The sequence below is a fragment of the Rosa chinensis genome, chromosome 2, assembly GCF_002994745.2.
Source record: "Rosa chinensis cultivar Old Blush chromosome 2, RchiOBHm-V2, whole genome shotgun sequence".
Classification (NCBI taxonomy): domain Eukaryota; kingdom Viridiplantae; phylum Streptophyta; class Magnoliopsida; order Rosales; family Rosaceae; genus Rosa; species Rosa chinensis.
In genome coordinates, this window is record NC_037089.1 from 74,332,119 (window position 1) to 74,403,208 (window position 71,090).

Below are 71,090 nucleotides of genomic sequence, written 5' to 3' on the forward strand. Positions count from 1 at the left end.
TATGCCGTCTTCCAAAATTTATATTATAGATTATTATTGAGGACAATATATTCCAAAATATATTAAGTGGCACGGCACGCCCTTTTATTCTTTCTGATCGAGGCGGATTTTGGATCGTGCAATTTAACACCTTCTTATGAAGAGGTCGACTTAGACCACGCTGCTTTCTTGGATCTTTTGTAGATTGATTAATACTGGCTTTGGAACACCATCGATGTTCTATGAATCCCCATAAGTGGCAAGAATTCATGTTAATTTAGTCATGAAATCATATGATTGGAGCTTTTGGAGTTGTGATTTAAACATGGAAATGGCCAAATTGGGGAGTCAAGTAGCTCAATCTTTACCTAATTTTTATCATTGAAAAGTTCCGGAGAAATCACTGTCATCTAGCTGTCAATTATATATGTTTCAGTCTTGAAAGAAGATACAATTCGACCTGCATGTACAGCTAAAACAATAACGAGATTGTCACGTCTCGTTACTGATCACGCAACTGACTAGATTCGAGTTCATTTTGACTTAGAATTTATCTAAAATATATTTAGTATTACTTAATTGTTTAACAATTAGGAGTTGATTCTCTCATTATCTTTATTATCGAGTGACGATGATCATAGAAATAACAAGTATTTTCTTCGAAGCCTGAGACAAAGGTTTGAACATCCTCACTCAAGCCATGGCCTACACTACCAAAGAAGATAAGTACTTTAAGACATTTGTCCTGTATTTCTGCTAGAACAACCACATTAGCCAAGTTGACAACATGTAGGAGGAAGAAAGAAAAAAAACACAGTTCGTTTTCGTAATGAGTATGATGGCTCGCTATGAATTACATAACACGCACCTTCATGTGTGGTGAGGCAAAACACGTGTCTCTTATTATTTTTAAAAATATAATAACTGTGATATTTAACTCACCAAGTGAAAATCAAATCTTTGCTATGCAAATAAAAATGTGAAATTTTTATATTATGAAAATAACTTTTCTACACCGCCCATATACGGCGAAACGTTTAATTTCGATTAAAATATGCATTTACTTCTACACTCAAATCAATCAGTGAATTTTCCCCACTATTTGGCCTACTTTTTATCCAAAAATAATGAGTTGCAAACAATAATTGCTCCAATGATACAAATGAACACCCTCATAGGAAAAACAGAGGAAAATGAGGAAGAAATAATTCCCATCACTATTTAATGAAATTTCAGCTAGTTTTTCTCTTTAAATAATTCCACCCTACCTAGCCTAGATCCACGCCGTCAATATTTCCCTTTATTTTATCTTTTTTCATTTTAATTCTAGATAATATTACCACACATGCATATATCACAAATTCTCTCCCTCAAAAAAAGAAAAAAGAAAAAAAAATTATATAAATAAATTTTAATACAAACCGCGCCACCTGACTCTCATTTCCCAACAAAGTAACTTTACTTTTTCACCGAAAAAAATAAAAATAAAAAAAGGAATCGCAGCCCAAAAGCAAAATCAAAGGCCAAGAATATCCCATGCGATCCCCGAAGAGACTCTCCCTCCTATAAATACCTCACCTGTTTCTCCCTTCTTCTCTCGTCGTCGCTCTTTCCCTCCCTTCCTTCTCTCTCTTCTAAGCTGACATGAAACTGGAGCTCGATCACGTTACCGACGAGATGTGCCGCACAATCGAAGTCGTCGGAGGCGTCCACCCCTCTCCGGCCGCCGCCGCCGCCGCGTCTGACGGAGAGTGCGCCGATGATCTCTTCATTCCTCCGCTCAACTTCGCCATGGTCGATAACGGCATTTTCCGGTCCGGCTTCCCTGACTCCAACAACTTGTCCTTCCTCCAAACCCTTGGCCTCCGCTCCATTATGTAAGCCTCTCGCTTCGTTCTTTTACTTACAGTCAGCTCTGAGTTTTGATAATGGTCTACGGCGTACTATTTTGAAGTTTTTGATTTGGTACAATTGAAGTTGAAAATTAACGTGTTTGTACTATTCTTTATACGTGAATTGCAGATGTCTGTGTCCGGAGCCGTATCCAGAGACGAACGTGGAGTTCCTCAAGTCGAACGGGATCAAGCTCTTTCAATTTGGGATCGAAGGCTATAAGGTAGTTGATGAATCTCCTGATTTTTTTTTTTTGACTGGTCAAATAATACTCCGTTTAATAAGTTGGTATTATAGGACTCTATGCTGCTGATTTGATTTGAATCTTTGAATTGTTGGTACATATCTAAGATCAAAGAGATAAGTTGTGAAATAGAGGTTTGGAGGCTGCTTTTAGTTGCCTGACAATTAGGGAACATATGAAGGCAATGGCTAGAAATCAGAATTGATACCAGAAATGCATGTTTGCTAGTGTTTGTGGTGAATATGAGCTACTTAGTTTCGTCACGATATCTCTAATTTTTGTTGTACCAAATTGTTCTTTTAAGTCAATAAAATATCATGTGTGTGTCCTTCATGGCTAACTGATTCTCCTTATCAAAAAACTTTAGTTGTTGAATCTTGCCTCTGCATCTCTTACATATTACATGTACTGTTGTGTTTGTTTATATTCCTGCTGTGCTTGTGTGATCCAAAATGGATCGCATGTATCTGTTGGCTTCATTGTTTGAATGCCATTTATTTATTATGATTCTGGGGGAAACAACTGTTGTGTTTTTTCTATGGTTTCTACTGCTATGTTGACAGTGAGCTATTGTTGCTTGGATTTGTTCTGTTTAACACTCTGTGTCTAATGTATATTTGTATCTTTGTATATTTTTCACATTCCAATTACACCAACCTTGCTGGAAACTAACTTTGACAGCTTCACAAACTTTATCTGATCTCAATTGTTTAATATTATAGTATTCTTAGCTAGAGTATTATTGTTTGAGGTGAAGCTCATAATTTTCTGTGCGCATTGTGCACTCTCTTTTCAAATAATTTCTACAATCACTTGGAGTCAACCAGTGTGGTACACTATATTTTCTTTGAAAGTACTCTCCGTTAACTACCTTCACAGTCGTGTTGCCTCTAGCTAGCTCTTTACTAATTTGTGAGATTTCCCTAGGTATATATTATGATAAACGAGTTATCTGATTTTGCCAAATATAGAGGTTTGCAAATTCTTGGGGAACCAGAATGGTGTCCATTAATTTTTATTAGATTTGAATTATGTATATAATTTATCAAATACTCTGCATTTGAGCACATAAGCCATAGCATATGGAAATATGATAACTAGTCTATCCTAAATTTATTATATGATCATATTCAGCTCTTTAGTAAGCTCTCCAGTATCTACATTATAGGTCTCTGTTTTGTTGGAGGAGTTAATAAGGACATCCTAAATGTTGATCCAGCCATCATGGATTGATTTAACAGATTTAGGAGCTTCTTTTATTGTTTTCTCTTAACATATAATAATGGGGAGATAGATGGTACAAGTGAACTTATAAAGTTGTGACCTACATATAACTCTAGTTTTCCATGATTTCAAATGATCCTCGAATATAGCCAACAGAGCATTGGATATCTGTACAGATACCTAGACTGAAGTACTTGGCCACATATAACTCTAGTCTAGATATCTTTACCTGATTGATTTACAGAATTACCCAGATAAATTTTCATTTTTTTTAAATAAGCCAAATATTCTTATCTCTTAAGGGAAGTGAGGTGATTTAGTTTCATTTATCCTAGACTGAAGTACTTGGCCACATTAATTACCTTCTACAGAGGCATGACAATAAGCTAGTCAGTATAGAAGCAAATTACTATGTAGAGCTGATGAATCCAACTTGTTAAATATGTACTTGATTGCATGAATGTTTTCTGAAAATTTGTAATAAGTATGAATTTGGTATTGAATTGGCAAACTGATATTTAAAATTGTGAATTTCAGGAGCCTTTTATAAACATCCCAGAGGATACGATCCGTGAAGCACTAAAAGTTGTCCTTGGTATGCAATAAATTCACAATTTTAAACTTTTCTTGGCTGAATTACCAGAAGTTCAGCCATGTGAGTTGCTTACATTTATTTACTTGTCTGCAATGCAGATGTAAGGAATCACCCCATCTTAATTCATTGCAAACGAGGGAAGGTATGCATACTGTTGGTTTCTTTTGTGTACTTATTTCTGATTTCAAGTAGTCCATTACATTTTCAGTATGGTTGCTTACTTCGATTTCATTTTCAGCATCGAACTGGGTGTCTGGTGGGATGCTTAAGAAAACTGCAGAGATGGTGCCTGTCATCCGTTTTTGATGAGTACCAGCGTTTTGCAGCCGCCAAAGCCAGAGTTGCTGATCAAAGGTTTATGGAGATGTTTGATGTTTCTAGTTTGAAACATTTACCGATGCCATTTTCATGTTCGAAGAGGTAAAATCAGCCAGTATTATTGAATGGCTTTTGCTTCTTCTTTCTTTAGGTGAAGAAGAGAGTCCTAGGATCTACTGTAGAATAAACAGGAAAAAGTGATGAGTTCCTAGTATGCATTTCAGAGGACGGAATTATTCTTCTTTTTCTCTTATTGAAATAAATAAAGCATCCTACATAATAGCACTTTGTGTGCTTCGAGTGTTACAACCTCTTTTTCGTAATATCTCACTCAACCTACTCTCTACTTTTCCATTTTCTTTTGAACCTTAGTTCTTCCTATCCTTTTCTTTCCGGTTTGTTACTAATTAAGATAGCAATAAATAGAATTGTTGTGGATACTAGATATGCCCGGAATCGTTCTCCAACTTCATAGTTAGCTCGAGTTAAAAATGTAATATTGGTCATCCCCAGAAAGTTTCGGAAATACAAATCAAGATTGCAGCTCTTCATCTCCGCTCTCGCTGAATGAAAGGCAAGGCAGCTAGCTAGAAAGGCAGCCAGCCTAATCAAGACTCTAGTGCATAATAGATTATCCTTAAACCTTCTTCTGCAAGAATTCGAATTAACTTTCTATGAGTATTGTACTGATGCTGAATTTGAGAGTTCATATAAGAATGTCGAAATTGGCGATAATGGATCCAAAACTTAAATCGGAGTTCTTCAAATTTTATGCTCTGTTTCACAGTATTTCAAATAAGAATAAAAGGATGAACATCCTTTCTGTAGTTCTATGCAGTATTCATTCTGAAAGTATTAGCACAAACATTTGCATTACTAAATGCTTTCTTTGCTAATGAAATATTCTGAATCAGTCTAATAACTGGGAAACCAAACAATGCATATCAAAATAGTGTGGTTTGTGAATCAGGAAAGGTGTGTCGGCAATCATTAGTGAACTCCTAAGAAAGATTAGTGGGTTTGACAATGAAAACACTAACGACAAAAGTGCTTTAGAGACCTACATTCCCAAACATGTCCACATTTAAACTAGCAAGGCCTTCTTTTAAGCAAGATTAAGATGATGGTAGATGTGTGGTATTGTCTGGTTGTTATCCTTGATATCATTTATATAGTGGAAAAAGAAGGTCAACTTGGTTATTTGGGGTCACTTTCTTCTTCTTTTGTCTTAATTTTTATAGAGCTGGTAAAGTTTATCTGCAATGACATAGATTAGCATAAAACTTTTGCATTGATAGGGAATGTCTGTTTCAAACTCCAATGAACTTTACTTTTGTCCACCTAATTAAGCTTTTTCAACTGTTCTTTTGTGTTTGTTTATGTCACCCAGATCTTTCTTAGATACTGAGATGTTCTAGGTTTCCTCACCCTGACTAAAAATTTAAAAGAAAGAAAAGGGGGTTTGATCTTCCTACGTTGATCGGAACCTTATTAGATCCTCCACTCACTCTATATATGTCAAAAACAGATTATCGTTGTGGAATGTGGACTATACCGTCATTGTATGGGAGCTGAAAAAAAAAAAAAAAATCTCCATGATTCTCCTCTGTTCTTGAATTCTTATCCTGGTTTTTGTTTGATAATTGGAGGCTTGGTTATGAGAAAGTGTTTGCTTCTCATGTTTGATAAGCTGGCTGGAGAAAGAGAAGCCAGCTGCTTTGAAAAAAGAATGGAAGAAATCGATTCTCTTTGTCCGGAAAAAATATATATATAAATCGTGTTCATTTTGTCAATTAAACTTGTCATACTTGTTATCATAATATCATGTATGAAACCATGAATACAAAATAAATACAAAATTAAAAAAATATATAAAATCCCTCTTTGTATCTCTTCTTTTATTCTTAAATAAATTTTCTCTAAAGGTTAAAAAAATTAAATTATAAATAAACTTTGCATAGTGTTAACATTTTCGTACACTTTCCTCTTCCTCATCGACAAACCCTAGCGCCATCCCATGGTCCGACTTCCATGGAGGCCTTTGCCGCCTTCACATCCTCTTTTGCTCCAGGCTGTTGATCGGCCCTTTCCTTGTTTCAGGGAAGGGTGGATTGCATGCTGTTTGGATTGGCTCAGCTTCTGGCGGGGATGGTTTCTTGGTTGGAGGAGGAGACCCGAGATCCGATTTGAGCGGCGCCTTCCTTCTTATAAGGATTGGAATATTTTCAATGAAGGTACAAGAATGGCAGCAGAGTCTTGGCAGAAGGGAGTCAGAATCTTGCTTTGGTGGAAGATCATGATGCTGTGGTTGTTGTGGGTGCCAATCGACGGCGGCGACTTGATTGGTCAAACATTGAGTTTGGATGCCGTGTTCTTGGAGGTCCAGATCAGTGGGATGGGGTACTCACGAGGTCTATGGAAGATCTGGGTTTGGGACCCAGGAATTAACGATCTGCCTGTTGGTTTTGCCGGATTTTGGTGGTGTTCCTCCACCGGGAGATTAGTCTCTGACCTTATTCAAGGGCAAGGAGGAGGGGATTGAGCTTGGGTCGTTTGGGACTTCGTTCAAATGTGGTGTCATGAAACCATATCTTGTGACCTGCTGGATCTTACATTTGTGGGAGGCTTTTTGCAATCTACTAGTATTTTCGTACACCAATTGAGGTCTCTAGGCGAACTTACTTGCTGTTCAATTGCTTTGAGTCATATATTTTTCATTAGGTTGCGGTTTTCTCTTGTTTGCCACTTGTTTAATTGTGCGCATTTGTTTATAATGAGGGTCACATGTCATTTGTTTGGCGGCTTATGCCATCTAGAACTGTTGGTATGAGACAACATGTGATGTACGTGCTTTCTGGTCATGGATAAGTAATGAAGTTATCTATTTCTAAAAAAAAAAATACATTTTAGTACATTTTATAAACGTAATACATTTGCGTGGATGATTTTCGATGATTAGTAATTTTACATTTGTGTGGATGATTATCCATGGTTCTACGATTCTACATTGCACACTGCATATCATTCTCCGGAAGCAGCTTTCTACCCAGGTCCCATAACCTATAAATGGAGTTTAACTTCCCAATCTATAAGCCCCAAAAAAAAAAAACTAACTTCCCAATCTAAGCTTTCTTGATGTTGTCAATGTAATTATCAAGTCAAAAAGCACTTGTTTTCTTCTATTGGCCTCCCACATCTTGATATCACTGGCAAAGATAAAAAGCTGCTTTTAGTGCAACTTTAACTCCTCTTTTCCCATCCTGAAAGCAACGCCGTGCTTATTTTTATACTCCTCTAGTCCTCTTCTTGTGCCTTTGATTGATGTGGAATTGAACTTATACTTTTAAAAATACTTTAGCTTCATCATGTCGGCATGTGGCTGAAGCTATTCGGCATGTCACTGCTGCCGAGTGGCTTTAGCCTCTTTAGCTTATCACTGTGATTTTGCTATTTTGGAGGCCTTGTTTTTATAAGTTGACAAGTTTGAGTGATTATATAACCGACAGAATCTAGTTAAGCACAATCGGGTTTTAATTATTGCTTAGGGATTTGCAACAGATTATTTATATAGCAAATTCCCATGTCAAAATATATATTACTATAGAATAGTAACCTTGGTAAATCAATCAATCTCTAGCTACAAACCACACACTGACGACAACCACAGAAACAGTAAACCTTGAAATTAATCTAGTTCAAGTAAAAGCTTTGCTCGATACTTTCACACCCATTAACTTGAGTAGATTAAATTTGCTCTTAAGCTGTGGCAATTGCAGCCAAACTGGGATTGGCTTCAACTGTTTTCATGGCTTCAAATCTGGGTTCCTTGGCCTCGAACTTGAGGGCTGCATAGAGCTTCATGTAGTCATCGAAAACGAATTTCGGGTACACTTGATTCTTCTCCTCTGCTTCTTTCTCCACCAGAGATGGTGCTGGGTAGATAACTGCATCACTTCCAGGGTTGTAGAATGAAGCTATTGACATTCTGGTGCCATCTGTCTGGGCAATCACTCTGTGCTCCACACTCTTGTACTTCCCATTAGTAATCACCTATATATATATATATACATTCAGACAATGTGGGTATATATCCGGTTAATGCTCTTTTGCCATATATGTCGTAAGTTTTACTATGAGGCTTTAAATTTAAATCAACCCGTTGATATATATAATTTGACGATATAACATGAAGATTGTAGAAAATAGAAATGTAAAATAATTGGACACTCATCATCATTAGTTCGTGTTTTTGATTTGATAATATAACATGCGAGACTGTTTGGTCAGAAAACGTGAATATGGAGTTGAGTGATTAGTACCTCAAGTTGGTCACCAAGGTTGATGACAATGGAGTGGCGCATTGGGGGCACATCAACCCATTTACCGTCCTTGAGGAGCTGAAGGCCACTGACCTTGTCATCCTGGAAGAGAAGGATGATGCCGCCGGCGTCGGTGTGGGACCGGAGACCCTTGATGAGGTCCGGGGTGGGGCACGGAGGGTAGTTGCTGACCTTGGTGCCAAAGGTAGGACTACCCTGTGAACCATAGAAGACCTTCTTGAGGTAACCTTTTTCCAGTCCAAGATTCTCACAGAACAAGTCCAAGAGCTCCTCCGCTAGCTTCTCCAGTTTCAGAGCAAACTCCTTCATGACCTTCCTGTACAAGTCCTCGAGATCTGGGACTTCTGAGATGTTTGAGTGGGGAAGGTGCTTCAGGTAGAAGGTGCTCTCCCAGTCCATGTCTTTGACCTCAGAGTTAACTGCCTCAAGGCCTTTGCTGGCCACCAGGTCCTTAAATCTTTGCTCCAAACAATTCTTGTAGTGGCCTTTCGTCATCTTCTCCACTGTGTCCAGAAGCTCAATGGGTAGCCCATGATTCACCAGCTGCGCGCAATATTTGAGAAAAACCAGAAAAATAAGATCATTGTGTGAATTAGAAAGTAAGAAGCTAGCATATGAATATAGACATTAATATATAATTACCTCAAAGAAACCCCAGTTCTCACAGGCATCTTTGATGGTTTCCATTGTAGCTTTTCTCTCCTCACCGTTGAGTTTCTCCAAGTTGATGACTGGGAAGTTCTCCATCTCTCTCTCTCTCTCTCTCTCTCTCAACAAGTGTTTGCTCAATTCTTTAATGGAGAGTAGACCTTGGTGTGTGGGCTATTTATAGGGGTTTTAGATGCACTGTGTGGTCAAGAAGCTTGCCGTGAGGACACAAACTACTGCGAAAGCGGTCAAGTTCTTGGGGTAAGACCAAAGTGACACTGAAAGTAAATGACTCACATGGGTTAGGTTTAGATTCCGTAAAGGTTAAATCCCTTCCAAGTTCCAATATAATTAAAAAGTTACCTTAGCCTTAATTATCTCCGCTACAGTATTTTTTAAATAAAGTTATGAACTTTAAAAGCACGCCGTCAGTGCATAGAATAATTTCCATAAAAACAGTCATGTTGACAAATTTATGGTCAACAATAATGAGAATAATATTATATAATAAGTGAACAAAGTTCATTTGTACACCAATTATTGTATAGCAAGCATGTAAATTTATAGTTAACAGTAATATGATTTATTATTTTTTTTCTATATTAAATATGATCAACAGATTTCACTCCTACCTTCATGGTAACTCGAATCTATGACCTCGATCTTAGGTAGTAGATGCTCTAACCACTAAACTGACACCACTACATATTAATAATGTAGCCTAAGGAGAACCATAACCTTAATTATAGCATGAATGCTTCTGTGTTTTGAGTCCTTTGACCATGGCCTCTTGTTTAAGAGAATTTTAATTGAAACATCATATAACATTTCAAATGACCATTTAGAATTCTCTCTCCAAAAAAAAAAAAAAAAAAAACCATTTAGAAATCACGTGTCCAACAATAGAAATTCCAATTACTTAAATATGTTTGTCATTTTACAAATCCTAAAAAAACATATGAAGTTGCTAGCAAGGTTCATTCCAAGCATATATAACTAACATCGTGATCCAGATGGAGTATAGTACTTGTTCATTGAATCAAGCTGCTCTCTCCAATGTCGCTTTGCCTGGTTCTACTTTCTCTTCCATTTTCAGTAAAAGAAAATCTTCTCTTTTCGGACCACAGGATCGAGCTCGTAAGCTCATACATATCTTCTATGACACCTTGACCAGTAAATTGGCCTCCACAGCAAGACACCGAGATTCCATTCCCTACTTTGTTGGATCCTTCTGAAAATGAATGATCCTCTATAGCTATCAAGAAGCTATCCTCTTGCATCTTTAATTACTCTTTTACCCTCTTCTCCTAATTAATAGGAATTGCGACTTGCAACTTGCAACCTAAACACAATGTGTGGCTCTAATAGAGTCAACTTGTTTGGGCATATTAAATAAGTTCATACTTATTCATACCAAAGTGCACAGTTTTGCAGGACAAGAAATTAAATTGGCAGGTCTTTAGATTAAACAAACCTAATTGAACCTCTAGGCTGCAGCCTAAATCAACTAATTAGTGATGCAGGGTACGTCAGGCTTGCATGCATGCACGCATTTAGTGAAGGATTCTTCCTAAAAACAAAACGTGGGCGGCTCTGTTGCTTCAATTAGTATTATCATGTATTTTGTAATTGTAATTTTCATCTTAGATTATACAAGAGGATACAATTATTCATACGCTGCTTTTTAAATAGAATGGATAATTATCAATCCGTGTTGGATACCATCAACGTTTGATTGAGAAGGATCACAAAGGATATGTATACATCAGTCCCGATCGAGTGACTTGGAATGTCTTTTGAGGACAGGAAGAGGTTCAATTTGCAGGAATATTCGAATTTATATAATCTGTAGTTGTCTAAATTTATTGAGGCCTCTGAATCTGATCATTTAGCCCTGACTCGCTCATTTCCAGTCCTTGTTTCTAATTCATATTCTAATGATAAAGCAATGCTAGTGGGGGACTACTACGTGCTACTAAAATGTGAATGCCACTAACTGTATTATCATGCCCTAAATTAAATGAAAAGCCAATCAATAAACGAATATTTCTTTACTTGGGTTTACTTTGTTCCGGGTTATATTCACCAGAAGAATTTTCATCCAAAAATAAAAGGATACCATCATTTAAGCCTTTGAAGCATCAAAAGCAAAAGGTTGAGTCAGTTCCCATATCTACACAGCTCTTATATATCTATTTATATTCACAATCAAACTCAGTCCACCATGCATTTTGCACTTTCTACGATCAAATCAAAGCTGAGTTTCAGAGTTGTCTGGAACCTTTTTTTCTTTCTTTTTTTTCAGAGTCTGGAACCTTCAATAATTCACTGAAGTACTGAGGATAGGAGACATAAAACTTGTCATTGTGCTTTGAGCTAGCTAGGTTAATATTTTATTCATGTATGAATAAGTTAGCCAATTGGGCACTTGGCCTCTGAAACCAGGGGCTTCTAAATTAAAGTAACTTAATTAACAATGTTTTAAAATAATTAATTAACTTTTTCATCACCACCCAATGTGTCCCAGGTAGTGGAAGGTATGCACTCTGATCTTTTTAAGTAAAGAACCTTTAATTAGGTCTTCCTCACAATCCAATTCACCATGATTACGATATTTAAAGTTTAATACTTTTCAATAAAGCAAAGTATATACTAATAATCTATGAGAATGTAGCAAAGCCTATACATATGGTCGGTAAATGCAGCGGCACACTCAGTTGATATATAGAGTCTGTTTTTATATAAGTTTGCTAGAGTCAAAAACCCATTCGGACAAAAGCACTTTGGAGAAACGCATTAAGCATTGCACATGCCCTGCATGATATAATTGCTATGATACTTTGTGCCTACTGATAATTGAAGCAGCTAGCTAGAACAAGGTGGTTCCTACCACCATTGTTGGTGAGGTTTTAGTGCAGGTTCTGTCTAACTCTTAACAAAACTACAAATAAGTTATTGATGAGAATTAATGTGTGCGTTGTGATCCCAGCTTGTGGAAACAGTTTTTTTTTCTTTTTTCTTTTTTTTTTCTTTTCGATTTTATGATATTGGGATTTTCTTCTTCGTTGAAAAATTGAGGAGGGAACTTGATTGACGGGTCAAGATATGGAACCAAAAACGTGGAGGCATATGAGAACAAAAATTGATGTCCTCTTATATGCTTGGGTTGCGATCATCTTTTCTGTTATGTCCCCCATATGATTCGTGTGCAAGCACTAGCTAGTGCTCCTGGAATTAATCAATGTTTTCCATCGTCTTAAGAGCCTGGGATGAGAATGACCTGACAGAGACCCAAGTAGAGGTTTAAGGAATTTAGGGTTTTGATGAGTTTGTAAGAATCACGTTGCTGATTAATCAATAAATGAAAAAAAGAAGGTGAATTGGTGAAAGGTAAAAGATAGAAGAAACAAATGGGGATTATGATTAGCGTTCTATGGTTTTGGGACTTCAATTTTATCAGTTTCCTGCAAACTTTTGTTTAATTAAGTTTGTGGGAAGGATTAAGATGGGAAATTAGGTTTAACCTCTTTGTGTGATTTTGAATCATTTCTCACATGTCACTCTTTCTATACTTTTCTCCATCATCTCTAATTTAGGGCGTCAATCAATGCATGCTTACTATTTCAAAGCTAACTATGGTTTTTTTTTTTTAACTTTATTATAGCTAACAAAATTATGACAAGCTGAATTTAAAACTCTACTATATATTTAAGCAATGTATTCGAAACACTAGATAACTTATTTGAGAATTGAAATGTTGAGAATGAAAATGGAACTATTCAGTCACCATATATAAATTGCTAAGAGAAATTCACAATGTAAAAATTCATTGGCTATTTGGGCATTGCTCTGTTTTCTTCCTTTGTTGTTGTAGTCTTTGCTTGCCCTGGTGGCTTAATGAATTTCATATTGACCAAAGAAAAGCTGAGTTTTACCGTGAGACATACTAACAAAAAGTTGCGATGTTGGACCCTACTGATCGACCATTATTATAAAAATAGAATTTTGTTTTTTTTTTCCGATAGAAGAAGGAAATTACAACACAAACCTAAAATAGAATTTTTTTTTATCTCAAAATAATTTTTTTGTCCCAGTGTGATATAATTGTGAGTGAACTCATATGATTGGCCCACGGCTGTGCAATTAGTAAGTTTATATTCAAATTAACCACTGTAAGTAGCTTAGTGGTTCTTGCCTAGTTGGGTGTGCTCCCCAACTTAGGTTCGAACCCCGAAGCTGTCAAAGTGGCCAAGCACTGTGCTGCAATGCACAGTTGGAGCATTTCACATGCACCGAAGAGGTTTTATCTTCGGCCTAGGAAGCCTTTGGGTTTCCCTTGACAAAGTCAAAAAAAAAGTTTATATTCAAATTTGCTAACCACTAGTTTTTTTTATGCGGTGATATCACATCATACTCATAATTAATCATCTTAACTTAATTATCAGAAGAAAAAAAAAATCTTGTTTAATACTTTAATTATTCACTAAATGCCTTTAGGTTTCCCTTGACAAAGTCAAAAAAAAGTTTATATTCAAATTTGCTAACCACTAGTTTTTTTTATGCGGTGATATCACATCATACTCATAATTAATCATCTTAACTTAATTATCAGAAGAAAAAAAAAATCTTGTTTAATACTTTAATTATTCACTAAATCAACAATAATAAAAGATAGTAATTAAATAAAAGATATTAATTCTCTCATCTTCTTCATCGACACTAGCCCAGCAAAGCTGCAAAACCTACAATGATTTCTTTCAACTTCACTAGCCCAGTGATGGGTTTGTGAGGGCATATTAGATCTTCCCTCCCAATTCTCAGAAACACACCAACAAACCCAGATCTCGTCCAGCATGAGGCAACTCACCAAATAATCCCAGCAAACTCAATTGCAGACCATCCTACCATCAATTTTCTTCTAACTAATTTTTACTTTTGGGCTTAATTTTCCATGAAGTTCAAAGCAATTTGAGAAATTGAAGCTCTATGAATTGTGGGCAACCAATTTCAGTTTGGGTTTTCTAGGTGAAAATTTTGTTGGAAAAGGCTGGGTATTATAGTATTAAGGCTTTTTCTGTCACTTGGAGAAATTGATAATGAACAAGTTTGCAGAACTCAATCAAATTCCAAACCTGGGTTTTCTGGTCTGAAAGAGAGAGTATTTCGTATTTCTCTCTCTTTATTAACATTAATTCAAAGTTTTGGTGCTATTTTTGCTATTGCATGTTACTGGGTTTTTGCTTGGGGGGTTGGAAGGGGAAGAGAGGGAGATGGGTCTGCCGGGTTTGAACTTTGAAGGAAAAGAAAGAGAGTATTGTTTCTTTCTTATTTCTCTCTCTTCATTAACCATTAATATCATTAATTTATTAACACTAATTCTAAAAACTTAACCATAATTAAATTATGCTACACGTGACAAATGTTTATGGAGTGGTTGTATCAACACCTAACTAAAGGTGGTGAGCAAATTTGGTTCTCTACAAGTAAGCGTTGAACTTTAATCTTACCTAATTATACGATTATTTCGAATAGGAAATTTTAGCCATTAGTTCCAATGTATGACTACGACGAAGTTGATCAAATACTAAAAAAACTACAGAAGGTCAAAACATGCCAAACGCACATTAATTTTTGCCTAGTTGGAAGTCTTGATTTGATGGAGTTTAGTTTTATTCACATGGTTAATTGAATTTTACATTTTTAAGTAATGAAACATATCTTCAACGACATCAATAATGATGGTATTTACATCGTTAAACATCTCTATTTCTCATTTGTATAATAGTATTTTTATTAAGAGAAATACTAGCTATTTTCTATTCAAAGATATGGCTGTGAGTACTAATTGAACTCGATATTTTAAGTGAAAACATGTCAATCTCAAGTTATTTAGTTTTCGTCAGTAAACTGTGACTTGTTGCTAAGTTATAAATCTAACATTGTAAAAGTCATGAGTTCGATTCTCACTAGCATATATAAGGGTCGGTGAGTTAAGGGGTTTAAAAAAAATATTTTTGATGCTAATGCATCAAGGATTAAAACATAATCTAGATTAATGAGAATGTTGTTAACGTAGTCAATGGGCCATGACTTGATATGGGCATATACAAATCAATGATAAGAATATATTAATCACCATGCACATGGTGAAGACTCTAAACCACCCACATAAATTGAAATTGTTGATGATTGAGGTCTAACCATCAAGAATGAAGAGGAAAAGGAAGGTGGGTCAACTGACGAACCTGGAAATTTCGGTTGAGGGGCTACAAATCCTTCAGGACATATGGGATTGATATGTGTCTAATCATACAGAAAGGAGCGGTTGTGTTTGACCCACTAACTCCAATTGCAAAATGGAAATATTTGGAGGCTTCTTAGAAATTTCATCCTATTTATTTCAATTTGCTATTGTGACTCATCACTATACGCCACGTCAGCATGGTACAATATGAATTTTGCAAAAAAAAAAAAAACCACATGTAAAATGACTTATGCTTTCCAATTTTAGGATAGAGAATTAACCACAATGGTGAATTCTGTGTACTTATTTCTGTTGTATCTATCTAAATTGCTTATAAATGCAATTCCTTAAAAAAAAAAATGGACGAGGCAAATCCGTGACTCAGGTCATGATATCCAAAATGACAAAATAAGATTCAACATTCAACAAGGGGGACCAGACAGTAGCGAAGACTCGAGGAAAAACTTGGACAATTCGGAATGAAGATTGATTCACAATCTGGGTCGACTTGTAGTATCAAACTTTGATCTGCAATCTCCTGATGAATTTTCTTCAAGAAATATCAAACCTGAATATGGAAAAATGCCGCGTTTTGGAAATAGCAAGTTCCAGGAACAATGTAGATAGCTGACAAAATGAAACTGTAAAATGTTTATGGATATCTGTTTATACATAAAATTTGCACAAAATGAATGCGTGATATAACCATACAATCGTGTGATGACATTATTCTGCTCTATCTATTCTTTGCTTTTGAATTTTTGTTGGGAAAGAAGCAAAAACGCTTCCCATCAATCACGAGGATGCTGTCAGCATACTCAGTTCAAGCTTTTCTCCAAATATCAAATGTATCTTTGGTAGTCTTCAAATCAAATGTCAACAAAAGGGTTGCTCCATAGCCATATCCTACGCATAGAGAAACTTTTAAATTATGATTATTCTGAAACAGTATAATGTTATTGTTAAAAGGAGAGGGAACTGAAGCAAACAACCAAGCCATGATTTTGCTAATGAATTAAAATCTCAGTTATATGAAGTCCAAACTCCAAACATATGTTTTGATAAACTTTATTACAACTGAATACAGAGGAATGGAAGAGATTTTCCTGGTTAAAGTAATACTCAGTTGTACTGTCTTTTATAACTTGACAGTATGTAGTTGATATTTAAATATAATGAGAAGATGAGCCACTACATAATCAGTGTGAGACATATGAAATAACCATGCACAAGCATGAGAAGGGAATTCTTACCGGACAAAATTCGTCGAAATCAGCTTCTGAAGACTTTACCCATCTTTGCATGCTGTTAAAGCTACGGAAGAAAAGAAGGGTCAATATGTTGTCACAAAACCAATAAGTAACACGAATATTCACGGGATTACACAATGGCTTGACTTTAAGGACAGTAAATGAATCATGCTACATGTGATTGTTTTGCCTACAGATGGAAAGCAAAACATTAAATTGCTAGCACCAGAAATAGCTTACCTATTTATATGAACCTGAAGCAAGGGCCTCACTCCCCGAATGAAAGATGAATTTGTCAACCCCTGAAAGGTAACAACATAAAGCTTGTTAGGATCATAGGTGAAAGAGGCTAAAATAACCTCTCCACAAAAACAATAAAGTTGAGCAAAACTACGAAAAGCTCAAAACTAGCCGTTGAATTCTAAGCTCCAGTTAGTTGCCAGAGATGGAGGTTATCTCTTCAAGTAGTAAAATAACAAATTTATTTCATTATGACATAGAATTCGAATAAACAACAATTTAGACAGATTACCTCTCTCATGCTCTACTTATAGCCTACTTGTAGCATTAAATGACGATAGCTACGGCCACGTATAATACGCTGCCACAAATACTGGAGTGATTCCCGGAAACCCATCTTTAATCTCTCTTGGACAAGCCTGTAATCAGAGAGTAACATAAATGGTCAGCTAGACCTTCATGATCATTTTTAGTTCCTTCAATGCATGAGATAGCTTACCATCTTACAAGACACCGTTGAATAGCTCTAGATATGGGGCGAATGATGGATGGATCCCGTTGAGCATAGAGCAAACCAACCTAAGTGATGAGAAGAAAAAACATGAGCTTAATAGGGCAGAGTATATCATTGTTTACCAAGCCAAATTCTAAGGAAAAAAATGCAGATGTACTATATCCACGTTTAGAATTTATATTCAATTCAAAACTTTCCAAAGAGTTTCAGCAACCAACAGATAATGTGGGATACATAGCATATATAACACTAAAATATACAGATGCTAAAAGTGTGACTACTGGATTACTATGAAAATTACAATAAATTTGTCCAGAAATAAATGTGGGAGAGTCAATAAACTTCAGGAGAGTAAATGCATATGTATGAATGTACCTCCACTAATGCAACAGCAGATGGATCATCGAAGATCTCCAGGCTACAATCAGCTAGATAATTAACCTGCAACAAGGTACATAGGTATTAGAATATCACTACACAGAAGATAGAAGACTAATAACAACATTACTGTTTTCTGCAAGCAAAATTAAGAGAGAAAGAAAAAGCGGAAAAGAAACTACTCACAACAAAAGTATCTTATGATGATATGAGTTGATGCATTTTCCTACCTATCCTCTTTTGTTTCTCTATCTTATTAGTGAATTACAAAAAAGTGTTTGGAGGGGCACAACCACAGCAACTTTGAGGATAGTAAAGTATAAAATAATGATACATACATATTTGTTTAGAAAGTGGCAGGAGGGGAAAGTGTATCATGTTTAGACAGGCTATCGATGAGGCAATATTATTTAAATTTTATATTTAAACAAGAAAAAAGAAAAATCACAGTGATCCAAACAATGAAGTCTAAATGTGTAATCTGTATGTAAGAAGATAGTGCAGCCCCCACCTAACCATAAATATCCTAATTAGTGAAACATTCAGTTATTGTTCCAATTGCACAACGTAATTCTACCAAGAGAGAAACACAGTAGAAATCCATTTACTACGTACTCCAAATTCTGTATTGACGAAAGACTGCACAAAATCCATCAGCTGGACCTTTGCCCAATCAGTGCGCAATGTGGGTTCATCAGTTGGTGGAGGATGTCTCCAAGGTGCACCAAAGCGCAGTCTATCTTTTGATATCTTTCCCCTGTGTGCATCAACAGCAAACTTTTGCAGAAACCCCAATGCTCTCTCCATGGCAGGATTGACTACAGTAATCTGAATGAATAAACTTGAAGAGAAGTAAGGCGGAGCACAAATAATCAGAAAATTAAGAGAGTGATCAACTTCAGCACTTAAAAATCACATCTTCAATAAGGATAACAAAGCATAACCACAGTATTGATGGTTGAAGATAACTGGTAAGCTTAATGTATATCCATCTAGAAAATGAAGACAATGGAGTGACCATAAATCTTAATCATGTGAAGTGCCATCAAGTATATTTTGTGCAACTCCCATGCATTCATAAAAGAAAAAATTGTAAACAAGACAATCACGGTTCAATTAATGGAAAGGTAAATCAGCAAGATGCATACTTCACGCTCCATTGCTCCCTATAGAAACTTACTTGCAAATATGCTAAATATGAATCCACAATGTCCTCAAATGTGCCATCTTTGTTATCCACCAACCTTGAGATGAACAAAAACAGTAATAGATATTAAAACTATGTAACAACAATTATATACGGAATTACCATGTAGCAAGAACTATATTCAAATTGGGAAGAGTTGACTGATTAGGCTGAAACAGAGACATTCCATTTTAATTGTGTTTCAGTTACCAAAAAATTATATTAACCGACTTTGATGGTGACTGACGAGTTGACTATGCATTTCAAAGATGACAAAGGAATCCTCTTATGAGTTTAAGTTGGGAGTGGTATCCATGATGCAGTGCATATTGACTATGTATGAAGGAAACAGATGATTTTAACTCTATTTTTCACTCTACCTCAACAGTAAATGAAATATCCACAGATTATATGTTCAAAAATGAATTATGATACATGGTAAAGCTATATACACCAGGTAAGCCCAAATGTTCATTTATGTAGAATATTAATAAACTCTTACAAAAACTCGTGTTTCCGTAAGAGTTTATTATGATACATTGGTAAAGCTATATACACCAGGTAACCCAACCCCATAATTCATTTATGTAGAATATTAATAAACTATTATGAAAACTAGAGTTTCCATATAAGAAACCAACCAAACCGTATCTATTTTGAGACAATAAAAAAGTGCAGTTTCTAGTTCCTGTAGCATGCATGTAGATGGTAAGAAATATAATACTTACTTCTGATAGTAATTGCCCTGCTTGAGTGCATATAGCTCGAATAGGTGCCGTGGGTTTGGGCCAAGCACCTCGGCAATTATCAACCACTGCAATATGTAATAATAATGCCAAAAGTCACTAAGAATTGCAATATTTCAGGAAACTAACGAGAAAAGAAAGTTAGTACAAGAAAATGGAAAATCAGCAGGAACTCTAATATGTTAAAATTTCAGAAACCAGGAAATATGATTGATTTGTTTTCTCCTCCTCCCCCCCTGCCCAAAAGAAGGGGAAAAAAAAAAATCTAAACTTAGACAAGTTTATTACCTCTGAATGACTGAAGTAATCAGTAACCATATGCAGTTTGGCTTCTTGGGGATTCCAGCCAAAGATCTGTAGAACAAACAAAGTTTAAATGCTTGATATGCACCAGCATCAGAACAAAATGCACAAGATTTAATTGAGGAATGTACAACTCTGGGAGACAATATACATGGTCTATGACACTACAATAAGTCCTATGGATAAGTCAGGCACAGGGAGGTCAAGGGCGATGCTAGTCTAGAAAAACTAGTGTTACTTTCTCTTTAGTGATAAAGTAAAAACAGTCATGTCATTGTGTATACACAGAGATCATGAAGTAATGTCGTTTCAGTAGTACCTCACGAGAGATGAATATGTCTGGAAATCCAAAATCCATGTAAGCTCGGTACGAATAGTAACTGAGGAATTGACAGTAAGAATTAGAATTCCTAACTTGTGATGCATAGATAAAAGAGTGATGTGATGTGATGTTAGAGTTTAAAGGAATGAACCTTACCTATCCGATGTCACAAGTACAAGAGGCAAGCACCTCTCATTTGCACCTAAAGCAATTATTCTCCATATTAGGCTGTCATGGTACATCGATCCACTGACTGATGAACTCTCATCTAACAGAATTGCATTCTTCAGAACTTCGATATTGTTTATTACCAGCTTAGGCTGCTCAAACATAATTTGAAACGTCAGTCAATTACTATTTTTATGAAAGCACCAAAAACAATTCTTCACATCAGTGTTTTGAGCTTTAAGCACAACAACTTGCATTGTGAATATAACGATAATCTAGTAGCAGGATATCAAAAGTTTGAACTTAAATTACCTGAAAATGGTCAATTTCAGCAGCTTGTGACAACAACTCCAACAACAAACAAGGCCAATCAGTACACGAATTCGCTAGAGACCTCGAAAACCCACCTGTCCGATTCAAATGCGCAATGGCATTAGCCCTCCAGCTATGCTGCAACTGAATCACCTCCTTTGCCAATTTCAATGCCACGACGGCCTCCCTATAATACGAAGCCTCCTCCAGTGACAAACTCTTCTTCTTCGTACCACTCAACCCTAAAACCCCATCAATCTCTTCACCATCACACCTAGCACTCAATGCGAAGACCGCACGATCCCAGAGAACCGAGCTGGAAACCTTTTCGGAAACCGCATTGTTGGAAGCCTTAGTGCCCTGAATAACTCGGCGAAGAGAGTTGTTGAGACAGTGCCATTTGCAAAGGGTAGAGAAGACGTGGTGGGAGGTAATGGCGCCGAGCTGGACGCCCCTGTGAGCCATGGATTCGAGGCAGGTTTCGAGTTTGGTTGTGCAATCGGACAAAGTGGGAGGTGGGCAATTGGCCCATGAAGCCCAAGGAAAGGAGTGATTGAACTGGGGGTGGTGGTCTTTGATGGACTCGGCGAAGTCGACGTAGCCAGTGAGGTGGGGGCCTTGGTTCCACTCGCCCAGCAGACCTGGAAAGCAAGCTGTGAGTGTTGAGAGATAAAAAAAAGGGAATAAGAAGGAAGGAGAGGGGTGGGGTTTTTACGGTCGAGGATGAGGGTGGTCTTGCCGACGCCGCGGGGGCCGTGGAGGACGAGAGGCTGGGGAACGCGGTGGTGGTGAGCGTGGTTGTTGAGGACTGTTTCTAACAATGGCCTGGGGATGATCCTCCAGGGTTTGTTCACCATTTTTTTTTAGATTCGGGGGAGCTCTGTGACTCTCTCCTCCTGCTGCTACCACTCTTGCCTCTGTGTGTGATTTGGAACTCTCACTCCAAGTGCTGTGCGTCGTTTTGTGGTCTAGAGGAAGAGGGTATTAGGAGGGTTTAGGGACCAATGGGGCGGCCTCCGCAACATACAACTAGAATTTTTTTTTAATTTTTTTTTAGAAATGTTATGTTTTCTTTCGATCATCACCAAATACACCATTCGCAAAATAAACAATTTCACATATCATTTGTCAAAAAATTTACCATGCTTTTCTTTTTTCAGCTAAGATATTTCACACATTTCAGCTGAGATATTTGTAACATATCTCGGCTGTCGAAATTCGCTCAATATTTTAGAAATTAAGGACTTATAAAAACGGTCTGATCAAACGAATTAGCCTCAATACTTATCAATAGAATAATAAGTCAAAATTAATGAAATCATAAATATTCTCATGAAAAGTTAAATTTACAGTGGGTTATAATAAGGAGTTTTGGGCCTTTTGGCATAAATTGGTCAAAATTTTAATGTGAGTCGAAAAACACAATTTCATTAATTGTATGAGTTTTAAAAAACTCATACAAGATAGATAGAAAATATCTTACTAATTGAAAATTCATTAATTTTCTTATAAAGCAACCATATGAATTGATAATTAAGATGTTTTTTTTGCATTGAGACTTTTGGATTCAGTCCTTAGACATTTCAGAAAATATCCACATTTTTTAAGTTTTAATGGCGCTTAATGTTTTGATGTTGTAATTTGTATCCGTTTATAAAATATCAAAACATTCAGAAATGTAAAGTTTTCCCAAAAACATGATGTTTTCAAGGTTTTCATGAGCCATTTGAAACACGTAACTGGAAATCTAATCAATACCTTGAAAAAATGATATCTTAAAATACAGAAATAGGCTAAATAGCACTTGAGAAGAAAAAAGAAATAGGCAAATAGCTCATTTCCTGTTGGTAGCACCTGAGATCCCAACTTGGTCCAATGATCAAAACTCTATAGCCCGGGAAAACTCTATCAAAAAGCCCAAACACCAATACAGCTACATGGGTCATCACCATGTGCAACCACAAAGACAGGCACCAATTGTTGCACCCCCGCACAAGTGCCCCATTTTCGGAGCGCCAAACACCGTCTACGGCCCATAAATTCCAACAAACTAAGTTTATGGCGAGTTAAGCATCAAAGCAAGCTTTAGAATTAAATTGCTCAACCCACAAGACGACACATGTGGTGTTAAAATGAATCACTCCACATTAAGTTACACTATCAATCCTTACTAACCCAAACCGATATATATCGGTGAACTACGTTGGTCTCTCGAAAGATGAAAATTTGCTTCATTCATGATGTCAGGCCCAAAACCGATCCACATCGAACCATAGAAAGGGGTAGGCCATGTGGCCCAGGCCCAGACTCAAGACCCACGTCTATTAGTTCGTTAAAAGTGAGAAGAAAAACTGTCACACACGGCTTTTTTTTTTCCCCGAGCCACTGTAACCATCACTCTGCTTTGAGTCCTTTCCACACACTCTCTCTTCTCATTCCTTGCCATTGTTGCTCTTCCCCACACCTCGATACCTTCGCTTCACTTTTCTCCACCCTCGTGTCAGACCCCCTCCCTTCATATCCTGACCCTCCAACCAAACAACCTCAATTTTTCTCCTCCACTTTCATGCGGCCACCGCTACCAGAATCCCACCCAAACCCGACCCGGCCTTAGCCCGGACCCGACCAACCTCCCCAATGCAGAGCGCCACCTCCCCCCTCCAAACCCTCCTCGACCTCATCAACGAGACCCTCTCCCTCATCCTCCGCACCTCCCTCACCGTCCGCTCCTTCGCCGGCCGCTGGCAGCCCCTCCGCACGAAGCTCGCCTCCCTCCAGACCTCCGTCGCCGACATCTCCGACTCCCCCCACTGGGCCGAGAACCCCCTCCTCTACACTCTCCTCCCCAACCTCCTCTCCACTCTCCAGCGCCTCAAGGCCCTCGCCGACCAATGCAACGACACGTCGTTCACCGGCGGGAAGCTCCACATGCAGAGCGACCTCGACATGGCCGCCGCGTCCCTCACCAACCAGCTCCGCGACCTCGACCTGCTGCTCAGATCTGGCGTGCTCCACCAGTCAAACGCCATCGTTTTGTCGCACCCGGGTCCCGGGTCGGATAAAGAGAATCTCAGCTTCTTTATCCGGGACCTCTTCACGCGTCTGCAAATCGGCGGCGTCGAGTTCAAGAAGAAGGCTCTCGAGTCTCTGCTTCAGCTTCTCGAAGACGACGACAAGGCCGCGACCCTCGTCGCCAAAGAAGGAAACGTCGCCTATTTGATTCACCTTCTCGATTTCCACAACCAGCCTTGGGTCCGAGAACAGGCCGCCTCCGCCGTCTCGCTCCTCGCCGCCTCAAACGACGAGTCGCGCAAGGCGGTGTTCGAAGAAGGGGGTTTAGGCCCGTTGCTGAGACTGCTCGAATCCGGGACTACCACATTGAAAGAGAAAGCGGCAATCGCCGTCGAGGCGCTCACCGCCGACCCGGAAAACGCCTGGGCCGTTTCAGCCTACGGCGGCGTCTCGGTCTTGATCGAATCCATTCGATCCGGGACTCCGGCGACGCAGACCCACTCGGTCGGCGCCATTAGAAACGTGGCTGACGTGGAGGAGATCAAGGCGGCTTTAGGAGAAGAAGGGGCTGTGCCAGTGCTACTCCAATTGCTCCTCTCCGGCACCATCACCGCCCAAGAGAAATCGGCCAATTGCTTAGCGATTTTAGCCTCAACCGATGAGTATTTCCGAGCTTTGATCATCCAAGAACGCGGCCTGCAGAGATTGATGCATTTGATCCAGGACTTACTGAGCTCGGAGACGTTGGAACACGTGCTCCGAGCCATCGCTTCGCTTTCGGCATCAGAGCCCTGCGCTCGAGTCCTGTCATCTTCAACCTTGTTCCTAATTCAATTGGCCGAGTTCATAAAGCAGGGTAACTCAATCCTCCAGCAAATCTCAGTTTCTTTGCTTTCGAATCTGTCAATTAGTATCAGCGATGGGAATAAGCGAGCCATCAGTAGCTGTATGGGGTCATTGGTCAAGCTCATGGAGTCGCCAAAACCGGTGGGGCTACAAGAATCGGCGTCGCAAGCTCTTGTTTCGCTGTTGACGGTCCGGTCGAACCGGAAAGAGTTGGTTAGGGACGAGAAGAGCGTGATGAGGCTGATTCAGATGTTGGATCCCAGAAACGAAGCAGTGAGCCACAAGTTTCCGGTGATGCTAATCTCGGCGATACTCGCCGGAGGAAGCCAGGGATGCAGGAAGAGGCTCGCGGTGGCCGGAGCTCACCCACATTTACAGAAGCTAGCGGAGATGGAGGTCGCCGGAGCCAAGAAGGCGTTGCAGAGACTCTCCGGCAATAGGCTAAAGACCATTTTCTCCCTGACTTGGAGGGAATAACGGAACGTGGTACCCGCCAAAGAAAGGTCAGTTTCGAGATTTCAGTCCTTGTAAAGTGGGTTTGACTTATTGGACTTTATTGCTTTGACTCTGCTTAGCCCTATTAGAGTATGCCAATTGTGCATGGCCTGCCTGTCTGTTCTGTTTAAAGCATCCCACCTGGCACGCCTATATAGAGTCAAAAGACAATTCTACCCCTTTAGATAAACTAATAGAGTTTGGCCGGGTGGGGCCCCGCAGTCACAGAAATCCTATTATTCCTGGAGTACGAGTCTATGGAATATTTAAGTCGTATTGAAAACCCTGTACCTTGATTGCCGCCTAATTTGGGCCAACCCATCTAGAAGGTCCAACATTTTTACCTTCACAATTTAGCTGTTGACTCACGAGGTATTTTAACTGTTTGTTTACTCACGAGATTATTGGTTTTTACGACAGGGAAAAGGAGGAGTTCGATTGGATTTTTCTAACCGTCCAAGAATGAGAAGCTGGAGGCTACAAGCTTAGGCGACAAACACATACATCGTATACCCAACTTTTTTTTTTTTACCTAATCTTAATATCTATCTATGTTATATATAAATCCTAGTATAAAGTTAATATTATAAATTGGTAAAGAAAAGAAAAAAAGAAGCATGGATGCGGTTTTTAGGGAGTATCCTTGGTTTGCTGTTCCTTTTAATTAATCTTTTAATCTTTCTAATTGATTCACTCGTGAAAGCTGCAAGAGACAGAGAGAGAGGTTCAGTATGATGATGGTGAAGCACATTGTCATTTTTTTTTTCTTTTCTTTTCGGGTGTCATTAGCACATGTTTTTGTTTGGTAATGTACATCCTCCTTGAGAAGCCAATGTTCGTAATGGATACGACTTGGGTTTCTTTTAGTTAGAATAGAAAGAGTGCAACTGTTTTTCGTGTGCTTTTTTGACCAATGATGTTCTTGTGAATCTTATGTATCTGAGCCCTTCAATTCTTGTCATGATGATGATGATGGTGGATGTTGATTGCTTGATTTTGATGTAGATGTTGGGGTTTGTTTAGCTTAGGATAGGTACAATACAAATAGTATTATGTTATTATTATGCACCCCAAGCCCCCAAAGCTTTTAGGGCTTAGATTTTGCTTTTTCCATTCTTGTCTGTGTTTCTGTGGAGGCAATGGGAATGGTAATCGATGGAAGTGAATGATGAAAAAGCTTTTAGTTTCTGAAACACACTAGCTAGCTAGTGACTTGGTGAGTTGGCTTTCTCTTTCAGCAGATTTGGTGATTGGTAAGGTGGAGGAACTGGGGACCCTCCTCTCATGCTTGTGTCAGGAATTAGCAAGCATGATGAGTCTGAAAACCTAAATGAGCATAGAACCCACTACTCATCCCTACTCGATGTAAGAAATCCAGTCTCCATTTAAGCCGGTTAGCTTGAGCTTCACATCACAAACAGGGATGAGTGAGAGGGATATGGTTGTGATATGTCACGAGTAGAAAAGCTGGCTTTGAATATTTGGTAGGGAGCACCTGGTAAAGGGGAAAAGATTGAAAAATTGGTAGTGGAGGAAGGCAAAGGCGTAGATGTAGGGAAGACAGGAGTATTGGAGGAGAGAGCCAAGGGTGTCCCTAGTAGAACCCAACAGCGACCTCACATGGGAAAGAAAGATTTGCGTCAACAATACCAGAGCGAAGTAGGATATCATATATGGTTGTGATTCACTGATTCTACTCTACCATACACCAATGTACGACATACTTTTAGTTTTTTCTTTTCACGTTTCGTTATGAAACAAATTAAAATCGTCTTATATTTCACTGATTCAAAAGATAAATAAATCAGAGTATGCCATATGCTAGTGTAAGGTAGGTCTCTCGTCACAGGGTCAAAAGATTTTGTAAATTACAAAGTCAAATATAAACAAAATGCAAATTATGCTGATAAACAAGATGCAACTTCACACCTTCTAATTTTATACGAGCCGGATCGCAAATGTCTGTTTTTAACCGACCTAACATTGAGAAAAAAGGGAGCCAACTCCTTTAAGAATTAACTTATTAGATATGACCTATGAATGTGAAACTGTGAATAATGAAACTAATGATATGATGGATGTGTCATGTCACTCATGTGTGGTCCAATTTGTCCTCCACAAGTTTGTCACATGCTGTTGCTTGCCTTTGCCTTCCCCCCGCACCAGACACCACCCCCTCTCTTTTCTCTCTTGTATTATACCCTACTACTAGTACTCTCATCATATATATTGCATTGCATCAGATGCTGTGCCATGCTATGCCTACTAAAGAAAAGCTAATGCCTTTTCCTGGGTCACATGTATCTTTCCCGTGATATCTCTATCTCACTCTTTAAAGCAGCTGCATCAACTTAGCTGTAAAGCTTCTTCACTCCATTCTCTTTCTTTCTCAATTCTCATGAACCAACAACCAGTGCTGATTTCTGCCACTTTCCAGCCAACAGTCCACGGTTATTACGACGGTTGAGTTAACTGGGCCTTTTTGGTCCCATTACATCCCACCAAATATCGGATTCATGTTTGGTTAGATCTAATGGGCCTTAGTAGTAGCTGAGTCAGGTGTCGATACAAGAGTTTTGGTCTGAAAATGCACAAACTATTTCTTTCAATACAATCTGGAAAAATGAATGAAATGATCTCACAGTACAAGGACTTGTAGTAGGCCTCAATATTGCTCTGCCTCGTAGCGAGGACTTGTGTAGTCGATCTAATCTCTTCTAGTATTGTTAAGCACATTCCAAGCCCTCATTTAGCAGGACACCTCCATCCACTTGTGGGTCTTCTAAAAAAGAGGACCATGTGCTTTTCTTTCTTGATGCTCAAATACATCTCATTTTAGTGGGCTTCCTAGTAAAACCCAAAGCCACTTTCTTCTTCTGTAAAATTAGACCAGTTAAATGTTGAACATTATGGGCCAAACTTGTTCGGCTTCTAGGAGATGTTTATGCTTTCAAGAAGCAGATATTGCCAGATGATCCGTTCGGTAAGTAAAAACCAGGATTTCCCAGTTTGTTGCTTAGCTCTAGCCAAAAAACAAAAAAGAATTTGCTGCTTATGGTTGAGTATAAATCTTCAAACCTCTATGTTGGAGATTCAGGTCTCCATTCGTGCAACGGGTTTAATATGTTTCGAAGCCCTTGGGGTCAATCTAAGTGGTGAGGGAGGATTGTGAATTGAATTAAAACTAGAATAAATCGGGAGTTCGATTCTTACTCTAATATAACAAGGAGAAAAGAAAGAAAAAAAGCTTTCTAAAGAAAGTGATTGCCATTGCAATATGGCCAAGACAAAGTCACCATTACACATCAAGTCAAATGCTTAGCAATAATCTTGTTTTGTTGCTCCAACCACTGTCTTTGTTGATGCAACACAGTTTCTTGATTCACTGTTCCATTACAAATTGTTTCCCTTGTACTTGTCAGGCCAAAGAAGGGTCCGAACGGGTCATCAATTTGGATAGCAAATGGCGAACCAAACCTTGGTGTGTCGTTGCCATTAGTACTGCTCTTTGCCGAGAAAGTTGGCACGGCCATGAACTCATTAGGTTCCTCTGAACTGAAGGTTGGTGCTACTATACTCCCATTGTTAGGAGTCAGCTCCCCAAACGTTTGCGACAATCGGCTCTCTCTTGAATTTTCTGCATAAATTGAAAGGGCCAAAGTCTTATCCTTTGGAAATTCTGCATGAAATGTTGGTGCTGTAATGCTATTATTTGTATTCTGCGCACAAAAGGATGGTGAAAATGAGCTTCCTTCAGGACTTTGAGCAGAAAATGATGGTGCGATTTCAGTCTCTTTCAAATTTTCTGCACAAGATGGAAGTGCCAAAGTCCTATCCCTCGGAAAATCTGATTGAAATGTTGGTGCTGTTATGCTATTATTTGTATTCTGCGCACAAAGGGGTGGTGACATTGAGCTTCCTTCCCCACTCTGAGCTGAAAATGTTGGTCCAATTTCAGTCTCATTTGGATTTGTTGGTACCACAGTGCTATCTATTGTATCCGCCGTAAAAAAGGTTAGAGCCACCGCCCTCTCATTTGAGTTCTGTGAAGAAAACCTTGGTGACATCGTGCTTTGTTTTGTACTCTGGGCCAAGTACGTTGGAGCTACATTTCTCCCATTTGAGTTCTGTGCAGAAAATGTAGGAGACATTGTGCCTTGTTTTGGATTATTGGCCAAGAATGTTGGTGCCATTGTGTTCCCATTTGAATTATGTGAAGAAAATGTTGGTAACATTGTGCTTTGTTCTGAACTGTCAGGCACAAATGTTGGAGCCATTGTGCTCCCATTGGAACTCCGCACACCAAATGTTGGTGGCGCCAATGGCTGAGATGTGGAAGGGAACGAAAACAAATAGTCCAAATTTTCTAAGCCAGCGTTACTAATTGTCTCATTGGAAGTGGGAATTGCAAAGCCCTCAACTTGTACACTGTCTTGAAGAAATGGATTGTTTTGGTGTAACGCATTGCTCGTCAAAGAATTCTGAAAGAAATAGTCCAAGTCCGGGCTGGACGATGACTCCAACAGATTAGGAGACAGGTTGGGAGAAGGAGAAGTAAACAGGTTGGGAGGAGGCGAAGCAATCGATGATGTTTCCATTGCACCAATTTGATTTGCAGACTCAAAAAGAACAAGTTCCCATGCAGGTTTTTCACCTTCTTGATTAGCTTGTTGAACCTGATCTGTTTGTTGCGGTGGAAAGACCTCAAAAAGATCAATCTGAGGCAAAGATTGGCTCGATGATTTATCATTACTACCAACCATGAATTCCGGTAATGGTGACTGAAACGGAGACAGGGTCTTCTCGGACAATTGCTCATCGGAGGTAAGAAAATCTTGCTCGGCCGACCACGAAGGGCTAGCCCCATTTTCTATACCGCCAACACTCATCAAATCCGATAACGACGTACAAGCCGAACCAAAAGCTGAGCCTCTCTCCGATGCACCCTCGAACGGCTCCGAATTAGCAGACTCAAATTGGTCCGGGCTGGACGCCGCCCCTTTATCTTTAACATTCTGATTCATATACTGCGGCGGAGATCGACCTGGAAATGAAGCTTGGTCTTTCACAAACTCCTGCAATGTCTCGATCAGCTCCTCAGAAATTTTCTGCACGCTTGGATACTCAGAGGTCCTCCCAACACCTAAAGCCTTGCAAGTTCCATAAAAAGTAGAAAGCTCTTCGAATTGCTTCGAGGCTTTTACGCATGCATGAAAAGCACTTAGACATGAATGGTATTGGAGATGAAAAAAGCTATCTAAAAGCAAGGCCAGCCCGTCCGAAATGTCTCTGTATAGATCGTAGGTCTCCTGGACGATTGCGTAGAGGGAAATGAGGATTAAACGGTTCGTTTTGGCGGCACCGGAGGGGATTAATGGAATGGCTCGATCCAGCAGTTTCTGCCAGAATTGAATCCGGTCCAGCAGCATCACCGGCTTCATGTCCCGAACCACCGGTTCATTATTATTGCCTCGTCGGCGGTTACGGGTGTTGTTGATGATAATGCAATCCTGATCTCGCTGGTAGGTGAAACGCCGCTGGAGCTTTCCGGTGAGGAAGCAGTCGAGCCTTTCTTCAAGGTAGAGAGCGAAGTTGCGGACGAAGGCGGTGTAGTCCCAGGGACATGAGGTCGAGTCATCACGAAAATTGGAGAGGTTAAGGATCTTGGCGCCACGTTTCGTGGCGTGGAGGACTTCAATGGGGAAATAGGGGTCGCCGTCCTGGAAGATTCGGAGGACGAGCATGAGGGACTTGATGGCAACGATCCAGTTGCGGGTCTTGCCGATGCGTTTGGCGATGGCTTGGGCGCAGGTGGCAGCGTTGGATTTGGAGGCGGAGATGAGGGAGAGGATCTCACGGACGTACTTGTCGTCGATCGGAACGACGTCGTGGGAGGTGGCCTTGAGGATGGTAACTTCGAGGCTGGCGAGGTTGGAGGTATTGGAGACCTTGGCTAGGCTTATGCTCGTCTGGTCTTTCACTGCCCCGATTGCCTTCTTTAACTTGCTTGGCATTGCTTATGAATATCAGTAAGTAAATTTGCATGAATTTCAAATAGGAGGGATAGTTTGTGCATGAAGCTAACGAGTATTCTTCTTTTTCTTTCTTTGGTTTTGGAGAAGATTGGACGTGGTGAGACCGTGAGAGGGATTCCCAATTATTTTGGGTGGTGTAGAAGATCGAAGAAAGAGCTTGGCCTTGAGACTCGTGTTTTTGTGGACGTGAAAACAGAGACTCGCACTTGTTGGTTGACCGAGTCATTAGCTTAATTACAGACCATTAATTTGCAGTACTAGTTGCTGCCACTCTGCTAGTCTTAGATTTGTATTGTGTGAATGAGATCTGGTTCAACAATGTGCATGGGAATAATGCAGTCATTGAAGTATGATTATAAAGATACTCTGCTAGCCGATAAGGCTGCTGATCCGCTCATGGACTGTTTGTTAAGTTAATTAGTCTTTTTTTAAACGAAAAATTAAGTAGAAAATCAAAGGACAATGATATAGGGTCTCAGTGAGGCATAATATTTATGGCCTCAAATCTTAGGTGTCATGTAAGCAAATACTAATTTTATTTTCAATTTCATATAATATATCTTGCCACATCAGCTATTAATTATGTATTAATTTAAGAGATATGTCTACAAATTCTTTAACCAATATTTTTCTTCATTTATTTAAATTATTTCCTATAATTTTTCTTTCCAAATAGCATAAATATATTGAATTAGGTGTCAAGAAATATGCAAATTGTTGTAGAGAAACTGGATTTGAGAGGAATTTGCTGTGTATTCTCATTGATAATAGGAGCCACTTTATATAGAGGATTCCAATGCATATAATCTCAATTATACAAGAAAAGTAATCGTACATTGAATAGGAATCTAGATCCTTCTAATTTAATCATATTACCACTAGAGTAAGTAACCTAGAGTTTGAGCCAAACACAAATTATGGTTTACTTGAACACTCCCCCCTGTGTTGCCCAAACGCGGTGCTTCTCTCATTGCCTCGTTAAAAATCTTGCTGAGTAACAAAAACCCAGTGGGACAAAAATAACCTCGGTCGAAGGGGAAAAAGTGCACAACACACCCTTCACGATTCGAGACAAACATGTAGACATCTTCCCCTGATGTCTGCGCCTCCCCCTGATGACTACGATCATGAGAGTTCAGATAATTTCCGCAAGCCAATTCTTGCCACATGTTTCTCGAATGTGGATTTGGGCAATGACTTAGTAAACAAGTCTGCCACATTGTCCTCAGATCGAACCTGGTTCACTTTGATCTTGAGGAGCTTCTGTTGTTGCTGATTGTAGAAGAATTTAGGGGATATGTGCTTGGTGTTGTCGCCTTTGATGTAGCCTTGCTTCATTTATTCAATGCAAGCAGCATTATCCTCATAAATTCTTGTTGGCTCATCTGTGGTAGACTTCAGACCACAATTACTTCGAACTTGCATAACTATGGACCTAAGCCATATACATTCACGAACTGCTTCGTGAAGAGCAATAATTTCTGCATGATTCGAAGAGGTAGCAACTAAGGTCTGCTTTGTAGACCTCCAAGATATCGCGGTCTTTCCCATGGTGAAAACATAACCAATTTGGGAACGACCTTTGTGTGGGTGAGAGAGGTACCCAGCATCAGCAAAACCTTTCAAAACACTTATATCATTTTGGGATGGGGAGAGGGAACGCGGTCCACCATATGTGGCGTCCTTGACACTAGATGGGTCCGAATCCATCTTCTCTCTGTAGGGATAGAACAAGCCCATATTGATCATACCACTTAGGTATCGAAAGATATCTTTAACACTAGTCCAATGGCGTCGTGTTGGCGCAGAGCTATATCTAGCTAGCAAGTTCACAGCGAATGAGATATCCGGTCTTGTGCATTGTGCTAAGTACAATAATGCGCCTATTGCAGTTAGATAGGGCACTTCTGCCTTTAGCACTTCTTCGTCGTCATCTTTTGCACGAAATGGATCATTCTTTGGATCAAGACTACAGACGACCATTGGGGTGCTTTAAGGCTTAATCTTGTCAATGTTGAAACGCCTAAGCATCTTTTGGGTATAAGCTGATTGATGAATCAGGATACCATCTCTAAATGTGCTCAAGTTCTAAACCGAGGCAAAACCGTGTTTTCCCAAGATCTTTCATCTCAAACTCGGATTTCAAGTGTTCAGCGGTTTCCCTTAACTCTTTAAGGGTGCCAATTATGTTCATGTCATCAACATAAACCGCTACTATTGCAAATCCGGAACTTGTCCTTTTTATGAACACACATGGGCATATACATTTCCAATCAAGTAGTCACTTAGACGGTTATATCACATCCGTCCGGATTGTTTCAATCCATATAGTGAGTGTTTCAATCTAATTGCAAACGCGCTCCGTGGTTTGGAGCCACTTGATTTGGATAGCTGAATTCAATCTGGAACTTTCATGTATATTTCTGTATCTAGATCCCCATATAGATACGCTGTAACCACATCCATAAGCTGCATGTTCAGTTTTTCAGAAACTACCAAACTGACAAGGTAGCGGAATGTTATGATGTCCATTACGGGAGAATAGGTCTCCTCGTAGTCGATTCCAGGGCATTGTGAGAATCCTTGCGCCACAAGGCGAGCTTTGTACCTTATAATCTCGTTTTTCTCATTACTCTTTCTAACGAATACATATTTGTGACAAACTGGTTTGATGTTGGGCGGTATTGGTACAACATTGCCAAATACCTTTCTTTTCGCTAGAGAATTAAGTTGTGTCTGGTTAGTATCTTTCCATTTTGGCCAGTCAGCTCTACGTTGGCATTCATCAACGGAGCGTGGTTCGATGTCATCGGTCTCAATAATCTCACGCGCCACTGAATAAGCGAATACATCATCAATGATGATGGAGTTTCTTTCCCACGTCCCATGTACACTAGTGTAATTAACAGAGATCTCTACATTCTCAGGGATAGGTTCTGACATTGAGGCTTCCCCCAATGATGTCTCTTGAACATAACTATAATCCGGATTCCGGAACATTCTCATGGGACGGATTTTGAGTATCGATGATCAAAGGATTTGTTTGTGCCTCATTCGCTCTCTTTCTAGGGCGAGTATCCTTCGAACCAATCGGTTTACCGCTCTTCCTTGCGGGAGCTGAGGCCATAGACGCCACATCGTTGCCATTCTGGGCAATGCCGCCATCTCCTGGTGTCACAAGAGTGGCGTTATGTCCATTATTTGGGACATCAATCCTTACAAGCACGTTTGCAGCAGGTATGTGTGATCTCGTCACTTTGGCAACATCAGAAAATGCATCAGGCAGAGTGTCTGCTACGTTCTGGAGCTCAATTATTCTTAGTACTTCAAGTTCGGACTGTGCGGTACGGGGATCGAGATGAGACATAGTGGGGACAGACCACGACAATTCCTGTCGTTCCTGTTGAACATATGTGTTCTTATCTCCCCCTAACGCTGTGAAGACTGTCTCATCAAAGTGATAATCCTCAAATCTAGCGGTAAAGAGATCGCTTGTCAAGGGTTCAAGATAGTGGACGATGGTTGGAGATTCATAGCCAACGTATATGCCCATACGTCATTGTGGACCCATCTTAGTACGATGTGGCGGCGTAATAGGCACATAAATGGCACACCAAAAAATGCTTAAGTGCGAGACATCAAGCTCGTATCCAGTCACTAGCTGTAACGCATAGTAGGATTGGGTTGCAGTAGGTCGTAGATGAATTAGCGTCGCTGCATGAAATATTGCATATCCCCAAGCAGAAACTGGGAGATTGGTGCTAATAACCAATGTTAGTGCTATCATCTGTAGTCTTTTGATAGCAGCTTCTGCGAGACCATTTTGGGTATGAACACGGGGAACTTGATGCTCTACATCAATCCCCAGTGATATGCAATAGTCATCGAACGTTTTCGATGTAAACTCCCCTGCATTATCAAGTCGAATCGTCTTAATAGGATGATCTGAGTAGTGAGCCCGTAAACGGATAATCTGAGCGAGGAGTTTAGCATAAGCAGCATTTCGAGTGGACAACAGCGCGACATGTGACCAGCGTGTCGACGCATCAACCAATACCATAAATTATTTAAAAGATCCGCATAATGGTTGAATTAGTCCACAAATATCCCCTTGGATTCTCTGTAAGAACGAAATGAGTATTTTAGGATCATTTGCGTAGGACCGTCTCGGTCCTAATTTCGCAAAAGAACAGGCTTTGCAAAATGAGCGAGGGGCCTTAGAAGCAACCAATGAGGACTTTGGTTGGGCCTAAGCGTCCGTAGCGCTATTAGAAGCAAAATGTGTGACTACATCTCCCATCATGGCATTAGAGCCATGGAAATTGGTGTATGTGGTGTCATGGCCACTAGGAGAGGAAATCATGGCGTCATGCTTATGGTTGCTGCCATTGATGGCGTCATCACATGGACTTGGGCAGCCCTATGGCCCCCCAAGAAGGCTGCAGCGCTAGAAGCTGCAATTATTGCGGTCTTGCTAAGTCCAGGAATCAATTTTCGATTCTTGCTTCTTCTCACTCTGAAGAATGGATGTCCGTGTGAAGTCTTTAGTACACGGATGATAGGAGCAGTTAATGTGGTATTTTAATAGTTAATTCCTCACATTTTGCTTAGTTAATTCCTTAACGAATCGATTTTTAACTCAATTTCTATTTTTTAGGTACATTGGAGTAGATGATGATGAAATGAGCTGTTTGGCCCCAAAATGAGCATTTTGGCCTGACAAAGCGTGTCTTGGAGAAATTGAGCCAATGAGAAAGCGAGCTAGACAAGAAATGAGGAGTGACAGACTAACCATCCGAACTCCAAATGAGTTGAAACTTTCCAGATTCATTCTAGAAAGCCCAAGGATCATTTCTTATGAAGAGTACTGCCAGAGCAAACTATGAGTGGAAGGCCTTCAAACAATCAGTCCAATTTTCTACAGAAGCAAAACTGGAAAACTGGACCTGTAAGAGGCCCAGCAGCATTTTCGGCCCAACTGCATGGAATAAAACTCTAAAAATTTGTCAGGATGATCTACACTCATAGTGGAACATTTCATATGAAGAAGTGGAAGACATATAATGAAGTCTTGTTGGAGAAATAATTGAAGGAATAAAGGGGCAGAAACTGACCTAAAACTAGCTCAATATTCACATGTTCATGTTTCCTACCCACATGAAGAAAGCTAGATGCTTTTCTCTTTTTCCTTGGATATATTTTTCTTCTACAATCTCTTTAATAGATCATCATCACTTCCATGTTGTTGCACCTTCATGCTTTGCTTTCATTTCATCATTTCTCTATCTTTTCCATATTTTACAAATCACTTTCATTATTTTTCTTCCACTCATCATTTCACTCTTCTTTTTCTTCCCTATATAAACACCTTCTCCTCTCATTCTAAGACACATTCCTTCATCTATTCCATCTTCTTTGTCTCTCCATTTCCTTTCCATTTTCCTATACACATTCCTTCATCCATTCCATCTTCTTTGTCTCTCCATTTCCTTTCTATTTTCCTACACACATTCCTTCATCCATTCCATCTTCTTTGTCTCTCCATTTTCTTTCCATTTTCCTACACACATTCCTTCATCCATTTCATCTCCTTGTCTCACCATTTCCTCTCCATTTTCCTTTCCATCCTCTAGTTTCAAGTTTCTGCATTTCCAAGCAAAGAGAAGAACAAGCCATGAAGCCTCCTAGCCGTCATCATCCACCTTGTGCCGTGATAGTGAAGTCTTGCTTTCAAGATTCAAGATCAACGTCTCAAGCTTTTCATCATCCACTCCCTTCATGGTGTAATTCTATCTTTTTCCTTGTAATTTCTTTTGGTTTTATTTTTTTTGGATTTCCAAACTATGAGTGAGTAATTTTCTTGTTGAGAACTAGTATGAAATCCTAGTTATGTGATGGATATTTAGCTTTTGAATCTCTTTTTCGATTACAAGGTTTTGTGAATGCTTTGTTTGGTTTTGTTTTATAAAATCTTTTATATGTTTATGTCTTAGATTGATCACCTAAAATATGAGCATGTAATTGGAGCTAGTTTTCAGGTGCAGTGCGTTCACGGTCTTAAAACACTCAAGTAGTAAAGCCTACATGTTAGGTGAAATCAAACAAATAGAATGCATGCTAGGATGGCGTTCCTCACTAGTTTTGTACTCTAAAATCAATCTTTCCAAAGAGCTTAATGTGTTTATGTGTGCTTAATGAGTTAATTTGATAGGGTAGCGTTCTACACCTTGATTGCATATAAGCAACCTTAGGATGCAGTGCGTTCACGGTTCTAAGTAATTTTGGAAAAAATAAGGCTTTAGCGGCGATCCTAAAGTTCTTGATTGGTTTCATTCACATGCCTTAATAATTGAAGATTAGGTTAAATTGTCTTTCTCTTATCTTAGCTAGTGGTGGATTACGAAGTTCTCAACGTCCAAACATCTGATTTGGAATCCCTAAAAATTGAAACATTTTCTTTCTTTTATTATTGTTTGCGTTTTGAAAACTCCAATCCCCCCTTTTTACATTAACTTGTATATATTTCTATTTTTTGTTTTATTTTTGTACATAATACTTTTTACTTTATTATTTTAATTCTTTATTTGTTATTTTTGTGCATAAAACTTTTTACTTTTATTAATTTATTTTTGCAATTACAGGTGTACCCTCAATCCCCGGACTGAACGATCCCTGCTTATCCTATACTAACAATTGTCTTTTGCAGGGTAATTTTGTACGCTTAATTCAGGCGTACCAACGGAGCATCATATCACGACCAGGATGCCCTAGTCGGTCATACCAAAGCCAATATGTGTCTGAATCCAAGAGATCTTCTCTTATGACATTATGAGATTCAATTGGTCGAATTGTAGTGACATAAAATGCACTTGATTGACACATAAGCTTCTCTAAGATGCACTTTTGTCCGCAATCATTAGAAGTAATGCAAAGGAACTCTTTTCCGTTCTCATTATGCGATTCCGCATGGAATCCGTTGGCTCTTATATCTTTAAAACTCAATAAGGTCCGATTTGCCTTAGGAGCGTAGAGATCTTCAGTGACTTTAATCAAGGTGCCATTTGGCAATAGGAATTGGGTCATTCCATGTCCTTGAACTAAACCTGATTGCCAAGCCATCGTAGTCACAGAGGAATATGTAGGCAACATCTCTAAGAATAATTGCCTATGTCGTAGAATGGTGTGCGTAGTCGCACTATCCGTAAGACATTGTAGTTCATCCATTCCTGAAAGGAAAGCTCATAATTAAAAAGGAGTCATAAAGAAAAGCATTCAACTTTTATTAATAAGCCAAACAGAATTATATCATCATTTCTTTAACCAAAAAGAATCTAATCCAATAAACTAGCTAATGCAAAACAATGGTAGTCGTCTAACTCCCTTTGGTAATTTCAATGCAAATGTGACCAGGTGATTAGAGAGATGTCGGTGGAGCAAAGCTCACTTAAGTACCACTTATCTCAAAACCTTCCTAGACATCACACTTTCATTGAGTACGCCTCTATGAAGAAAGACTAGTACCATTGGCATTTACTATAATAATATGGCAATTGCCTACATCTCTTGGAAAATAAAAAGACTTAATCAAAATCACTAATTTCTGGGTCTTGATCCTTGTAGTCTTCCACCCTTAGATCGAGATCACCATCTTGATCTTCTTGTTCCATGTAATTTGCCTCCCTTGCTTCACGATACATCTTGTATGCGTTTGCAAAATTTTGGGATGTTTTACACGCCCTTGCCCAATGTCCAGGTAGTCCACATCTGAAACAAGTATCATTATGGTCAGGTTCCCTTAATCGAGGCACTTTGGGAGCGCTATGAAGACGGTTATTGCCTTTGGTGGCGTCACCACCATAACCGGAGGCTTGGACTCTCTCTCTCTTCACACGTTTACCTCCACGATTCCGTGCACGCCTATCTTGGCGGTTTCCTTCCTCTTTAGGGCGAGAATATGGACCAGAACGTCCAGGATTATCCCTACTCTTAGGGTTTTGCTCCTTGTGTCCTCCCTTGGAGGCGCGACTATAATTAGACTCCGGATTTGGCTTGGTTCCCACGGGTCTAGTGTTATAGTTCTTCATAAGTATGTTGTCGTGCTTTTCAGCTACGTTCATGGCACCAATTAGCTCATGAAATCTTGTGATGCGTCTAGCATTGACATCAATCCGATAGTTCTTGGCTATCATCAATGTAGAGACGGGGAAGGTGGAGAGAGTCTTCTCAATCAACATCGTATTAGTGATTTTCTGTCCACAGAATTTCATCATAGACTTGATACGAAGTGCTTCAGAATTGTAGTCAAGTACAGACTTGAAATCACAGAAGCGGAGGCTATGCCATCTCACTTCTAAGTTTGGAAATAAGGAATCACGGACGTTGCCAAAACGCTGCTCGAGTTCTACCCATAGTTTTCTTGGGTCTTCCTCATTGAGGTACTCATTTTGGAGCGCGTCATTCATGTGCCTTGTCATGAGAATGATGGCTTTAGCTTCATTCGCCTATCTTTTAGCTCTATTTGCTTCAAAAGTAGCAGCTTGTTGAGGAGTAAGCACATCCTGACTTGGCTCTTGGATCGTACTCAGGATCCCATCAGCCTTAAGATGCTGGCGCACATCACGGACCCACTTGTGGTATCCTGCGCCTGTTGTCTCTAGTGGAGCGAAGCTCAATTTGTTCAGGTTACTCATCCTAAAAAACAACAAGAAAATAGGGTTAGTTTAGGAGCAAAAAAGGGCTACTACGAAAAACTATAAAATCTCTGAGCGTAGTCGCTTCCAAGAAATTAGGGATTTTCTGAGCGTAGTTGCTTCCAAGAAAATCCGATTCCAAGAGCGGTTTTGGATTAGATCGAAACAACGATGTATGTGGTCGATCGTTTTCTTCTTAACAAACTCTAAGTTTGGAGGACTCTACAAGCTCCAAGCTTGGAGTAAGCACGAACCCCCACAGTTCGGCTTTTTGGTCTCCCCTATGAAGAAGAAAGGGGGTGGGAGAAGGGATGTTGGAAGTCCCCGATAAAAAGAAGAGAAAAGTAATAAAAACTTCAAAAAGGGAACTTTTAGAAAAGTTTACCTTGAAAAATTGCAGGAAATCTTGATCGGAAAAGTTGGCCAGAAAAATGTCGCCGGAAAGTGGTTGACTGCAGGTGCTGACGTGGCAGGCTGACTGGATGCTGACGTGGCTCGGGCTGGACTTCTTCTGCTTCTGGGCTTCTTTCTACTACTAGGCCTAGGCTGCACAGTTGCTTCTAGGCCAAGGCTTGTTCTCTCTGGGCTGGGCTTCTTTCTGGAAGGAGGCAGATGCATACGGGAATGAGAACGTCAGGTTTTCTACTGGTCAGTCTGGGGTCTTGACGGCCGGTTCCCGGAAAGTTGTCACTGGTTCCCGGATCCTGGGGTGGCGCTGCAGCTTCTGACAAAAGGTGGAGGTGATCGGTGGATGGGAAGGATGTGAAATCAGGCAGAAGATCGACGATCACTTCTTGGGGGCCGGTTCAGTCACTTCCGGTGGCCGATTCAGGTCGATTCCGGCCGGTTTTGAGGACAGCGCCGCCGGTTCTGGGCTCCTGAAGGTGAAAGCGTCAAGGTGGGCGGCGGTGGTTCCTGGGATTTGAAGGCTACGAATTTAGGGTTTCAGGGTTAGGGCTTCGTGCTGATAACATGTTGTAGAGGAACTGGATTTGAAAGGAATTTGTTATGTATTCTCATTGATAATAGGGGCCTCTTTATATAGAGGATTACAATGCATAGAATATCAATTATACAAGGAAAGTAATCGTACGTTGAATAGTAACCTAGAGTTTGGGCCAAACACAAATTAGAGTTTACTTGAACAGCAATAACTTTATTGATTAATTTCATCCAAAAAAATAGCATTAATAAATTGAATTTGGAAAATACATATGTCTAAATTAAGTGGTAAGAAAAAAAAATTTCATGTTAGTAGCAGTCATTAATTATCATCTACAATCTAAATATAAGGAAAATAAACAAACATAAAATAATAAACTAAAATGTAACGTTTAAACCCTAGCTACATAAAGAGAATATAATGAACATAAGAACATATATAATGATATAACTATATTTTTCACATTATATTTTCAAAATTTACAGAAACGCAACAAAGGTTGAACTCATATACATGTGTTATGCAAATCTATTGATCAAATGTATGTGCAAATCTATTGATAGAATTACATTAAATTTTTTCTATTATTGACATTGTTATTTAAATCTAAGCATGAGTGTAATGAAAAGAAAAAACAAAAAGCCAAAATAATTTTTTCTTTTAGAAAAAAAAAATCAAAATAACTTAGAGTCATTAGATTTTGGAAGGCTAAAATGATATTTTTCTTAAGAATTACATGGCATGATTTGACAAATAGGTGATGTGTGTAGGTAACATGACATGACACCTAATATTGAGGCCATAAATCTTAGGCCTCATTGATGCCACAAATCATTTTCCAAAACGAAAATCACTAAACAACTTTCTCGCGATGGTCGGGTCGTTGGAAAATGATATTTTAGATTGTTTTTATTTATTGTGCTGAATATATATATGAAGTTGAAGATTAATTTTTTCTAATGCTCTATCAAAATATCATGAGTTTGTATATGCTAGGTTACATTACATCTTATTTTGGACGTGACTAACACACTATTAGAGCAAAGCGATTTTGACACGTATTGAGTCAAATTTCAATTATGTAGAAACGTATTTTTGTCGGAAAATGAATTTTCGCAACTCATATGTGATTTTCTTTGGAAGATCGGGACTCTTGGACCCTTTTGTTTGAAACACATTAATTGACTTAAATTAGAACTCTTTCAAAAATAAAGAAAACTATTCCAAGCAGTATGTTTGTGGAGGCAGAGGGACTGTGCGGAGGCAGCAAGAGTTGAGTCAAGAAGAACAAAGGAATAAGAGATTTGAGATTTTCTGATATGATTGATATTTACCTTCTCCAAGAATGGAGTATTTATACAAGATACTCCAAGACCTATTAGGAAACTAATTACAACAGAAATAATCTTAATAATACACAATATTCACAATCCTAATTACATGGCATGACTCACTCCAAAACTCCCCCTCAAGTTGCTGCATACAAATCACGGATGCCCAACTTGTCAAGTGAGTCATAGAAGGCTTTACTCGAGAGAGCCTTTGTAAGAATATCCACCAACTGTTCTTCAGTAGGAACGAAGGGAAACATAATGATCTGTCCATCCAGCTTCTCTTTAATGAAGTGTCGATCTACCTCCACATGCTTCGTGCGATCATGCTGAACAGGATTGTGAGAAATTTCAATTGCAGCCTTATTATCACAATAAAGCGGCATAGCCTTTTTCTGTTTGAATCCCAAATCCCTCAACAAATTTCTCAACCACAACATCTCACAAAGTCCTCGAACGAAGGGAAACATAATGATCTGTCCATCCAGTTTCTCTTTAATGAAGTGTCGATCTACCTCTACATGCTTCGTGCGATCATGCTGAACAGGATTATGAGCAATTTCAATTGCAGCCTTATTATCACAACAAAGCGGCATAGCCTTTTTCTGTTTGAATCTCAAATCCCTCAACAAATTTCTCAACCACAACATCTCACAAAGTCCTCGGGCCATCCCTCTATACTCTGCTTCTGCACTAGAATGAGCCACCACCTTCTGTTTCTTGCTCTTCCAAGTAACCAAGTTACCACCTACAAATGTGAAGTAGCCTGAAGTAGACCTGCGATCTGTAATATTACCTGCCCAGTCCGCGTCTGTGTACCCGGAAACATCCAAGTGACTGTGTTTTGAAAAGAGTAATCCCTTCCCTGGAGCAGACTTTAAATACCGCAAAATACGAAATACAGCATCCATATGAGTCTTACTGGGATTATGCATAAACTGACTCACCACACTAACTGCATAGGCTAAATATGGTCTAGTGTGGGATAAATAAATCAACCGGCCAACTAACCTCTGGTATCTTGCTTTATTCGTAGGTACTTGATCCAAGTACTCTGCTAACCGATGGTTTTGCTCAATAGGAGAATCAACAGGTTGACAGTCAAGCATACCTGTTTCTGCCAGCAAATCAAGAACATACTTGCTCTGACTCAACACAATACAATCCTTCCCACGAGCAACTTCAATTCCCAAGAAATATTTCAAATTACCCAAATCTTTCATCTCAAATTCTAAAGACAACTGACCTTGTAACTTTAGAATCTCCTCAAGGTCATCACCTGTCACAACCATGTCATCAACATAAATAATCAAGGTAGTCACTTTACCACATCGATGTTTAAGGAACAAGGTGTGATCTGAATTGCTCTGTCGGTACCCAATTTTCTTCATGAACTTGGTGAACTTGCCAAACCAAGCTCTGGGAGACTACTTCAAACCATAAAGAGATTTTTTCAATCTGCACACCACCTGCTCTCTAGTAGAAGTACCATATCCAGGAGGCAAATCCATATAAACCTCTTCATGCAGATCACCATGCAAGAATGCATTCTTAACATCAAACTGTTGTAAAGGCCAATCAAGATTAGCAGCTAACGAAAGAAGTACCCGAATTGTGTTAATTTTCGCCACTGGTGCAAATGTCTCATCATAATCCACTCCATACTTCTGAGTATAGCCTTTAGCCACTAGTCTTGCCTTGTACCTGTCCATCGATCCATCTGAATTGTGTTTCACGGTATACACCCACCGACAACCAACTGTCTTCTTCCCGGGTGGTAATGATACTAGCTCCCACGTACAATTCTTCTCAAGAGCATCCATTTTGACTGTCATTGCTTGCATCTACTTCTCATCCCTCATTGCATCCTGCACTTTACTAGGGAGAGACACAGAAGATAATTGATTCACAAAGGCTACATACGGTTTAGACAGCCTATAGGTCGACACATAATTAGCAACGGGGTATTTAGCTTTTGCACTTAGAGTAGGTTCATAGTGCATCGGGGGTTGACCACGGGTGGAAAAACTAGGCAGAGTTTTGGTGGGAACAATATCTGACACAGAAGAAGGAACACTAGCTGACACAAAAGGACTAGGCAGAGGTTTGGTGGGAACAATATCTGACACAGAAGATGGAACACTAGCTGACATAGAAGGAGTATTAGATAAAGAAGGATTAGAACATACCTCGGGTGACGACTGAGTAGGTGAGACCACTTAAGGAGAGGGAGAGACAGAAGAATTGTTTAAAACGGCATTGGCGACATCAAAAATATTTTCATCGGAAACAGAATCGGGAACTTCCTCTCCGGCCAACTAGTCAGATTGATCCGGTAGACTGGTTAGTAGTTGATTACCCAGATTCTCTTCTCCGTTCGGTGGGCTGCTGTCCTCTTTGTCAAGTTCCGTTCCCAAACACTCCAGCCTTGAGAACTCGGATGCCAGTCTCCCATCTTGCCCACAAAACAAATCTTCATAATAACAAGATTTCTCCCCCTGACGAGGAGTCACAGGAGGCAAAAAATAACATGCATCTTCACTGAACGTAACATCCATGGTGACATAAAACTTCTGGGATTGAGGATGATAACATTTGTAACCTTTCTGATGAGAACCATACCCCACAAACACACACTTAGGGGCTCTAGCATCCAACTTTGACCTCTGATTCTTATATAGAAGAACATAAGTAATACAACCAAAGACAAGAGCAGGAAGAGTATTAGAAGATGGAATAGAAACACAGTTAGACAGAACCTCAAGTGGGACACGACCTTGAAGAGGGACAGACGGAAGACGATTGATTAGATGAGAAGCACACAATACGGCCTCTCCCCAAAGATACTTAGGCATGTTAGCACTAAGTAGAAGGGACCGAGCCATGTCCAGAAGATGACGATTTTTCAGTTCAGACACCCCATTTTGCTCAGGTGTTTATGGGCATGAAGTTTGATGTATTATGCCATGGTGCTGGAAATATTCATGAAAAGAATGATTGACAAACTCACCCCCATTATCAGAACGAAAGACCTTAACATGAGCATCATATTGAGTACGAACAAGCTTATGGAATGCTGTAAAAGCAGAGAAAACAAAATCTTTGGACTTAAGTAAAACCACCCAAGATAATCGAGTAAAGTCATCAATGAATAACACAAAATATCGCATTTCAGAAAGGGTAGAATGTTTAGAAGGACCCCATACATCTGAATGAAATAACTCAAAAGGCATAGTACTAGAATGAAAACTCGAAGGATAACTAGACCTATGACTCTTAGCCAAAACACAAGTTTCACAATGCAGGTTAGACTCACTAACTCCCAGAAACAATGAAGGCATGGACTTCTTCATAACTCCAAAAGACGGATGACCCAAACGCCTATGCCACAACTATAGCTCACTCAATCTGTCAGAATTCAATGTCAGGGCCAAAGGCTGTTCCGGTGCTTGTGTTGGCCCTACGTACATGCAATCTAAGTGAAACAGCCTCCCCCTCAGGTCTCCCTTACCCATGATCACCCTGGTGCACAGATTTTGAAAAATAACATACATTGGATAAAATGTTACAGAGCATTTATTTTGTGACCCCAACTGGGATACATACAAAAGATGATGAGACAATGAGGGTACATAAAGCACATTATGCAATACAATGGATGGTGTAACCTGAACAGACCCAATACCTAAGACTGGAAAAGATGCACCATTCGCATTAGAAACATGGGATATAGAAGAGGATGACATAGACATAAAGAAGGACTTATCATAGGTCATATGGTCAGACGCACCAGAATCAATTATCCATGTATCACTACCAGTAAAGTCAGAAACATGTAAAGCAACACCAATTTTACCTCGAGTTTCCTTAGTCAAGGAAACATTACCATGTGAGGGATCTTGCCCTGCAATGCCGTAGAAGTCAGGTTCTGGCACCAATTGGACTGCCACTTTGCCTCTTTGACCACCACCACGTCCTCCATGTCCTCCAGTATTATTGCCTCCTCTCTAACCAGAGTTGGTGCCATCGAGCTTTACACCAAAACTTGAATTATCAGTCACATTCTGAACAATCACAACCTCACGGGCCACAGAGTTCACCCCTCCTTTCTGAGATCCTCCGGTATTCCCATAAGTAAGAGTCAAATCCACCATTTTTTTTTTTCAGAGACCCTACAAATTGTAACAAAAAGAATACCAAAGAACCAGGAAGGAAATGGACGGACACAAGAACAAAAAGGATGAACTAATGGACAAATGATGAAATCAACTTGTAGAAGCAAAAGAACTAATTCACGACTTGCAGAAGCAAAATAACCAATTCGACAAAAAGAACCAAGGCAAGAGAATCAATCGACTAAAAGAACCAATTCAACCAAATAAAAAAAAAAGGACCAAATCAAAAGAACCCTATATTCGCAGCGGAAAGAACAAACCGAGTCCGAATTGATCTCGGCTCTGATACCAAGTCAAGAAGAACAAAGGAATAAGAGATTTGAGATTTTCTGATATGATTGATATTTACCTTCTCCAAGAATGGAGTATTTATACAAGATACTCCAAGACCTATTAGGAAACTAATTACAACAGAAATAATCTTAATAATACACAATATTCACAATCCTAATTACATGGCATGACTCACGCCAACAAGTTGAAGGCTGCGAGGCGCATGCTGACCATCAACAACTTAGTATGTTTTTTTATGGTGTTTGTGATTCTAAGACAAATATGGTGGGATTAGGTGCAGTAATTTGTAATGTGCAGCCAGCTTTAATTGGTCGGGCCCTTGCAGTTCCACTCAAAGCAAATTTGAGTCCTCTAGCTACTGAGGCAACTGCTTTGTTATTTGGGTTATGATATTGTAAAGAGTTGGGTTTGAAGAAGTTTGAAGTAATTGGGATGTTTTGAATGTGATTAATCCATTGGATTATGAAGGTTTGGATCTTAGTGTGGTGGGTGCAGTCATAGATGAAGTTAGCAAGTTGAGGGGGGAAGTAGAGGCGTGTCCTGGAAGCATGCTCGGAAGAAAAAGAACATTAGGAGAGCTTTAAGCTTAGTCCAATCATGCATTGTCAAGAGGTTGGTCCTCGTTGGCTAATTGGTTTATGTGATGTAAACTTTGGTGCAAGAGCTTGAACGGGTAACTCTTTCATTATGAGACTGTTATTACCTCAAAACTAATATTAAAAAGGGATAATGACCACTTACCCATAGAATACCAAATACAACCCCATACACTCCACAAACTTATTTTCAACCCCACTCACACAAAAGTTTTCTCTTTTTCTCCCAACTATTCCTTTCACTTAATGTTTATCCCATTAATACCTCTTTCTCTAGCTTTTACTATTCTTTTGTTTCCTTTTATTTTCTTTTGATGAAACGTGGTGGGTCCATCTTGAATTTATTTGTCTAAATATAATTGCAGCAAAATTGTATCCTCCATTCGACGGTAAACAGTAGATTTTACTATTCATAATTTCGATCGTTGATAGACTTGAATTAGTGGCAATCGGTAAGAATACTAGCAAAGAATTGAAAAAAGAAAGGGAAAAATTGAAAAAGCTGAAAGACTATAGAGATAGTCTTAACAAAGAAATTCTCAACTATTGGGATATCATTTATAGACTCCAAACTAGGATCTATAAATTAGAAGAAGATATTGATAATCTTTTATATGTTCTAGAAATAGAACAAAAACCGCTTGACTATTTGAGCATTGGTTAGATCCGCACAGTTGGTATCAGAGCTTGTAAAATAGCTCAAAGGAGAACCCCTCCTTAATGGGGACAATGTCAGAATTGTTACTAGAAAAAATAAATTCTCTACTGAAATCTTCTGATGAGAAATATCAGAAGCTGTTACTAGAATTATCTAGATGCCAGTCTCATCTAGAAAAATTACCTACTATAATCCACCAATTGGAAAGATTGGAGAACAAACTGGATTATATCAAGGAACTTCCAAAAATGGAAGAAGAAAAGCTGACAGTCGTTAGTAGAGAAAAATCAATGAACAGCAAAAAACGCTGGATTCTATGAAAATTATACTGAAGGACAAGAAAGTCCCTACAGTAAAAAAGAAAGCTAATGGATTCAAACCATTAGAAAGGCCAGACAAGAATCCTGTTCCAAACATGATTTTTCTGGATCCCTCAACTAGTTCTACTAGTATCCGGTATGAAAATCCGGAAAAAAGAGAAATGAAGATGTTAAGCATCTTTAAAAAAGAGAAAGGAGTACAACTCCTAAATGCTGAAGAATTCGAGTTCAATGAGATTGAACAAGAAGTAAAAAATTCTTCAATCCCAAAGCTAGACTTTAAACAGATCTACAAAAGAGGAAAATTTGATTTAATGGATAGCCATTATTTCAAAGTACTGGAGATTACAACCCCAGCAACAGCAGGTGGAGAGACTGATCTTCTACTGATCACTCCAGCAGAAGTTGCCAGAGCACAAGTAAAAAAATATCAATTTATGCATATTGGAGCAGTCCAAGTAGGCATAAATCTGCTTGCTCGTGAAGGTATAAACTGTTCAGTCCTATGTGTTCTACAAGACAACAGGTTATCAGACTTCCAAGCTAGTCTGTTGGGAACACTCGAAGCATCCTTGTGCGACCAAGTAGCGTATTTCAACTGCTTCCCCAACTTCACCACCAGCTTGAAAGATGCAGCTCACTGTCTCAGACTGAGAGTCAAGACAGATGGCATATCCATGAAAGAAGATATGCAAGAACTCGCAATAGTATACAGGATATACTATAAATTGATGAGTACCACAGTAGCCCCTAAGACAAGGATTACAAATATCCCAGGTCTTACTACTGGATTCCTCACCAATCAGAAGAACCATTCACAGCAGATCCACAAAGTTACTTGGAAAGAAGTAACATTTCCTCTCGAATGGAAATTATCCGGTCCAAAAAAGCAACCGGAAAGAGCAAAAGCAAAAATCTACGAGAGTAGAAGAACTGGAGAAATCAGCCTCAACTTCGACAACCACAGAAAAAGTGATGTCTGTCCTGAGAACCTCAGGATAAACAGCAGTCTTCTGAGAAGAAGCTACAGCACTAGAGAAGCTAGTGTCAGTGGAACAAAACCCACTATTGAAGAGCCAATATCAGAAGAAGATCTGGAAGCTGATCTAAACAGACCAGTCCATATGCTCAGAGCTGAGAGGCTCTATGATCTTTATGAAGAAGCTGAGAATTGTGAAAATCCTGAACGATTAGAAAAACTAATCGAAGAAATGAAAGAATTCAAAATCAGAAAGACGAGAAAAGTCTTTCCTTATCAAGATATTGAAATGGAAGAAGGAGAAAGCTCCAAGACTTCCATCGTTCGAGAAAAAGGAAAAGTCAAACTCCCTTTACAGAAGGCCCCTACAGGCAGAACTGGAGAAAGAAATTCTCAAAGATTTGTCCCAGAGGATAAGATACCCAGAGTACCAATTTCCAACTATGGAATTTGGCTAGATCTGGATAAAGCTCTAGACAAGAGAAAAACTCTTGACCAATGGGTAGACAGCCTAATGATGGCCTCTGCTCTTACCCTTGGAAAATTTGAAGCTCCTGATCTTCAGATGTACTTTGAGACTACTCTCACCGGGGTAGCAAAAAAGTATTACTTCTCTTTCAAGGAAACAGCCAGAGGAAAAGAGTGGCTGGAAGAAATCAAGACTTCAAAGTCTCCGTATGATTTTGCAGTACCTCTGTACGATCAGTTCTGTGGAGATCTCTCAAATTTGAGTGAAAAAGCCAAAGAAACGGCAAAGTCGAATATCTATGCTCTCAAAATCTGTGACATGAGATATTTCGAAGAATACCTGAATGAGTTTCAGAAATACTACTGTACAATTGGTGAACTAGAGAATACTGATCTAGTTAATCTGTTGCACAGAAAGCTCCCTGAACCATGGAGAACAGCTGTGAGAGAAAGCATAGCTGAAAAACCAATTGAAAGATTTTCAGTTGGAGGAATTGCTGACAGATTCCGGCAATTACTGAAAGAACAATGCAAAGCCAATCTTAGAGCTAAGATGGCCAAGAAGCAACTCAGAGGAGTTGAAAATTTCTGCTACGGAATATTGGATATACCCACAAACTGGGGATGTCATGAATCCAAGTTCCACAGAAAGAAAAGAAAAACATTACTCTAAAAAATTCAAAAAGAGTAATGATAGGCGCATTTTAATGTGATATTTTAAATGTTAATTTCTCACATTTTGCTTAGTTATTCCTTAACGAATCGATTTTTAACTTAATTTCTATTTTTAGGTACATTGGAGTAGATGAAGAAGAAATGAGTGTTACGTCCATAATTACCTAGAAATGATGGAGAAGAATGAAAATGCACTAAAAAGTCAACCTTGAATATTTTCTTACTCCAGCTAGGAGAATCAGAGCCAAGCAAGGAAGAAGGAGCGGCCACCTGACCAAATGAACTCGAAATGAGCTGAAACTCTCCAGATCCATTCTAGACACCCAAAGGATCATTTCTTATGAAGAGTGCCAGAGAAAAATATGAGTGGAAGGCCTTCAAACAATCAGCCCAATTTTCTACAGAAGCAAAACCAGAAAACTGGACCTGTAAGAGGTCCAGCAGCATTTCCGGCCCAACCACATGGAATAAAGCTCTGAAAATTTGTGAGGATGATATAAACTCATAGTTGAATATTTTTTATGAAGAAGTCGAAGGCTCATTCTGAAGTTTTGATGGAGAAATAATTGAAGGAATAAAGGGGAATAAACTGACCTGAAAACAACTCAACACCACATATTCATGTTTCCCACCCATATGAAGAAAGCATTTCTTTTTCCTTGGATACAATTTTTCTACCCTAAAAGATCATCATCACTTCCACATTTCTTCACCTTCATGCTTTGCTTTCATCATTACCTCATCTTTTACATATTTTACAAACCACTCTCATACTCCACTTTCATTATTTTTCTTCATCTCATCATTTCACTCTTTTTTTCTTCCCTATTTAAACACCTTCTCCTCTCACTCTCAATCACCAATTTCTGAATCCATAACACAAATTCCTTCATCTATTCCATCTTCTTTGTCTCTCTATTTCCCTTCCATTTTCCCATCCATCCTCTAGTCATCTCCACGAGTTCAAGCAAGGCCAAAGGAAGAAGAAGAGAAGCCGTGAGCATCACCATCCATATCCATCCTTGAAGCTTGCTTTCAAGATTCAAGAGCTCACAACATTCCTTCATCCATTCCATGTTCTTTGTCTCTCCATTTTCTTTCCATTTTCCTCTACACATTCCTTCATCCATTCCATCTTCTTTGTCTCTCCATTTTCTTTCCATTTTCCTCTACATATTCCTTCATCCATTCCATCTTCTTTGTCTCTCCATTTCCTCTCCATATTTCTTTTTCATTCTCTAGTTTTCTTGTTCTTCCTTTTCAAGAGAAGAAGAGAAGAAGAAGCCATGAAGCCTCCTAGCCGTCATCATCCACCTTGTGCCGTGATAGTGAAGTCTTGCTTTAAAGATTCAAGATCAATGTCTCAAGCTCTTCATCATCCACTCCCTTCATGGTGTAATTCTATCTTTTTCCTTGTAATTTCTTTTGGTTTTCTTTGTTTAGATTTGTAGAACTATGAATTCTAGTTAACAACTAATGTTAAGGGCAAAGTTTAAAGCCCGTTTATATGTTTTGAGATAAAGTTGTGATTTCTATATGTTGATTTTTATGTTGCTTATGTGGGTTTGTTTAATTAAATTTGCATGATAGAAAACTTTTGTATTTTAATCTTATGTGGTTGCAAACACTTAGGGTTTTGATATAATTGGTGCTAGGTTTAAGAACATGAAATCGACTTTTCGTTTTGTGTAAACTTGAATCAAAGTAGTAAATGTTTTGTGCAAAGACCGAATTTAATTAAAGAGGATTGCAATTAGGTGGACTTTTCCATACTAAGTTGTACACTTGAGTTGATAGCCTTTCTCTATGTCTAATGCGTTGAACATGTCATGATTGACTAGCTTTCTAGGGCTTGATTGCATGTTTGATAGGATTAATCTAGGTGCTTTCGCTTAGGTTAATTAGCATTGAAAAGTAAAATATGGGAAATCATTTGCTTTCGAATGTTTCACATGATCAACTCCTCTCTCATGACATTTAAAATCAACTATAGGAATTGTAATTGGATTTCTTGCATATGGATGTGGTTTTGATCTTTGTTCCTTGCGATCCACCCTTGTATATATGTTTTTACATTTTCTTTATTTTATTTATCTTAATTTTCAATTCTATAATTCTTAAACCCCCTCCCTTTTTATTTTGTTACTTGTATATATTTCTATTCTTTATTTTATTTTTGTAAATAATACTTTATTATTTTAATTCTTTATTTGTTTATACAATTGTATATATTTATATTCTTTATTTTATTTTTGTAAATAATACTTTTCTTTATTTGTTTCACAATTACAAGTGTACCCTCAATCCCCGGATAGAACGATCCCTATTTGCTTATACTACTAACGATATTTCAGGGTTAAATTATGCGCTTGCTTTTAGCGCATCAAGTAATCAAAAGAAGAAAAATTGGAAATTCAAGAGAAGTTCCAATTACAAGAAACAGCAGGATGAAGATCCTAAAAAGAAATTGAAATTCTTCAAGAAAAAGAAGAATACTCATCAGCATAAACAACCAAGCAAGAAAGTTTGCAGATGTTGGTTATGTAAACTGAATGGCACTATGCCAACGAATGCCCAGAAAAGGGTAAAAGATCTACTAAGGCTCTCTTTGAAGAATATGAGCAAATAGTAGAAGTAGCAAACATGAAAGGCTACGAAATAGCCTATTCTGATGATGAAGATGACGAGTCAGTTTATTCCGCCTGGTCTGAAGAAGAAACTTCATCAGAAGAGTCTGAGATAGATTCTGAAGTAGAGTACTTCGAATCCAGACAAATGAATGTTTTGAAAATCAAAAACTGGGAAGAAAGCAAGACAGAATCCTTCATGTCTTCTTATCAGGTGAACCCTGGTACATTCGTTTGTAACTACTACTTATGTCACGAAAAGAATGGTCTCCCTATGTTTTGTGAAGAGTCTAAGAAGACTTATCACAAAGAATGCTTCATAGCTGAAGCAAGAAGAAAAACCAAGAATGGTCTTGTAAGCCAATTGGTTGAACAAGAATATGAAGAGTATTTCGCTGAGAAGAAGGCGAAAGAAGTGGAAACTCTGTTCCAAGAAACCATGGAACCAACTTCCTCAGAAAGAAAGGAAGAAATCATCGGTGAAGAAAACATCGATGAAGAAATTGAACTGGTTGAAATACCAGAAAATGTATAACTGGTAAAACCACCAGAAACTGTTCATCTCTTAGAACGACAGGAGGTTACTAAAACATGGGATCTACTTGGCCAACCATCTGGCAAATTTGATTATAAAGTCAGATATGACCCTCCGTCATGGTTCAATGATCCAGAGATCAAAGAGATAGTTCCTACAGACTGGGATGATACAAAACCTTCTAGTTTTGATAAATCACCCACTCAGGAAAATGTTCCAGAAGAATGTAAACCATTCATTCCAAAAGAACAAGCTAAGGAAATTGAGCTTCAACAGTCAAAAGTCGTCTCTACTAGTAGATACAGCAACTGCATAGAGATTAGACTAAAATTCCCTGATCATAGAAAGTATCATCTACATGCTTTCGTAGATAATGGATCAGGATTTACTATTGCAAAGAGATTTGCAATTCCAGATGAACTCTGGAAAGAAGATAAGAAAAAATCTGCTACTGGTGTTACATTTGATGGAAGCCATCTCACCATGAAGAAGGTAGCAAAAAATGTTCATATCACCATTGGTGGAGGAACATTTATCATCCAGAATGTTTGGCAATCTGAAGGCCAAGGATCTGATTTCCTGTTGGGAAATGATTTTATTCTCCAACAGAGATTCATTCAGGATGAAGAAGCAATAGGCTTCAGAAAAGGAGAACGGGTGTTCTGGGCAGACCGACTCACACATGCAAAAAGTGTGGTAGGTCCCGGTTTTACTACTCAGTATCAGGGATCGCAACAGAATAGTGGTGAACTTATCCCTTACAAACCCAAATTTGAACTCATACTCCAAATCAAGCAACAAGAAGAATTGATTGTTGAAGAATCTGAAGAATCTTCTGAAGAAGAAGAAGAAGATGAAGAAGCTAGTTTCATCCATGAGCATAACCTCAAGCATTTCCAGAATAAGCTTGAGTCTCAGAAACTTCCCACTCTTGAAGGAATCAAGAAACTACTCGAACAAAATATCGATGTAGACCCTAAGAAGTTTTGGGAAAAAGACCCAGTGGTCTGTGAATTACGATTGCATGACATGAACTCTATCTGCCATGTCAAAGCCATTCCTCAGTACAAAGAGGAAGATCAGAAAGAATTCAGAAGTGATATTGAAGATCTCCTGAAAAAGATATTAATTCAACCCTCTACTAGCCCTCATCATGCTCCAGCATTCTATGTAAGAAACCATGCAGAAAATCTACGAGGAAAAGCTAGAATGGTTATTGACTACAGAGATGTCAATAAGAAGACTGTCAAGGACGGTTATCAGATCGCTCAAGTCAGAGTGCTGATCAACCAGCTCAGAGGAGCCAAAGTCTTTTCGAAATTCGATGCAAAGTAGGGTTTCTGGCAGGTCAAGATGCATCCTGAGAGTATACCTCTCACTGCATTTGGAACACCACAAGGTCATTACGAGTGGCTGGTAATGCCTTTTGGTTTGAAGCAAGCTTCCTCAATCTTCCAAAGAAAGATGGACAACATCTTCAAGCATGTAGCGGAGTTCTGCGTTGTCTATATAGATGACATTCTGGTCTTCTCCAAAAACAGAGAAGAACACATGAAACACCTCCATGAGGTAGTAAAGCTGATAGTTCAGCATGGAATTATCCTAGGAGAGAAGAAAATCTTCTTTATCCTCGATGAAGTTGACTTCATAGGAATAAACATCAAGAATGGAGTCATAAAACTCCAACCTCATATCCTTGAGAAGATCTGGAAATTTCCAGATAAAATTCCTGATGCTAAGAGTCTAGAGAGATTCCTTGGTGTCATAAATTATGGGAGAGATTTCATTCCTAAAATCTCAGGGTTAACAGCAATGTTATCTCCTAAGACAAGTTCTAAAAGAAAATGGAACTTCACAGAAGATGATGAAAAAATTGTCAAGCAGATAAAAAATCTCTGCAAAAACCTCCCTCCTCTTCAACAACCAGAAGAGAATGATGAAATTATCCTCCAGACAGATGCGAGCGATAATTATTGGTCCGGTGTAGTTCTAGCAAAAACGCCTGGAACAAACATCGAAAAGATTTGCAAATTTTGTAGTGGCAAGTTCAGCCCTGCAGAACTGAATTATCCCACAGGGGAAAAAGAAATTTTGACTGTCCAGAAAACGATTTTAAATTCTCCAGCTTTTCTTGGAAAACCCTTTACTGTCAGCACCAATTGTGCCAGAGTAAAGAATTTCAAAAATTTCAAACGTGATAAAACTGCTGATAGAGGAAGATTAGCAAACTGGCAATTATTTCTTAACCAATATGATTATAATGTTGAATTAATTGCAGGAAACAAGAATTATCTTCCAGACGCATTGACCAAGGAAATGGCAATGTTTAGCCAAAGAGAAGACGACGAAGGTCGTAATCCCAGAAACAGAAGAACTGGGAAAGAACATGAACCTCAAGAAGATCCTATGGAAACCAAAGAAAAGGTTCTTAAAAGGTTTATGCTAAGTCCTAAAGGATTAGCCTCAACTGATCAATCCCAGGGTAAAGGATTGGCTAGCCCGTTTCAAACGGCAGACGGTAAAGGCTCATCAAGACCGTTGATGGCTGCTGCTTTGCCAAAAAGCAGACCAACTCCAACTGGAGTCATAAATGTTTTTAATTATGAATTAAGAACTTTTGATACTCCTGTGTTCAGAACTGGCAGGAGACTAGCTTAATTATCACCAGAAGGCAATCTTGGATAATCTCTTATTTGCCTTTCAAGAGAGAAGCATTGATCTAATGTTCCCGGCACTCTTTGCACTAGCTGAAGAACTATATGAGAATGCCAGACCACAATTTGAAGAAAGTCATGAAAAGAAAAAATTCTCTTCTTAGAAAGTCCATAAAGTGCTAGGGTTCCTGTCATAGCACTTAATGAATCAGACTGGCATGAATTCCATAGTCTGATAGGAAGACATAATCCAGAAGACCTGGTTCCTCCAACTCTCTTTATTGTTTCAGGACCTTATGTTGGGAGATACCTGGTTAATGTTCAGAATGAACATCCTCAGGAACACAAGCTCTGGCTTGTTGAAAATGGTTTTGTCCATAATCTATGGACCAAAACAAATGATGATCCAAAAGGTTTGCCGCCTATTATTGTCAACACAGTCAAAAATATAAGAAAGAGTGACTGTATGCTTCGACTGAAGTTCAGGTCCACTCCCCCAGAATGGATCCAGAAGGCAAACGGTGAAGTTAAATATATTCCTCCTTATCATTATGTAAGAATTATTCAAAGGAAGTATCTTTAACCAACCTGTGTAGGGTACAATGGCCAACCAAACTCAAGCATCCCGTGGATGAAGGCCATGACTCTAGAATATATCAAGAAAATCATCTCTGAAGACGTCCACAATATCTTCCTGGCAGCAGGAGAAAAAATTATTATCACTGCCTACGATCATCCTGACGTAGTCAGCAGTGACTTATTCCTATCTCTTACCAGAAAGGAGATAGATTCGACAATGGCATGCTTACGATGGGTGGAGAAGATGGAAACAGACAACCAATACAAGATGTATGTCGATACAGATGTCGAAAATAATGCAACAACAGTAAGGATGGCCCAGGCAGATAACGACTCGTTTGTCCTTGGTCACAATTCAGAAACCGACGAGAACATGTGAAGCAGCAGGTGTAGAAAACACCGAAAGTTCTTTTGGACTTTTTCCAAAAGCAACTTTTGCTTTTCAAAAAGCAGGTGAAAAACGTTTCACCTAAAGAAATCTGCTTTTCCCCGGCCGACCTCCACCAGCAGGAGCACTATGGAAAGCAGGAAATCACGGAGTCGTGCTGTACATTTGGTAGTTTTGAATTGTAATTTGAGTTCCGCTTCCTATATAAGGAGCTTTAGCTTCTCTTAGAAGGCATTCGAAAATTTCCAGATCAGTTTGAGATTTGAAAAATAGTAGTGTACTCTTCCTTCCTGTCTAGTGTGAAGAAGTGTGCTTTCATTTCAAGTAAGTACTGTAATCATTCTTATGGATAGCTAAACAGTTTTAGCTGTTTACCTGAGAATGAGGCTCTAAATTTCTAGCTTGTAATTATGTTTATATGAATATTTTCAGTGTGTTCACCCACTTCATCAAAATTTTTAATTTAGCAAGTTAAGTTCTGTTATGTTTCTGTTATCTTAATCGTGTTCAGCCAGTATCTTATACTTTCTTTAAGCTCAGAATTCCTTTTTTTTAGAAAATTGCCACAGCTTAGGATAGAAACAAACAGCAGTGATTCCGCCTGTTAAAATAACCGTTAGGCAGGAGGTCGGTAGGTGAAAAACTTGGGCATGTTGAAGGCTAGTTTTGTTTTTCTCAGAAGTTGGAACAGGGTTTTCTAAGAAAAAAATGAGTTCTGGACCCAAATGTCAGCATATGATACACTAGGCACTACTTTAGAAAAGACTACCCTTATGAGTCTTTTCACCTAAAAGTTGTGTAAATGGGCAAAATACAAGGATGTTGGATTGATTGGGCAAAATACCATGAGTTTTTGGGCAAACGGGCACAACCCCTATTAAAAAAGTACGTATTTAATTAAAAAGAAAGTACATTTGAGATTCATTCCAGCAGTCTTATAAGGTATTTCTTAGCACGTAGGTTTATAAATTGACATTGGTCCGGACCGAAATTTAAAAGATTAATTGAAAAACTTTATCCAACAAAGTCAGTAGGACTGACGGAACGTTCGAATCTAAAGTAAAATAGTTCATGCAAAACGTACTCCAAAATTATGCTTGCTTATGCATGAGTACAATTTCGTAACCTGTTTTACATATAGTCTTCATATCTCTGTAATACTAATTCATTAGATGTATAAATAATGTCCAAGCTAGACTGCATACGTGAAATGAGGTATTCACTTCAGCAAATCTGGAATGTATGTCCTTTCCAATAAATTCACACTCACTGTATTTTACCCAAAGGGGAAGACATGCATTATTACACATTTACATGTTAGTACGTCTCATGACTCATGCTTTCAGCTAGCCAGGCATATACGACAAATATACAGCGATCCAGGCATACACGTTTTTTTATACATTTATAGGTAGTAAAATATAAAACATGTATAACACGACAAATATACATGTTTTTCCCCCTTTTCCTGATTTCTCTTATCTAAGAGCATTTTTAGCAGACTCTTTATTTTGGCTCCTTAGTTATTTTAGAGAGCATGTTTAGCTTTTTATATATTTTAGTAGCTGCACCAGACTCTAAAGTGGCTCTCCATTATAACTTTTAGCTATCTCGCTCCTAAATATAGAGAGGAGCGAGATGAAGTTCTTTATAATTTATAACATTTCTTTTTAGTTGTTTTATGTAATTTTTAAATACATTTAAACTATGTAACCTTCCTTTAAAAAATAATATAAATTCAAAACTAATTATAATAGAGAGCACTGATGCACACGTATTTCTAAAGCGGCTAGCCAAAATGACTTTTTAGCTACTTTAGCTAAAATTTGACTAAAAAATGGCTAGTATTGCTAAAAATGCTCTAATTATATAGCCCATAATGGCATAATCATGTTCAAAAATCCTGATATTTACAATTTATTATGTTTATATTCTACGGGTATAGTATGTTAAATAATAAAAAATTCGGGTTAAAAATAAGGACATAAATATGGTGATTAACTGATTACACAACCCAAAGCACAACCTTGATGATCACCTGAAGTCCCTTGGAAACTCGTGGTGCCAGGAATACACGAGCCGCCTCACATGTATTAACTTTAACTAATGTGTGACGCACACGGGAGAACGAACATGTGCAACAAGCTCAACCTTTGTGCTAAACATGGTGGTCTTATCCACATCCCCAAGCTGCAAATAGATCTACCTCAGAATCACCTTTTGTTGAAAGTGAAGAACACTCCTAGCATGAGTAACCAGAATAATTAACAGCCTCAATCATACCCACCATAGTGCCTGAACTTGAGAGCTTGGGGTAATTAATGAAATAATTCTACCAAATTATGAAAATAGTCTTTCTAAATGTACCCAGCAAATATCTAAGTATACCCAGCATATTTTTTACACCCACAGCTAATTTTCAATAATACCCTTGTTTGTAATTAAACCTGGCAAAACCTATTACACCCAGCAAAACCTAAATTATTATTGAAGATAAAATCCACAAGTCCACAACAAATCCTTCGTTCTTCTCAAATGTTGACGAGGAACAAGTCTCAAAAAACAAGACTTCCTCAGCTCTAGTTGCAGTTGATGAGAACAATTCCAACACCAAATCGTCTTGTGTAGGAATAACATGGAGCAAAGACAATGAGATTGTTATTTTAGGTGATCTTATCTCGTTTCAGGGAGACGTGAGAGAATATAAAGTAAGGACTTTTATGCAATTCATAAAGAATCGCCTCAACCGTGGAGATTTGGACCAAGTAAAGGAGAAAGTAAGATCCCTTGAGAGAAATACATGGGGATACAGAATCAGACACTTTTTTTTTTTGGTGCTTTGAGACTTTCCAGAAGGAGCGTTCCCATGAGATGAAGGTATTGAAATTGTCCAAAGCATATTGGGTACGTACGTCATACTTAATTATCATATGTTGACGCTGATGCATTAACTAATAATTGTTTGTTAAGTAGCAGGGTATATTTGATGTTGCTGATGATGACAAATTAAGCAAGGGGAAGGAGCAGGAACAGGTGGAAGCTGATGGCCACACAATAGTAGTGCAGTTGACCAACAATGAGAAGATGAATGCTGATGATCAGAGCAAGTCGAAGATTAGTGGAATTCTTGAGTTTGGGACTGGTTATGCATCCCTGTTAATTTAGAATCTCAGAAGAACGAAGGATTTGCTGGGTGTATTATTCTTCATTCTAATAAGGTTTTGCTGGGTGTAATGAGTTTTGTTTTGAATTAAAAATAAGGGTATTATTGAAAACTTGTTAGGTGTAATTAGAAATTCTATGATTTTATTGGGTGTAAAAAATATGCTAGATATACTTAGATATTTACTATGTACATTTAGAAAGATCCTTATGAAAATCATGACAACGAAATGTACCAAAGACAAAGACACGATGGAAGAAAACATGGGACGTATTGGCAATACGGAGACACCATGGATGCAAGAAGATAGATAGCTCAATACACAATTTATGAAGCTTCAATATGGGGGGGGGGGGCTAATAGGTCTTCGTGCTGTATATTGTATAAATCCTTCAAAGACATTTTAAGCAAGGATATCAAATAGTATGGATGGTGATTGACTTTTCAGTTTGAACGATTTCAAATCCTTCAAAGACATTTTCACGTGTTCCAAAAGCATGTTGGGAGGCCATGCAAAATAGAAATCTCATCTTAAGCACAGAAATCTCATCTGGGTTTTGGAGGAAGAAAGAGGATGAGAGCTCGTGATTGGGATTGGATGAGAAGAAGTAAGGACGAAAAGAGGGGAATTGAGCTTTGCGTTTTGATCTGGGCTATAACTTTGGATAATCAAAAAACTAGATTTGGTCATAACCAAAAATACAATTTTCAAATGGGTCTGTGAGAAAGAGAGTAAACCAAGAACAGTAGGGAAAAAGGAAAAAAAAATATAGAAAAAGATGCTTAAGAAAATAATAATAATTAAGACATGAAAGGATGAAAATACCCTTCAAAATATGCCAGCTGACAGTCTCTGTAATAAAGCTAACGGCTTCAGGTATGATTATTCGGTTGGAGTCAGAACCTCATATACCTTTCTGATAGTTTTAAAACTTGAGGTACGAAAGTTTAAAATGACGAAAATATCGGATACTGTACATGCCATTTTTCCAAATTTTAAATACCCAAATGTTTGACATGAAATTTGAGGTGACTTTAATCTTCTACAGTCTATTTAAAATTTTTGCTTTATATTTTCTCTTCTCCCTCTCCCTTTTTACTCTGTTTCTCCTTCGCCTTTCTTCTTTTTCCGCATAAACCATACACGCAACTACGCAAGTACATATATGTGCGAGATGATTTAGAAAAATTAATGGGGTGTAATTTTTTTTTAAGACCTGAAGAAGTTAAGTACAAACTCAATGAATGAATATAAATATAATGATTGTAGAATTGAATGTATGTAGAAGAAAGTGGTTAGGTTGGAAGTTCTTTTTTTTAATTTTTTTGTCAAAGTGATTGGAAGTTATTATCTGCAGCATGATGGAGAATTAATATTGGTGGAAGAAGGCCGAAGAATGTAGAAGCAACAAACATAATGCTGAACATGGGCAGCATGGAGTGCCTCTCGCCAAGCGCGCGTATGGTGCCAACTCGACCATAAACATTGTCAGCCCATCTCTACATATACGACTTTCCTTATTAATTTAAGGATAAAATACTGTTTACTCTCTATACTTATAGGGTTTTGACGTTTCTATATCTGACATTTTAATTTTGATACTTCCTAAACTTTTTAATTTCACACAAAAGGTCCATACCATCAATTTTCAGTAAAAAATTTTGTTATCTTACTGACGTGACATATCTTTCACTCCAAAATGACTATTATACCCTCATTTACTCTTTTATTATTATTATTTTTTTCTATCTTTTTTTTTTCCTTTTTCTTTTCACCTCATCTTCTTCCAGCTGTCTTTCCTCATTCTCTTTCTCTCTCTCTCTTTCTTCTGCCTCCAAGGAAGAACTGACCGTAATAGCAGCCCATGAGGTGAAGCGTAAACCCCAACCAAGCCTGCCGCAATTTCCAAAACGCCATCGCCGCTCGGCAAGAAGCCTTTCTCACCTTTTGCTTCCCGATCCCGGCCTGAAAAAGCATCTTGCTTTGTTCTCTAGAGTGGTGCTCTATTCTTATTTTGGGATAGAACATTAGAGGGACGGAGGCTGGAGCAAACTCGAGCAAGAATAGGTCGAGCATCATCTTATTGAAAAGGCCATTCGAAACTGTCGGGGTCTAATGCATTGACGCCTTCGTACCCCAAATCGCCCAACAGTGCGAACAGTGTGGCTCCGCTCATTCCCGATCAGAATCTCTCTTCTTCAGATCTTGATGGTTTTCAACTTTCAAATTGGAAGGTGAATTGATTGGTGGAAAGTGGAAGGTGAATTGGTTTGCTAGAAGGTGGAAGATGAATTGATTTGGTGGAAGTGGTGGTGAATTGATTTGGTTTGGCTGCTCCGATTTGAGGAAGAAAGGGCGGTGGTGAATTGATTTGGTTTGGGTGCTCTAATTTGAGGAAGAAAAGGCGGTGGAAGGTGAATTGATTTGGTTTGGGTGTGCTCCGATTTGGTTTGGAGCCGCCATATGGAGAGGAGTGATCGGGAGGGGTGGTGGTGCTTGCTGGCGTGACGGGGATGATGGATGGATGGTGGGATGGCTAGAATTTGCTCGGAGCGGCGGGTATGCCGGCTCTGGTGGGACGGCGAGGTTTTGGCTTGCGAGATGGTGCGCGAAGATCACAGAAGTCAACACTCTTGGCTTGGGTTTGCAGTGAAGATGAGGATGGAGATGAGAGAAGGGGGAAGAAGAAGACGTTAAAAGAAAAGAGGGAAAAAAATATTTAAAAAATAAATAAATAATTAAAAAAAGTAAGTGAGGGTATAATAGTCATTTCGGGGTGAAAGAGATGTCACGTCAGTAAGATAACAGATTTTTTGATGGACAATTGATGACAGGGACCTATTGTGTGAAATTAGAGAGTTTATGGAGTATTTGGATGAAATTGAAATGTCAGAGACTGAAACATCGAGACCTAAGTATAGGGAGTAAAGTAGTAAACAATATTTTATCCTTAATTTAACGTATCGCTAAGGTCTCGAAGAGAGGTGAAAAATTATTGTACTGTTCCATACGATTGTAAAAAGGGCCGGTTCTAACTTCTAAGGGGGCGTTTAATAGCGCAGTCAGAAATTTTGTTAAGGGAGTCAAGGCATAGCAAAGTTTAAGAAAAAATGAAGAGTGGTTTTCAAGTAGATACTATTCTTCTACAAATTTAATCACCTAAATAGCCTACATATTGACCTAAAAGTTATTATAGTTAATCACTTCATTTATTTTTCTTCCTCCACAAATACTATTGCCTCGGTAGGTACCAGAACATGGTACCAAATCCGGTCTGAAATGTATGAAAAACTTTTCAATTAATTCTTTTACATCCATTCATATTGCCTCGGTCGGTACCAGAAGAATTAATGACGTGCACCAATATATCAGCCTCACCTACACAATTAAGCACAGTGCAATGTATTCCCTCGAGAAGATAAAGAAGCCCCCCGCCAGAATTCAGGGTATGAAATAGGAGTTTTTCATACATTTCAAACCTGGTACCAAATCAGCTTATTATAGTTAATTAGTTCCTTTATTTTTCTTCCTCCACAAATACTATTGCCTCGGTAGGTACCAGAACATGATGAAAAAGTAAATGCGGTCGTACATTGCTATTGAATGTTCAATTAATATGACAATCTAACCAGCGGTCCACCTAATTACTAGCTTCCATTTTCTGTGTGTGTTGTGTATATATATTTGTGCACACACTAATATTTTGGTACAGAACTACAGAAGAGAGAAGCAACTTAGCTTAATAAGCTTAGCAAGAAGATGGCATGGCTACCTTGGATGGTGCGGAAGCCGGTTTATTTTCTGGGGAGGCAATGGAACGGTGTCGACATAGCTAGTGTTTTCACCCTTAGTGCTATACATCTTCTTGCTCTTCTGGCGCCATTTCATTTCACATGGTCTGCGTTTTGGTTGGGCGTAGCACTCTACTATGTCACTGGTGTGGGGGTAACTATATCTTTTCATAGAAATCTCGCCCATAGAAGCTTCAAGCTTCCCAAATGGCTCGAATACTTCTTTGCCTATTGCGCTGTTCATTCACTTCAGGTTCATCTATGCCCTAAATTTCATTTTTTTTTTAATTCTTAAATATTTCACATCAGAAAGGTGAAGATCTGATATATGTAATTTATAAAGTTATGGATTTGGTTTTTGGTCTTATAGGGAAGTCCACTAGAATGGGTTAGCTCACACAGGAGTCACCACCAGTTTGTGGACACGCCGAATGACCCGCATACCCCTCTTAAGGGTTTCTGGTTTAGTCACATTGGTTGGATCTTTGATTATCGTAAACGTTTTGGAAGTGTGCGTATAAATCTCCTGTACTCTTCATTTTATTACACACTGTTATTCATGTACAAATGAAAGTTTTGTTTTTTTAATTACACGTACTTACTATTAATTAACTTTGAAATTGTGCAGTATGATGGAAAACTATACAATGTTGGAGATTTGAAAAAACAGGCATATTATAAGTTTCTTCACTACACGTACCCTTATCATTGTATTGCTTGTGGAGTTGTACTCTATCGCATAGGAGGAATGCCCTATTTAGTTTGGGCACTGGTAATAAAATTTCTCTTTCCTTTTTATATTTTTAAATTCATCATCCTTTCAGTTTTAACTAATAGTTAACTATTTGTTCTTTTTATTTTGTAACTATTTATAGGCTGTGAGAACGATATTTTTTCTCCATGTAACTTTTTCAATAAATTCGGTTTGCCACATATGGGGAAACCAAGTATGGGATACCGGTGATTTGTCCAAAAACAACTGGTAATTAATGTTATTATATATTATATCTTCTCTACTTACATGGTTAATGATATGTTTATTGGCTACTGATTGTGATTAATGCCATGAAATTTAATATGTTGTTTAGGTTATGTGGATTTCTAGCTCATGGAGAAGGTTGGCACAATAACCACCATGCTTTTGAGTACTCAGCTCGACAAGGTTTTGAATGGTGGCAAATTGATATTACTTGGTATCTAATAAGGTTTCTTGAGATTGTTGGTTTGGCAACGGATGTTAAGCTCCCGACTGAGCTTCAGAAGAACCGAAAAGCTTTGTCAAACAAAATCAGTAGCATGGAGCAGGAGGGAAGGGTTGAAACAAAAGTGAAATGATTTAAGAGGAAACCTAGCTGCTCAGAGTCTCAGATCGACATAATCTGATATAAGCATATGAGTACATGCATTGTGCTATATATATATATATATATATATATTATGTATTACAACATTGCTTTGGTTTCTCTATATCGATATGTTTTAATCGGTTTTATCAACATATCTCCTTTTGGTGAGCAATATTTATTTATCAACATATCTCCTTTTGGTGAGTAATATTTACTAAAAGTGAAAATAAGTGGAAACTAGTCTGCAAATTAACATAGATCGAGTTTATCTTCTCATGGATCGATGCAGCAAAATTTGTTTGTGGGGGGCAGGGAGAACACCCACCTTCTAAATTAATGTCACATTTATCTTCGTCTAACCATGGTTGATAAAAAAGAAAATATTTTACCATTTGCTTATTTCTTCAGTACCGAAACCATTGAAACCCAGCAAAAAGCCAAAAACTCCAACTTTTCTTTTCCATCTTCATGCAAACCTACCCAGAAAATCCAAATTGACATATGATTCTCATTTCATGTCCAAATAAACTTTTGAAAAGCTGTAATCCAATCTTGAGATATGATTCTCCAATTTGGTTGATATTCAAACAAAGAATTGGCTACCTTTTAAGTTCTCTTCCACCTTAAACTCAACTCTCAAATCTAGATAAATCATCTTTGGCGTCCTCTGATTGATAACCCATCTGATCATGAAAACTATGTAAACCCACCACATCAATTGCACTTTGGGATTAATTGAATGTCAATTAAACCGTCCAAAACCTTGCAAGATGAGATTTTGCTGGGTTATGATTTATGAAGATGGATAAGAACAAACAAGATGAGATTTTGCTGGGTTATGATTTATGAAGATGGATAAGAACAAACAAGATGCGATTTTAATGGGTAATGGGTTTGGTTTGCTGCTGTCGGTGAAGGAAGAAGAAGGAGAATTCCATTTTTTCTTTCATCATTATCATATTTATTTGTTTGAAAAAAAAGAAGATCATGTAATTAACTATTTTAATCTATTTATGTGGCATTAATGACCATAGTTAAGATGCATGTGGCATTAATTTAGAACGTGGGTATTTGATTATTCACCCAACTAAAAAAGGCGGGCAGCAAATTTGTACCCTTGGACCAAAAATAGAAAATTTGTATCCCAACCTCAGCCACCCAAGTTACCATGCCAGACCTTCTTTAAAGAAACAGTTATACCATGCCAGACATACATACCGTACCCAATCCAGAAGCAAAATAAATATCACATGCATACACTCTGGGCACACTGTCACACTGCATGACATTACTTATTGCGTTGCCAGTGCAATAACGGGAACTAGCTATTAAGGTTCCTTGCCAGAAATGCATTGAATGGTGTTATCAAAGATGAATAATTAACCTTGCTCGTTCTTGAATCATAGGCTGATTTATATTCATCTTAACTAGAAGGGTAAGTTCTTGAAGGGGAATAGAAATGTCAACATTTGATCTGTACATATCTTTTTGTGTTCGATCTTGTATTTATATATGCCCGTTCGTCCAAAATGATGATTTCAAGTTATAGGATCGATTCAAACATCGAAGTCGGGATTTAAAACTCTCCTTCTTTGGATACTTGTATAATCATGATCTTTCACTAATTTGAGGTCCATTTTTCCTGTAAAGGATCAAACTGATACCGCCCTCTTTGGCCCGGATTTATATATGATCGATTTATATCTCCAAAAACTTTCATTTAAATTTTCAGTTCTCTGCAACCAAGTTTAGTTGAGAAAGTTAGAAGCATGTCCTCCTTCCTTTTTGGTTGTAAAAACCCATGTTCAAATGACTTGCTATAATTACAAAAGAAGTCGTTTCATTATTAATTTTCAATGCAAATCCATTATTTTTGGAGACAGGCTTAGAGTTTGCTCAACTAACTTTTCTCTTTATTCTGGAGAATTTGGTTCGCTAGATGATTATATATAGGACTATGTTAAATGCCTAAACATGTTGGAATTATGCATTGTGTACATTTTGGCGCGCGCACACACACACGTGTATATATAGACGAAACTAGATACACACGCAGAATTTCGCCAAATATTTTGTTGGCCTTTTTGTCTACTAGTACTATAGGAACCGTTGTTAGCTTCAACCTCTTATATTGCTAATTTAGAATTTATTAGACAGTCAGCACAAATCACAAACCCCTATCCCACGTCCATGGTTATTGTCCTTCAGTCAAACATCAGAATTGTTCTCCATGAACACGCTTTTATTAAACCGACTGATGTGAGGGATCAGCCTTGATGAAATGGAAGGGTGCGTATGTAATCCACATTATGGATTCCTGCCTAAAGATTGTATTATTATACAAACTTTCCACCAAAGATGAATGAGAAAAAAAAAAAATCTAAAAGCTCTTCTTAGATGAAATTGTAGTTTTGATATGCCCAACAACACCGCATAATCTTTTGAAGGTTTTCAGAGGTCTACTTCTTCTTAAAAAATAGTTGCATCAGCTACTCTATTTACATTATTGAGCCATGGCATGTTTCTATGCATTAAACTTGCATAATCCGATTCATACATATTACTTTTCATGGTAAAGTTTAGGTTTCTATTATCATTGAGCATGGAAACTATGTATCATTCAGTTTTGTTGTTTCCAACCTCATTACCTTCCTGATCAGCCCTCATTACTTTCCTGATCAATGTATGCATCTTCTATTACTGACTCCAGCCATCTCTATTGCTCTAGCCTCTATGTATACAACTTTAAAGTAATTGGAGTGATACAAGATGAATTAGATGAGACAACCGCCATCATAATGGGAAAACAGGTTGAGAAATTGTTCGGAACCACATGTGAAGTTTATTCTTCAAGAAAAATTAGAAGAATCCAAACATACTCCATATATATATTTTTTATAATACGTAACTATACAAACCTGGTATAAACACCAGCTTTTGAAGTTTGTAGGTGTACATGCTTGGTAACCAATGAATGTAACAAACTTAGTTAAGTAAAAAACCCCAAAGCGTTGGCGGGCTATACCTGGCTAGTTGTATTGAACCTCCCAGATTTATCTTTCTTCTCTTTATATCTAGGCTAAATTAATTATTTGACTAAAGACAACTTTGGGGACTGGGTGGGCTACCAAGCCTAAGATTTATGTTTTATAGGTGGGCATAGCTGATTAATAAGCCTAAATATTAAAAAAAAAATATTGCATGGGCTACAACCCAGTCAGCTTGTAATCATTGTCCGTCCTTGGTTTTGTTGATGTGTTTGGCTTTTCCTGGTTAAATAAATTTTGTTGATGTGTTTATTGTACCATTGAAGAGAAAGCAGGCAGGCCCATAAGGGTACGTGGCCTGTGTGAAATTGTTTTTTCTGTAGAAACCAAGAAGAAAGAGAAAGTGACTCGGCCCATAAGTGTACGTGGCCCATTTAACATGAACATCGACCATCATGTTTTATTTTCCTCTCAAATAATGTGAGGTTAATTGTCAAAAAAATAATAATAATAATGGGAGGTTAAACTTTTTTCAATAACCATGAATTGATCTATAAATTCATGGATAATAAAAAATGGGTTACATTCTTCTTCTTTTTTCTTTGGTTGAAAAATTGGGGCACATTCTTGCTGTTCATAAAAGTCCAGAAAGTTAATCAATACACGTGCTGTTCATGAAAGTCAAGAAAGTTAATCAATACACGTGGTAAGAATTGAGGAAAATTAGATTAAAGAAGTGAAACAACAACAGACCATACATGACATGCATGGCTATATAATATGGTGGATAATTTATCATCACCTAAGAGGTCACTATAACACGTTTTTTTTTTTTTTTTTTTATCAAATCATCGTCCATACTTCATTCAAGCATAAGGAAAGTTACAAGCAGGGATGCAATGTCCTACAACAGCCAAAAGACCTACTTCTAACTCAATTCCGATCATCTGATCTGAACATACCTTCCAAATTATAAAAACAAAAAATGGAGCTAAACTCTTCAGAACACCAATAAGGCTACAAATGACCAAAATCCAGCAAACGGGCCATAGCATGTTTCGAGCCAACGCCGGCATACCAACTGAGTCGTGGCTCAGACCCAAGAAGGAAGAATGCGCACCAGTCATCTCCGCCTCTTCGGCTAGTGAATACACGTGATAGAAATAATAGAATCTGTTTAGAGGATCAATATCACAATAGGCGTTGGTGTATGGAAACAATGAAGCACAACAAGACCCAAACCGGGTCACCATAAACAACAACAGAAACTAAACTAAAACTAAAATTGAAGAAACAAAACGCACATGCTAGGTCCAGACCCAAGTTAGATTAGAGCCAAGCCAATTCCAGAAACCGAACCCAAAGAAGGGGCCAGATCCAAAATAAGCTAAACCCAACCCACACATCCGCCTAAACTCCCTTCAAACCCCTGCCGCAGTCCTGATCTGCCATCACCTTCCTCCAACCTTTGTCGTTATCCGATCCCCGAACAAGAACCGACAACGCCGTCGATTGTTGGGGCTCTAACCCAATATGCAACTTACCTTTTTACTGTTTTTCATTTGTCGTTCATTTGTTATGAGTCAGCAATAGCTGGATCCTTATCTGAAAATGGACAGCTGTTCATTTTCTTTTCCTTCAAGTTTCTAGCTATATGTACTGGGCTGAGGCTCTTCTGAAAACATCAATGAATACAACAACCTACTTTCATTCCTTTGCAATTACTCTTTTTCTTATTTTTCCTATCACTTTGGGGTCCAGACCCATATTATCTGGTATCAGAGCTTCACGCTCATGGGACCGTCGTGTAAGGGTAGCACCAATCCTCAGTCGTCGAAGGAACTTTCGGCTGCTGAGATGGATTATTTGGCACAACAAGCGGTGGCCGAGGCTCAACTTCAGGCGGTGCGCGACTCGGTTGATGAAATTCGGGCCGCTCAAGCTTCGATCCGCTCTGAAAATGCTGAGATTCATGCTCAGAATGCAGAATTCCGCTCTCAGCTACTTGAAGAGCTTCGAGCTCTCAGACCCCGCTCTGACTCTATTCCAGTCTCTCCGAACCCGCTGCCTCCCAGCTCTCTCCCGGCCTTTGATCTGGCAAATTTGAGGGTTTCATCCTCAGAACCAATTTATCCTCACGGGTTGGGAGTCTTAAGCATCACTTCAGCGGAAGTCTCTTCAGGTATACTCGTTCCTTCAGCGGAAATCTCTTCAGGTATACTCGCTCCTTCCGCAGCTTCTGCTATGCCCATTTCTAGTCTTTCTGCTACTACTCATGTTAGATCTGGAGCTAGTAGTACTCGTATACAAAATGGTAAAGTGGTTACTACTGGTGGCAGTCCCGTTGTTGTTAGTGATATGTCATGTAGGGAAAGATTGTTGAATGATGCATTTCAATCTAGAGATAGAGTTTAAGGGTATGATTACGGTGGATTTCCATATCAACCTCATTATTATCAACATACTGTGGTTCCTAATCATTATACTAATTTGTCAGCTTATAATCCACAATTTGTTCATGGCTTACCTACATCGTCTATGCACTATGTCCATGGAAACTCTGTATTTGGGGGTCCTTTACAGCAAGGCCAGTCTAGT

General features: G+C 38.6%; 6 protein-coding genes across 6 annotated transcripts; 3 read left to right on the forward strand and 3 right to left on the reverse strand.

Moving 5' to 3' along the window:
* The first annotated feature begins 1,555 nt into the window (after nt 1-1,555).
* LOC112190394 (tyrosine-protein phosphatase DSP1) lies at nt 1,556-4,988 on the forward strand. Its single transcript, XM_024329827.2, has 5 exons — nt 1,556-1,856; nt 2,002-2,095; nt 3,878-3,935; nt 4,034-4,077; nt 4,174-4,988. Exons 1-5 carry the CDS (start codon nt 1,624-1,626, stop codon nt 4,357-4,359), a joined length of 615 nt encoding a protein of 204 aa, XP_024185595.1. The 5' UTR covers nt 1,556-1,623; the 3' UTR covers nt 4,360-4,988.
* A 2,778-nt stretch (nt 4,989-7,766) lies between these two features.
* Nucleotides 7,767-9,399, reverse strand: LOC112190393 (1-aminocyclopropane-1-carboxylate oxidase). Its single transcript, XM_024329826.1, has 3 exons — nt 9,236-9,399; nt 8,573-9,136; nt 7,767-8,303 (listed from the first exon to the last, which is right to left on the reverse strand). The coding sequence occupies exons 1-3, from the start codon at nt 9,338-9,340 to the stop codon at nt 8,010-8,012; spliced, it is 963 nt and encodes a 320-aa protein (XP_024185594.1). The 5' UTR covers nt 9,341-9,399; the 3' UTR covers nt 7,767-8,009.
* Nucleotides 9,400-16,109: 6,710 nt separating this feature from the next.
* On the reverse strand, nt 16,110-21,937 carry LOC112188233. Its single transcript, XM_024327315.2, has 14 exons — nt 21,620-21,937; nt 20,905-21,545; nt 20,581-20,744; nt 20,422-20,482; nt 20,088-20,153; nt 19,782-19,867; nt 19,048-19,111; nt 18,483-18,695; nt 17,865-17,930; nt 17,475-17,554; nt 17,268-17,394; nt 16,976-17,037; nt 16,739-16,799; nt 16,110-16,391 (listed from the first exon to the last, which is right to left on the reverse strand). The coding sequence occupies exons 1-11, from the start codon at nt 21,759-21,761 to the stop codon at nt 17,280-17,282; spliced, it is 1,698 nt and encodes a 565-aa protein (XP_024183083.1). The 5' UTR covers nt 21,762-21,937; the 3' UTR covers nt 16,110-16,391; nt 16,739-16,799; nt 16,976-17,037; nt 17,268-17,279.
* Nucleotides 21,938-23,283: 1,346 nt separating this feature from the next.
* On the forward strand, nt 23,284-26,211 carry LOC112187786 (vacuolar protein 8). The gene is made up of 2 exons (XM_024326715.2): nt 23,284-25,265; nt 25,678-26,211. Exon 1 carries the CDS (start codon nt 23,542-23,544, stop codon nt 25,237-25,239), a length of 1,698 nt encoding a protein of 565 aa, XP_024182483.1. The 5' UTR covers nt 23,284-23,541; the 3' UTR covers nt 25,240-25,265; nt 25,678-26,211.
* A 2,218-nt stretch (nt 26,212-28,429) lies between these two features.
* LOC112184980 (putative clathrin assembly protein At1g14910) lies at nt 28,430-31,405 on the reverse strand. Its single transcript, XM_024323198.2, has one exon. The coding sequence runs from the start codon at nt 31,269-31,271 to the stop codon at nt 28,563-28,565; it is 2,709 nt and encodes a 902-aa protein (XP_024178966.1). The 5' UTR covers nt 31,272-31,405; the 3' UTR covers nt 28,430-28,562.
* A 32,659-nt stretch (nt 31,406-64,064) lies between these two features.
* LOC112185993 (palmitoyl-monogalactosyldiacylglycerol delta-7 desaturase, chloroplastic) lies at nt 64,065-65,651 on the forward strand. Its single transcript, XM_024324337.2, has 5 exons — nt 64,065-64,412; nt 64,530-64,670; nt 64,788-64,931; nt 65,035-65,141; nt 65,248-65,651. The coding sequence occupies exons 1-5, from the start codon at nt 64,128-64,130 to the stop codon at nt 65,492-65,494; spliced, it is 924 nt and encodes a 307-aa protein (XP_024180105.1). The 5' UTR covers nt 64,065-64,127; the 3' UTR covers nt 65,495-65,651.
* Nucleotides 65,652-71,090: the final 5,439 nt, after the last annotated feature.

Excerpts from the sequence above, each read along its gene's own strand:
- LOC112184980 (XM_024323198.2), bottom strand. The coding sequence starts at position 31,271 with ATGCCAAGCAAGTTAAAGAAGGCAATCGGGGCAGTGAAAGACCAGACG.
- LOC112190394 (XM_024329827.2), top strand. The coding sequence starts at position 1,624 with ATGAAACTGGAGCTCGATCACGTTACCGACGAGATGTGCCGCACAATC. Across the intron at positions 1,857-2,001 it reads CTTGGCCTCCGCTCCATTAT|ATGTCTGTGTCCGGAGCCGT; the intron begins GTAAGCCTCTCG and ends CGTGAATTGCAG. Across the intron at positions 4,078-4,173 it reads TTCATTGCAAACGAGGGAAG|CATCGAACTGGGTGTCTGGT; the intron begins GTATGCATACTG and ends TTTCATTTTCAG.
- LOC112185993 (XM_024324337.2), top strand. The coding sequence starts at position 64,128 with ATGGCATGGCTACCTTGGATGGTGCGGAAGCCGGTTTATTTTCTGGGG. Across the intron at positions 64,932-65,034 it reads CCTATTTAGTTTGGGCACTG|GCTGTGAGAACGATATTTTT; the intron begins GTAATAAAATTT and ends AACTATTTATAG. Across the intron at positions 65,142-65,247 it reads GATTTGTCCAAAAACAACTG|GTTATGTGGATTTCTAGCTC; the intron begins GTAATTAATGTT and ends TATGTTGTTTAG.
- LOC112187786 (XM_024326715.2), top strand. The coding sequence starts at position 23,542 with ATGCAGAGCGCCACCTCCCCCCTCCAAACCCTCCTCGACCTCATCAAC.
- LOC112190393 (XM_024329826.1), bottom strand. The coding sequence starts at position 9,340 with ATGGAGAACTTCCCAGTCATCAACTTGGAGAAACTCAACGGTGAGGAG. Across the intron at positions 9,137-9,235 it reads AGAACTGGGGTTTCTTTGAG|CTGGTGAATCATGGGCTACC; the intron begins GTAATTATATAT and ends TATTGCGCGCAG. Across the intron at positions 8,304-8,572 it reads ACCTTGGTGACCAACTTGAG|GTGATTACTAATGGGAAGTA; the intron begins GTACTAATCACT and ends ATATATATATAG.
- LOC112188233 (XM_024327315.2), bottom strand. The coding sequence starts at position 21,761 with ATGGTGAACAAACCCTGGAGGATCATCCCCAGGCCATTGTTAGAAACA. Across the intron at positions 19,868-20,087 it reads ATTACTTCAGTCATTCAGAG|TGGTTGATAATTGCCGAGGT; the intron begins GTAATAAACTTG and ends TACATATTGCAG. Across the intron at positions 17,395-17,474 it reads CAACGGTGTCTTGTAAGATG|GCTTGTCCAAGAGAGATTAA; the intron begins GTAAGCTATCTC and ends CTCTGATTACAG.